This window comes from Arachis hypogaea, chromosome 5, assembly GCF_003086295.3.
Source record: "Arachis hypogaea cultivar Tifrunner chromosome 5, arahy.Tifrunner.gnm2.J5K5, whole genome shotgun sequence".
Taxonomy (NCBI): Eukaryota; Viridiplantae; Streptophyta; class Magnoliopsida; order Fabales; family Fabaceae; genus Arachis; species Arachis hypogaea.
Genome location: NC_092040.1, coordinates 76690395 through 76762483, shown reverse-complemented (window position 1 = coordinate 76762483; position 72089 = coordinate 76690395). Strand labels below are relative to the sequence as shown.

The 72089-nt window shown below is 38.3% G+C and overlaps 1 non-coding gene across 1 annotated transcript; it reads left to right on the top strand.

Annotated features, from left to right (window-relative positions):
* Window positions 1–44122: 44122 nt before the first annotated feature.
* On the top strand, window positions 44123–44226 carry LOC112804985 (small nucleolar RNA R71). Its single transcript, XR_003203600.1, has one exon. It is a non-coding gene; the product is annotated as a small nucleolar RNA R71 (small nucleolar RNA).
* Window positions 44227–72089: the final 27863 nt, after the last annotated feature.

Genomic DNA, 72089 nt, shown 5'->3' with positions numbered 1-72089 from the left:
GGGTAGTTTCACCGGTGTTTTGGAGGGTTAAAAGAAACAGAAAGTGAAGCATTGAGTTTAAGTTAGGCTTATAATGATAATTTACCCAATTTATGGGTTAGTATATTCTTTTTAGTTTAATTCTGAGTATCGGAGTTCTAGGATTGTCTCTGGCTTTCCCGAGACTTTATATATTACCTATGTTGGCACCATTACCATGTTGAGAATCCCTGGTTCTCATTTCATACATATATTGTACATATTGTTGCTTTTCAGATGCAGGTCGAGAGGCCCCTCAGTGAGCATTTGGATTTTCCTACTCCAAGTGAAGTTTGGGAAGCTGCATTTTGTTATATATATATATATTTGTGTGTGTGTGTGTGTGTGTGTGTGTGTGTGTGTGTGTGTGTGTGTGTGTGTGTGTGTGTGTGTGTGTGTGTGTGTGTGTGTGTACATTTTTGTTATTTTAGAGATCGTGATACCTCGCCACCTCTGTTTACAGTTTAAGCGTAAAGCTCTGATAAACCACTATTTTACGGTTTATCTTGTGCTCAATTGAGTGGATTTTATCAATCTTTCATACACTTGTTCATAAAAAATGCATGGCTTTACATTCTCCTTCCTGATTTTGTACTATGATTGAAAACATGCTTCTTTGGCCTTATATTTGCTAATATTAATCCTCTCTTATTACCATTAGATGCCGTGATATGTGCGTTAAGTGATTACAGGGATTACAGGGCGGGAATGGCTTAGAGGATAGAAAGGAAGCATGCAAAACTGGAAGGAATAAAAGAAATTGAAGGAATTGCTTAGCTGTCCAACCTGACCCTCTCGCACTAAATCGATCATAACTTGAGCTACAAAGGTCCAAATGAGGCAGTTCTAGTTGCGTTGGAAAGCTAACATCCGGGGCTTCAAAATATTATATAATTTTCTATAGTGGCCATACAGCTAAGTGACGCACACGTGTGATTCATGCACATGCGTCGCAGTGACAAAAAACCAGCGTGGCAGATTTCGCCTCCAGCGATTTCAGGGCTGTTTTGACCTAGTTTTTGGCCCAGAAAACACATATTAGAGGCTATAAAGTGGGGGAATGCATCCATTCACCAGATACAACATTCATTCACATAATTTTAGGTTTTAAATGTAGTTTTTCTAGAGAGAGAGGCTCTCTCATCTCTCTTAGGATTTAGGATTAGGATTACTCTTAAAGGTTAGGCTTACTTCTTCTTCAGTCCATGTTCAATCTTCATTTACTTTGGTTTCTCTTCTATTTTTATTTATTCTATTACTTTGATTTATGAATTCTCATGTTAGATTTGATTTTATATTTAATATAATTTGAGGTATTTCAGATTTATGATTGCTTTCTTTTATTTATGATATAAATAATTTGGATTTTTCCCCTTTTGGCTTTGGTTGAGTAATTGGTGAAACTTGAATTATCAAACTCAGCTGTTGATTGAAAATTGGAATTTGCTGATTGATTTGGATCCCTCTAAAGCTAGTCTTTCCATAGGAGTTGACTAGGACTTGAGGAATCAAATTGATTAGTCCACTTGACTTTCCTCTATTTAGTAAGGGTTAACTAAGTGGGAGCAATAAACAATTCTCATCACACCTGATAAGGATAACTAGGATGGGATTTCCAGTTCTTATACCTTGCAAGGGTGTTCATGATAATTAATTTACTTTATTGCTAATTTATTTCCTTGTTCCCTATTTCAAAAACCCAAAAATATACTTTTCCATAACCAATAATAAATCATACTTCCCTACAATTCCTTGAGAGACAACCCGAGGTTTAAATACTTCGGTTATAAATTTTACTGGGTTTGCTTTAGTGACAAACAAGTTTTTTGTATGAAAGGATTTTTGTTGGTTTAGAAGCTATACTTATAACGCGATTATTTTTGTCAAATTCTTTACCGGCAAAAGTCCGTTTGTCAAAATGGCGCCGTTGCCGGAGAATTGCAAACGTGTGCCTTATTATTGTTTATTGAAAATATTTGCTTTTTTGCTTATTTATTTGTTTTTGTTTTTAATTTTTATTAGCTACTATGAATTCTCACCCCTCTAGCTTTGAGTTTGGTTCCAATGTTGTTGCAAGGAATGGAAGCTATAGTAGGAACATGTATCAAGGTCGAAACAATCAAAGATGGAAGGAGCCACGAGGATCTGATCAACCCTTTCCGCAACAACACTTTCCAAAGTACCACGAGCAACAGCCATTCCATGATGCATACCAAGACAATGGTTATGGTGGACCTTTACGTGACACTCAATACCCACCACAACATGTCTATGAACCCCCTCCTCGACATAGCTTTGAACCACCATACTTACAAGCCCCTTTTCACCATTCAGCTTCATATGACCGTAACCCTTATCCACCATACCAACCACAATACGAACCATATAAACCATACATAGAACCACCACATCAATACACACCATCTCCATATCCTTACCAAGAAGAACCACCTTCCTAACATGCACCCTTTCTCTAAAATAATGAACCCTCCTATCCACTCCAACCTCCACTGGATCACAACACCTTGGTGTTATTCACCAAGGAAAAATAGAGCTTCATACCACACTTGCCTCTATCACTAGTCTAACCTCTACACTCCAAAATCTTATATCCCGCATGGACTAACCCCCTACCTCCAATACTCAACCCTCAAGCTCTAGTACACCACCACCCTTTATGGAAGAACACCCACATCCATCAACCCAAGAGCAACACTATCCCAATTATGCTAGTGACATGGAACAAGAGAGAAGGGATCGTCTTAGGGACGCGATGGATCGGTTACACGTGGCCCTATTTCCAGAGGAGCAAGAGGAAGCCCAAAATGTGGAGGTAGGAGAGACCATTGAAGATGAAGGAGTAGTTGAAGGGAGTTGTCATAGAAAGGAAAACATCAAGGAGGAGTACGATTTTATGCTAAAACAACTGGAGGAAGTCGTAATTATTGAAGAGGAATAAGTGGTTGAAGACTTAGGAGATGCTGAACCTCAATGGAAATGTCAAGTTATGGAGCCTCCTTCAAAGATGTTTGAAATTGATGTTGAGGTGGTTGTACAACCTCCAAGGCATATCATGGTTGAAGACTTTGAAGGGAATAATCAACAGATGGATTCAATCATTGATGAATCCTTATCTATAATTGAATCGTCTTCCATTGGACTTGACATGGAGATTAAAGAAGAAGCAGCACCACTTCCCATACCCTTGGTGAACAATGAAGACGAGATTGAATTGGAAGAAAGTTACCAAGAGGAAGAGGTTGATATTGAAGAAGCTTGCAAAGAGGTGGAAGTTGTCAAGGAAGAACTCAAGGGAATGGAGCTGGAAATCACCTTGCCAAAGTTGTTGGAGACTGATAAACCACTATTTTATAGTTTATATTGTGTTTAATTGTGTGGTTTTATCATGATCCTTACCCACTTATTCATTAATTTAGCATGCATATATATTTCCTTCCTGAAATTATTACATGATTGAAAATTGCTTCCTAGAGACTTTTAATTATGCATTTTAATTCTCCTTTATTCCAGACGATGCCGTAATCTATGTGTTAAGTGTTTCAGGCTTTATAGGACATGAATGAGTTGGAGATTGGAAAGGAAGCTAGCAAAAATGGAAGGAACATGAGAAAGTGAGGAGATAACCAGCGAGAAGTGATGCGGCTGCATGGCTCACGCGTTCGCGCGAAAGAGGAGAAATCGCAGTGACGCGGCCGCATGGCTCACGCGACCGCGCGGATTGGAAAAGCACAAGTGACGCGGAAGCATAGATGACACGAACGCGTGTGGTGCACGAAATTGTGATCATCAATAATGGCTCCAAAGACTTGGTAACGCTCTCAAACATGAATCACACTTAGTCACAACTCCGCACAACTAACCAGCAAGTGCACTGGTCATCCAAGTAATACCTTACCTGAGTAAGGGTCGATTGACAAACCCCATTTGTAGGGTTTATCTTGTATTGATTTTTGGGGATTCTATCACCTTTCACCCACATTTATTCAATAAAATAGCATGGTTTTGTATATTCTCCTTTAATTGTGCTTAAGAGTGAAAACATGCTTTTTAGGTCTTAAAATAGATAAATATAATTTACCTTGATTCCATTAGATGCCTTGATATGTTTGTTAAGTGATTTCAGATTTAGGAGGCAAAGATTGGATCAAGGGAATGAAGAAAAAGCATGTAAAGTTGGAGAACTCATGAAGAAATGAAAGAACCGGAAAGCTGTCAAGCCGACCTCTTCGTACTTAATTGACCATAACTTGAGCTACAGAGGTCCAAATGATGCGGTTCCAGTTGGGTTGGAAAGCTAACATCCGGGGCTTCGAAATGATATAAATTTTGCCATATGTTGCTTCGCGTTCAGGGGCGCGCACGTGCACTTTGCGCGCGCACGCCGATTCTGTCCGTGGCCCACTACTATGAAATCGTCCCCAGCGGTTTTAGGAGCCATGTGGGCCCAATCCAACTCATTTCTGATGCTATTTAAGTCAAGTATTGAAGGGGAATCAAGATACTTTTAGATACTTTTGATCATTAGCTTAGTTTTAGGAGTTAGAGTTAGTTTTAGAGAGAGAAGCTCTCACTTCTCTCTAGGATTAGGAATTAGGGTTAGATTAGGATCTCATAGTTCTAGGTTTAATTCAAGTCTCCTTCTACTTCTACCTTCAAGTGGTGATTGCTACACTTTGGTTCTTCTTTCTATCCCTATCCTCTTGTTGTAATTTCTCTTATTTTGTCTCTAGGTTTTGTAATTGAGATATTCTTGTTCTTTTGTTTTCTTTTAATAATGCAATTTGAGATAATTCATGTGAATGTGATGTTGTTGATTGTTGTTTTGTTAATTCTTTGTAATTGTTGGTTGTTGATTCCTTTTATTCTTACAAATAAAAATGCTTTCTTTCATTACCCTCCAAGTGTTTGATGAAATGCTTGAGAGGATGTTAGAGTAGGATTTTATGTTCTTGGCTTGAGAAGGTAACTTAGGATTTCTTGAGTCACTAGTGTCCAATTGATTGCTAGTTGATAGCCATTAACTCTAGCCTTCATTAATCCAATTAGTGGAAAGCTAGGACTTATGGACTAGGATTGATATAACTCACTTGACTTTCCTTTGTTAATTGATTTAAGAATGACTAAGTGGGATTAATCCTTGCAACTACCATACTTGTGGCTAGTGATAATGATGAAGACCCTTGTCAACCAAATCTTGCCAAGACCATTTTGTTAATAAAGTTTTCTTACCATTTACTATTCATTTTTCTCATCTAAAACCCCAAAATAAATAAATCCATAACCAATAACAAGAACACTACCCTGCAAGTCCTTTGAGAGACGACCTGAGGTTTAAATACTTCGGTTTATAGATTTTAGGGGTTTGTACTTGTGACAAACAAATTTTTGTATGAGAGGATTATTGTTTGGTTTAGAAACTATACTTTACAACGAGATTTCCTTAGTGAAATTCTAAACCGTCAAAAATCCATTCATCATCGATCCCACGGAGATTGTTGGTATGAAGCAAGCTATGGTCATCTTGTAAATCTCAGTTAGGCGGATAATAAATGTTATGGAGTTTTCGAATAGTAAATAAATAAAACCGAAAATAAAGATAGAGTTACTCATGTAATTCAATGGTGGGAATTTCAGATAAGTGCATGGAGGTGCTGTGTTCCTTCTGAATATCTGCTTTCCTACTGCTTTCACCCAATCCTTCTTACTCCTTTCCATGGCAAGCTGTATGTAGGGCATCACCGTTGTTAATGGCTACATCCCATCCTCTCAGTGAAAATGGTCTAAATGCTCCGTCATAGCACGACTAATCATCTGTCGGTTATCGATCATGTTGGAATAGAATCCCTTGATTCTTTTGCGTTTGTCATCACGCCCAACAATCGCAAGTTTGAAGCTTGTCACAGTCATTCAATCCCGGAATCCTACTCAAAATACCACAGACAAGGTTAGACTTTCCGGATTCCCATGAATGCCACCATCAATTCTAGCTTATACCACGAAGATTCTGATTAAGGAATCCAAGAGATATGCGCCCGGTCTAAGGTAGAACGGAAGTGGTTGTCAGTCACGCGTTCATAGGTGAGAATGATGATGAGTGTCACAGATCATCACATTCATCATGTTGAAGTGCAACGAATGTCTTAGAATAAGAACAAGCGGAATTGAATAGAAAATAGTAGTAATTGCATTGAAACTTGAGGTACAGCAGAGCTCCACACCCTTAATCTATGGTGTGTAGAAACTCCACCATTGAAAATACATAAGTGATAGTGGTCCAGGCATGGACGAATGGGCAGCCCCCAAAATATGATGTGAATTCAAAAATAAGGGAGAAAGACCCCTAATACAATAGTAAAATATTCTATTTATTCTAAAACTAGCCACTAGGGTTACAGAGATAAGTAATTGATGCATAAATCCACTTCCGGGGCCCACTTGGTGTGTGTTTGGGCTGAGCTTGAGCTTTACACGAGCTGAGGCTTCTTTTGGACTTGAACGCCAAGTTGTAACGTGTTTTTGGCGTTCAACTCTGGTTCGTGACGTGTTTCTGGCGTTTGACTCCAGAATGCAGCGTGGAACTGGCGTTGAGCGCCAGTTTACGTCATCTAATCTTGAATAAAGTATGGACTATTATATATTGCTGGAAAACTCTAGATGCCCACTTTCCAACGCCGTTGAGAGCGTGCCATTTAGAGTTCTTTAGCTCCAGAAAATCTATTTCGTGTGCAGGAAGGTCAGAATCCAACAGCATCAGCAGTCCTTTGTCAGCCTTTTTATCAGAGTTTTGCCTAGGTCCCTCAATTTCAGCCAGAAAATATCTGAAATCACAGAAAAACACACAAACTCATAGTAAAGTCCAGAAATATGAATTTAGCATAAAAACTAATGAAAACATCCCTAAAAGTATCTGGATCATACTAAAAACTATCTAAAAACAATGCCAAAAAGCGTATAAATTATCCGCTCATCACAACACCAAACTTAAATTGTTGCTTGTCCCCAAGCAATTGAAAATCAATTAGGATAAAAATAAGAGAATATACTATAAATCCCAAAATATCAATGAATATTAATTCTAATTAGATGAGCGGGACTTGTAGCATTTTGCTTCTGAACGGTTTTGGCATCTCACTTTCTCCTTTGAAGTTTAGAATGATTGGCATCTATAGGAACTTAGAATTTTAGATAGTGTTATTGATTCACCTAGTTATGTATATTGATTCTTGAACACAGCTACTTTTATGAGTCTTGGCCGTGACCCTAAGCACTTTGTTTTCCAGTATTACCACAGACACATAGCTGGGTGAACCTTTTCAGATTGTGACTCAGCTTTGCTAAAGTCCCCAGTTAGAGGTGTCCAGAGTTCTTAAGTACACTCTTTTTACTTTGGATCACAACTTTAACCACTCAGTCTCAAGCTTTTCACTTGGACCTGCATGCCACAAGCACATGGTTAGGGACAGCTTGATTTAGCCACTTAGGCCTGGATTTTATTTCCCTGGGCCCTCCTATCCATTGATGCTCAAAGCCTTGGATCCTTACCCTTGCCTTTTGGTTTTAAGGGCTATTGGCTTTTTCTGCTTTCTTTTTTTTTCTTTCTAAATTTTTTTGGCCCTTTTTTTTCCGCAAGCTTTTGCTTTTTCACTGCTTTTTCTTGCTTCGAGAATCAATTTTCATGATTTTTCAGATTGTCAATAACATTCTCTTTGTTCATCATTCTTTCAAGAGCCAACAATTTTAACATTCATAAACAACAAGATCAAAATTATGCACTGTTCAAGCATTCATTAATAAAACAAAAATATTGTCACCACATCAATATAATTAAACTAAATTCAAGGATAATTTCGAAATTCATGTACTTCTTGTTCTTTTGAATTAAAACATTTTTTATTTAAGAGAGGTGAAGGATTCATGGAATTATTCATAGCCTTAAGACAGAGTTACTAAATACTAATGATCATGTAATAAAGACACAAACATAAATAAACATATAGCATAAAATCGAAAAAAAGCAGAAAAAAAAAGAACAAGGAATGAGTCCACCTCAGTGATGGTGGTGCCTTCTTGAAGAACCAATGGTGCTTTGAGCTCCTCTATGTCTCTTCCTTGCCCTTTGTTGCATGATCCCTAGTGATTTTGGTGCTCCTATCCTTAGTTCCTCCCAATAATTGTGTGGAGGAAAATGTATCCCCTGAGGTATCTTAAGGATTTCTTGATGAGGGAATTCCTCATGCTCTCTTGATGTGTAGTCAAATGCTCTTCTACTGAGCTATGGACCCTTGAGATGAATCTCTCCATCTCCCATGACTCGGAGGTGAAAAAAATTTTGTCTTCACTTTTTTCTTTTCTTTTTTTATTGAGGTTTCTCTGGCCTTAGGTGCCATCAATGGTTATGGAAAAACAAAAAAGCTATGCTTTTACCACACCAAACTTAGAATGTTGCTCGCCCTCGAGCAAAGAAGAAAGAATGGAAGGAGAAGAAAATATGGAGGAGAGGGAGAGATGTGTATGTTTCGGCCATATGGGTGGGATTGGGTGTTACAGAGATGGATGGATGTGAGTGGTGAATGAAAAATAGAAGGGGTGACCGTAAATGGAGATAGAGAGGGTGAGGTAGGTGGGGATCCTGTAAGGTCCACAGATCTTGAGATGATCCTGTGGGGTCCACAGATCCTGAGGTGTCAAGGATTTCCATCCCTGCACCAATTAGGCATGTACAATGCCTTTGCATGCAATTCTGGCGTTTAAACGACGAGGTGATGCATGTTCTGGGCATTCAACGCCCATGTGCAGCATGTTTCTGGCGTTGAACGCCAGTTCCATGCTTGTTTCTGGTGTTCAGCGCCAGCTCTCCTCAAGGTGCATTCCTGGCGTTTGAAAGCCAGGGTGTTGCTTGTTTCTGGTGTTCAACACCAGATCCATGCTCTGTTCTGGCATTGAACGCCAGCCAGATGCTCCTTACTGGCGTTTAAACGCCAGTAAGTTCTTCCTCCAGGGTGTGATTTTTCTGCTGCTGTTTTTGATTCTATTTTTAATTTTAATATGTTTTTTGTGACTCCACATGATCATTAACCTAATAAAACATAAAAAAACAATGAAAATAAAATAAAATTAGATAAATAAAAGTTGGGTTGCCTCCCAACAAGCGGGTTCTCTTGGAGCCACAAAGGTGATTAGGTCAATGTTGTGGACTCCCAACACTAAACTTAGAGTTTGGATATGGGGGTTCAACACCAAACTTAGAGTTTGGTTGTGGCCTCCCAACACCAAACTTAGAGTTTGATTGTGGGGGCTTTGTTTGACTCTGTACTGAGAGAAGCTTACTGTGCCTCTTTTCCATGTTTATAGAAGAGCACCCTTGGGTCTTAAACACAAGGTAGTCCCCATTCAGTTGAAGGACTAATTCTCCTCTGTTAACATCTATCACAGCTCATGCTGTGGCCAGGAAAGGTCTCCCAAGGATGATGCATTCATCCTCCTCCTTCCTAGTGTCTAAGATTATGAAATCAGCAGGGATGTAAAGGCCTTCAACCTTCACTAGCACGTCCTCTACTAATCCATAAGCTTGTCTTACTGACTTGTCTGCCATTTATAATGAGAATATGGCAGGCTGTATGATGAGCGGATAATTTATACGCTTTTTGGCATTGTTTTTAGGTAGTTTTTAGTAAGTTCAATCTACTTTTAGGGATGTTTTCATTAGTTTTTATGCTAAATTCACTACGAGTTTGTGTGTTTTTCTGTGATTTCAGGTAATTTCTGACTAAAATTGAGGGACTTGAGCAAAATTCTGATAGGAGGCTGACAAAGGACTGCTGATGCTGTTGGAATCTGACCTTCCTGCACTCAAAATGGATTTTCTAGAGCTACAGAACTCCAAAAGGCACGCTCTCAACGGCGTTGAAAAGTGGACATCTAGAGATTTCCAGAAATATATAATAGTCCATACTTTATTCGGGAATTGATGACGTAAACTGGCACTCAACGCCAGTTCCATGCTGCTGTCTGGAGTAAAACGCCAGAAACACGTCACGACCCGGAGTTGAACGCCCAAAACACGTTACAACTTGGCGTTCAACACCAAAAGAAGCCTCAGCTCGTGGATAGATCAAGCTCAGCCCAAACACACACCAAGTGGGCCCCGAAAGTGGATTTATGCATCAATTACTTACTCATGTAAACCCTAGTAGCTAGTCTAGTATAAATAGGATAATTTACTATTGTATTAGACATCTTTGGTCTCAGTTTTATTTTATTCTTCATCTTAGGAGGCTATTGATCACGTTTTGGGGGGCTGACCATTTGGCCATGCCTGAACCTTTCACTTATGTATTTTCAACGGTGGAGTTTCTACACACCATAGATTAAGGGTGTGGAGCTCTGCTGTACCTCAAGTTTTAATGCAATTACTACTATTTCCTATTCAATTCTCTTTATTCCTATTCTAAGATATTCGTTGCACTTCAACTTGATAAATGTGATGATCCGTGACACTCATCATCATTCTCACCTATGAACGCGCGTGATTGACAACCACTTCCGTTCTACCTTAGGCCGGGCGCGTATCTCTTAGATTCCTTAATCAGAATATTCGTGGTATAAGCTAGATTGATGGCGGCATTCATGAGAATCCGGAAAGTCTAAACCCTGTCTGTGGTATTTCGAGTAGGATTCTGGGATTGAATGACTGTGACGAGCTTCAAACTCCTGAAGGCTGGGTGTTAGTGACAGACGCAAAAGAATCAAAGGATTCTATTCCAACCTGATTGAGAACCGACAGATGATTAGCCATGCTGTGACAGAGCATTTGGACCTTTTTCACTGAGAGGATGGGATGTAGCCATTGACAACGGTGATGCCCTACATACAGCTTGCCATAGAAAGGAGTAAGAAGGATTGAAGGAAGAAGTAGGAAAGTAGAAAAAGAAAGGGCACAGTATCTCCATACGCTTATCTGAAATTCTCACCATTAATTTACATAAGTATTTCTATCCTATGTTATTTATCTTTATTTCCTGCTTATTATTTATTATTATTCGAAAATCCATAATCAATTATTATCCGCCTGACTGAGATTTACAAGAAGACCATAGCTTGCTTCATACCAACAATCTCTGTGGGATCGACCCTTACTCACGTAAGGTTTATTACTTGGACGACCCAGTACACTTGCTGGTTAGTTGAACGGAGTTGTGTCCACACATAGCAAAGACCCATTATAATTATTCCATGCAACAACCAAGAATACAACATTAATGATCACAATTTCGTCCACCAAGTTTTTGGCGCCGTTGCCGGGAATTGTTCGAGTATGGACAACTGACGGTTCATCTTGTTGCTCAGATTAGGTAATTTTCTTTTCAAAAAGTTTTCAAAAATTTTTCTTTATTTTCATTTTTCTAAAGAATATTTTCGAAAAAAATTAATAAAAATACAAAAAAATCATAAAATCATAAAAGCCAAAAATATTTTGTGTTCTTGTTTGAGTCTTGAGTCAATTTTTAAGTTTGGTGTCAATTGCATGTTTTAAAATTTATGCATTATTTTTTCGAAAAATTCACGCATTCATGGTGTTCTTCATGATCTTCAAGTTGTTCTTGACAAGTCTCTTGTTTGATTTTGATGTTTTCTTGTTTTGTGTTGTTTGTTGTTTTTCATATGCATTTTTTATTTGTTAAAGTCCATGCATTAAAGATTTCTAAGTTTGGTGTCTTGCATGTTTTATTTGCATCAAAAATCTTTCAAAATTATGTTCTTGATGTTCATCATGATCTTCATAGTGTTCTTGGTGTTCATCTTGACATTCATAGTGTTCTTGCATGCATTCTTTGTTTTGATCCATAAAGAAAAGAGAAAAACACAAAAATGACGTTTTTAATTTTTCTCTCTCCTCATTAAAAATTCAAAAATCAAAAAAATATCTTTTCCTTATTTCCCTCCAAATTTTTGAAATTTTGGGTTGACTTGGTCAAAAATTTTTAAAAATTAGTTGTTTCTTATAAGTCAAGTCAAATTTTCAATTTTAAAAATCTTATCTTTTCAAAATCTTTTTCAAAAATCACATCTTTTTCATTTTTTTGTAATTTTCGAAATTTTAAAAATTTATATTCAAAATCTTTTCTTATCTTTAAAAAAAATTGAAATTTTACTAACAATTAATGTGATTGATTCAAAAATTTGAAGTTTGTTACTTTCTTGTTAAGAAAGTTTCAATCTTTAAATTCTAGAAACTTATCTTTTAGTTTCTTGTTAGTCAAGTAATCAATTTTAATTTTGAAAATTAGATCTTTTTCAAAATATCTTTTTCTTAAAAATCTTATCTTTTATCATATCTTTTTCAAAATTTTATCTTTTTCAAAAATTTCATTTCAAAATATCTTATCTAACTTCTTATCTTCTTATCTTTTCAATTTTGATTTTAATATCTTTTTCAACTAACTATTTGACTTTTTGTTTGTTTCTTATCTTTTTCAAAACCAACTAACTACCTATCCCTCCCTAATTTTCGAAAATACTTCTCTCTTTTTCAAAAAAATTCTTTTTAATTGTTTTAAATTTTAATTTTAATCATATCTTATCTTTAATTTTCGAAAATCACTAACCACTTTTTCAAAATTATTTTCGAAATTCTCTATCTCTCCTTCTATCTATTTATTTATTTATTTACTAACACTTCTCTTCACCTCTCTTCATCTCAAATCACTGCCCCTACCTTTACCCTTTATTCAGACTATTCATTCTTCTTCACTCCTACTCCATTTCTTCTTCTACTAACATAAAGGAATCTCTATATTGTGACATAGAGGATTCCTCTTTCTTTTCTTGTTCTCTTCTTCCCTATATAAGCAGGAACAAGAAAAAAGACACTCTTGTTGAAGCTGATCCAGAACCTGAAAGGACTCTGAAGAGGAAACTAAGAGAAGCTAAATTACAACAATCCAGAAACAACCATTCAGAAATTTTCGAACAAGAGAAGGAGATGGCAGCCGAAAATAATAATAATGCAAGGAGGATGCTGGGTGACTTTACCAAACCCACGTCCAAATTTGATGGAAGAAGCATCTCTATTCCTGCCATTGGAGCAAACAATTTTGAGCTGAAACCTCAGCTAGTTGCTTTAAGGCAACAAAACTGCAAGTTTCATGGACTTCCATCTGAAGATCCTTATCAGTTTTTAACTGAGTTCTTGCAGATTTGTAAGACTGTAAAGACGAATGGAGTAGATCCTGAAGTCTACAGGCTCATGCTTTTCCCTTATGCTGTAAGAGACAAAGCTAGAACATGGTTGGATTCACAACCTAAAGATAGCCTGGACTCCTGCGAAAAGCTGGTCACGGCCTTCTTGGATAAATTCTTTCCCCCTCAAAAGCTGAGCAAGCTTAAAGTGGATGTTCAAACCTTCAAGTAAAAGGATGGTGAATCCCTCTATGAAGCTTGGGAAAGATACAAGCAGTTGACCAAAAGGTGTCCATCTGACATGCTTTTAGAATGGACCATATTAGATATATTCTATTATGGTCTATCTGAATTTTCCAAGATGTCGTTGAACCATTCTGTAGGTGGATCTATTCACCTAAAGAAAACTCCTGAAGAGGCTCAAGAACTTATTGACATAGTTGCAAATAACCAATTAATGTACACTTCTGAGAGGAATTCCGTAAATAATGGGACGCCTCAGAGGAAGGGAGTTCTTAAAATTGATACTCTGAATGCCATATTGGCTCAGAACAAAGTGTTGACTCAGCAAGTCAACATGATCTCTCAAAGTCTGAATGGATGACAAACTGCATCCAACAGTACTAAAGAGGCAGCTTCTGAAGAGGCTTATGATCCTGAGAACCCTACAATGGCAGAGGTTAATTACATGGGTGAACCTTATGGAAACACCTATAACTCATCATGGAGAAATCATCCAAATTTCTCATGGAAGGATTAACAAAAGCCTCAACAAAGCTTTAACAATGGTGGAAGAAATAGGCTCAGTAATAACAAGCCTTTTTCATCATCTTCTCATCAACAGACAGAAAATTCTGAACAGAGTCCCTCTAATTTAGCAAACTTAGTATCTGATCTGCCAAAAGCCACTTTAAGTTTCATGAGTGAAACAAGGTCCTCCATTAGAAATCCGGAGGCACAAGTGGGCCAGCTGAGTAAGAAAGTCATTGAAACTCCTCCCAGTATTCTCCCAAGCAATACAGAAGAGAATCCAAAAGGAGATTGCAAGGCCATTGAAGTAATCAATATGACCGAATGCACAAGGGAGGAGAAGGACGTAAATCCTAGTGAGGAAGACCTCCTGGGACGTCTCTCAGGCAAGAAGGAGTTCCCTATTGAGGACCTAAAGGAATCTGAAGCTCATATAGAGACCATAGAGATTCCACTAAATCTCCTTCTGCCATTCATGAGCTCTGAAGACTATTCCTCCTCAGAAGAGGATGAAGATGTAACTGGAGAGCAAGTTGCTCAATATCTAGGAGCCATCATGAAGCTGAATGCCAAGTTGTTTGGTAATGAGACTTGGGAAGGTGAATCCCTCTTGCTCATTAGTGAACTAGATACATGGATTCAGAAAACTCTACCTCAAAAGAGACAAAATCCTGGTAAATTCTTAATACCCTGTACCATAGGCACCATGACCTTTAACAAGGCTCTGTGTGACCTGGGATCAGGCATAAATCTTATGCCACTCTCTGTAATGGAGAAACTGGGGATCATTGAGGTACAGCCTGCCTTATTCTCACTTCAATTGGCAGACAAGTCGGTAAGACAAGCTTATGGATTAGTAGAGGACGTGTTAGTAAAGGTTGAAGGCCTTTACATCCCTGCTGATTTCATAATCTTAGACACTAGGAAGGAAGAGGATGAATGCATCATCCTTGGAAGACCCTTCCTAGCCACAGCAGAAGCTGTGATTGATGTTAGTAGAGGAGAATTAGTCCTTCAATTGAATGGGGACTACCTTGTGTTTAAAGCTCAAGGACCTTCCTCTGTAACCATGGAGAGGAAGCATGAAAAGCTTCTCTCAGTACAGAGTCAAAAAGAGCCCCCACAGTCAAACTCTAAGTTTTGTGTTGGGAGGCCACAACCAAACTCTAAGTTTAGTGTTGAGAAGCCCCCTCATTCAAACTCTAAGTTTGGTGTTGGGAGGCCCTCATCATGCTCTAAATATCTGTGAGGCTCCATGAGAGCCCACTGTCAAGCTAATGACACTAAAGAAGCGCTTGTTGGGAGGCAACCCAATTTTTATATATCTCATTTTAATTTTAATTTATTGTTATTTTGTGTTTTATTAGGTTCATGATCATGTGGAGTCACGAAAAAAATACTAAAATTAAAAACAGAATCAAAAATAGCAGAAGAAAAATCACAACCTGGAGGAAGGACTTACTGGCGTTTAAACGCCAGTAAGGTGCATCTGGCAGGCGTTCAACGCCAGAACAGAGCATGTTTCTGGCGCTGAACGCCAGAAACAAGCAACATCTTGGCATTTGAATGCCAGGAATGTGCCTTGAGGAAAGCTGGCGCTGAACGCCAGTAACATGCATGGAACTGGTGTTCAATGCCAGAAACATGCTACACATGGGCGTTGAACGCCCAGAGTGTGCATCACTTCGGCGTTTAAACGCCGGAATGGTGTGCAAAGATATTTTACATGCTTAATTGGTGCAGGGATATAAATTCTTGACACCTCAGGATCTGTGGACCCCACAGGATCATCTCAGGATCTGTAGACCCCACAGGATCCCCACCTACCTCACCCTCTCTCTCTCCCCATTCATGGTCATCCCTTCTGTTTTTCATTCACCACCCACATATATCCACTCTTCCCCATACACCCCACCTACCTTCAAAATTCAAATTCTCTTTCCCACACAATCCCACCCATATAGCCGAATACACATCTCCCTTCACTCTCCTCCATATTTTCTTCTTCTTCTTCTTCTTCTTCTCTTCTTTCTTCTCTTGCTCAAGGGCGAGCAATATTTTAAGTTTGGTGTGGTAAAAGCATAAGCCTTTTGTTTTTCCATTACCATTAATGGAACCTAAGGCTAGAGAATCTTCAAAAAAAAAGAGAAAAGGGAAGACAAAAGCTTCCAACTCCAAGTCATGGGAGATGGAGAGATTCATCTAAAGGGTTTATAACTCAGTGGTAGAACATTTAACTGCAAATCAAGAGATCCCTGAGATACCTCAGGGGATAAATGGTCCTCCACACAACTATTGGGAGCAACTAAGTGGGCTCCGGAAGTGGATTTATGCATCAATTACTTACTCATGTAAACCCTAGTAGCTAGTCTAGTATAAATAGGATAATTTACTATTGTGTTAGACATCTTTGGTCTCAGTTTTATTTATTCTTCATCTTAGGAGGCTATTGATCACGTTTTGGGGGCTGGCCATTTGGCCATGCCTGAACCTTTCACTTATGTATTTTCATACTCCTTTCCATGGCAAGCTGTATGTAGGGCATCACCGTTGTCAATGGCTACATCCCATCCTCTCAGTGAAAATGGTCTAAATGCTCTGTCACAGCACGGCTAATCATCTGTCGGTTCTCGATCATGTTGGAATAGAATCCCTTGATTCTTTTGCGTTTGTCATCACGCCCAACAATCGCGAGTTTGAAGCTCGTCACAGTCATTCAATCTTGGAATCCTACTCGGAATACCACAGACAAGGTTAGACTTTCCGGATTCCTATGAATGCCGCCATTAATTCTAGGTTATACCACGAAGATTCTAATTAAGGAATCCAAGAGATATGCGCCCGGTCTAAGGTAGAACGGAAGTGGTTGTCAGTCATGCGTTCATAGGTGAGAATGATGATGAGTGTCATGGATCATCACATTCATCATGATGAAGTGCAACAAATATCTTAGAATAAGAACAAGCGGAATTGAATAGAAAATAGTAGTAATTGCATTGAAACTTGAGGTACAGCAGAGCTCCACACCCTTAATCTATGGTGTGTAGAAACTCCACCGTTGAAAATACATAAGTGATAGTGGTCCAGGCATGGCCGAATGGCCAAACCCCAAAATATGATGTGAATTCGAAAATAAAGGAGAAAGACCCTTAATACAATAGTAAAATGTTCTATTTATACTAAAACTAGCCACTAGGGTTACAGAGATAAGTAATTGATGCATAAATCCACTTTCAGGGCCCACTTGGTGTGTGTTTGGGCTGAGCTTGAGCTTTACACGAGCTGAGGCTTCTTTTGGAGTTGAACGCCAAGTACACGTGTTTCTGGCGTTTGACTCCAGAATGCAGCGTGGAACTGGCGTTGAGCGCCAGTTTACGTCGTCTAATCTTGAATAAAGTATGAACTATTACATATTACTGGAAAGCTCTGGATGTCTACTTTCCAACGCTGTTGAGATCGCGCCATTTAGAGTTATGTAGCTCCAGAAAATCCATTTCGAGTGCAAGGAGGTCAGAATCCAACAACATCAGCAGTCCTTTGTCAGCCTTTTTATCAGAGTTTTGCTTAGGTCCCTCAATTTTAGCCAGAAAATACCTGAAATCACAGAAAAGCACACAAACTCATAGTAAAGTCCAGAAATATGAATTTAGCATAAAAACTAATGAAAACATCTCTAAAAGTAGCTGGATCCTACTAAAAATTATCTAAAAACAATGTCAAAAAGCGTATAAATTATCCACTCATCAGCGTGGCAGGGAAAAACGTGAATGACGCGTCCGCATGGATGACGTGATCGCGTGACGTGCGCGATCTGCATAATCTGCAGAATTCGCTGGGGGCCATTTTGGACCCTATTTTGACCCAATTTTCGGCCCAGAACAGACTAGAGTCAGAGAACATGCAGAAACCAGAACAACAATTCATTCTAGACAGTTTTAGAGTTTAGATCTAGTTTTCATTCCTCTTCTAGGTTTTTCTCTCTACACATTGGTAGTTCTGAGGATTTTATTTTTCTACCACTTTTTGCATTGGGATACTGAGAAGAGTTCATTACCTCATCAAGACTTCGTCATTCTAGTTCGTTTTCTTTACTTGGCTTTACTCTTCCATGTCCTTTGCTTTGTTAATTTTACCATTGGAATATTTTTAGGATTATTTAATATAAGGATTACTTTTATTTTTAATTGATTAGTTTGATTTTTATTTACAATGTCTTTCTTTAATTCCTTTTCATATGTTATGAATTTTACATTCACAATGAGCGAGTAGTTCCCTAACTTGATGGGGAGTTGATTGAAAGGAACCCTCAAGTTGGAAAGCTTAAAAGAAAGATTGTAATTGGGTTTATTGTTGGATTTCCCTCAAGTCACTGACACCAATCCCTTTTTATTAAGTGGGTTGCAACTTGTGAACGGACGTAACATTCCAACTTGTTTGACTTTTCCTTACCTAGTAAGAGATAACTAAACAGGATAACCTTTAATTATCAATTAATCTAGAGAGTAATCCAACAATAATGGGGCTTCCAACTAATCAACTACCAGTCAAGGCTTTTATTTACATTATTCAAATTCTCCAATTTAATTCCCTGTTTACTCAACTCAAACCTTTTTGAAAACATCTGATTAATAAAATAGCACATTTTTCTGCAACTCGTTGGGAGACGACCTGGGATTCATATTCCCAGTATTTTAATTTCAAATTTCTGTTACACCTTTCTAAATTGATAAGTGGATTTCTGGCGATTTAAGAACTATACTTACAACGTATATATTTTAATAATTTTTTATTCGCCAATTTCTGCTCACATCAATTTTTGGCGCCGTTCCCGGGGAGTTGCAATAGAGTGCTAAAGTTATTAATTAGAATTTATTTATTTGTATTTTATTTTATTTTTGTCATTATGAGCTGTAAGTTTCTTTCGTTAAATGATGCGTTCACTTCCTAATCCAAGCTTGCCAGTATTTGTCCCTGAAATTGAAAGAACTCTTTCACGTATAAGGCAAGCTAGGCATCGGCGACACCTCTTTGAGGACGAACCTGAACCGTCATCTAAGGAAGAAACAAGTTCCCTCTCTATTGATCCAGTTCATTTACATGCAGGTGACATGGCAGCGCCCAGAAGAGTCACTATCCAAGAGGAAGGAGCCCCTGATTTTACCTTCCAACCATTCCAGGCACACCACCCAGCAATAGCTGTGGATTTTGAAATAAAGTCTTCACTACTCAACTTAATGCCTAGGTTTCATGGCTTACCTGCTCAAGAGCCTATCAAGCATCTTAGGGATTTCCAGAATGCTGTTCTACTGTTAAGCATAATGGCACTGATGAAATCTCCATTCTATTGAAAGCCTTCTCGTTTTCTCTAGAGGGAAAGGCAAGAGAGTGGTACTACACTCAACCCAGAGTAACTATTTCCAACTGGGACACACTTAGGAGAGAGTTTCTGGATAAATTCTTTCCAACTAAAGTTGCCGATAAGCTGAGGAAGGACATGTCTATGATCGTTCAGGATGAATCTGAGACCCTCTATGAATACTTAGAACGCTTCAATAATCTTCGAGACGCATGCCCCCATCATATGATTGACAAGATAGTGTTGCTCAGTTACTTTACACAGGGTTTGAAATCTCAAGATAGGACCACACTGGAAGGTGCTAGCAATGGTTCTATGAAAAAGTACAATACTATGGAAGAAGCACGGCAAATTGATCAGCGACTTAGCTAACTCTACTAGGAATCATAGGCAGCGACAAAGTCAGTCAAGAGCTGTTGCAGAGGTATCCACTAGTAAAGAGACTGCTGCTATAGCTCAGAGCTTATGTGAAATGACTAACTTGCTGAAGCAGATGCAACTGAATCAACAACAGCCTCAGCAAGTTCAACCTTCTCCACCACAGCACAGCCAGCAGTTGGTTCCACAAAGAGTATGTGGAATCTGTGCAGATTACAGTCACTATACCGATGAGTGTCCGCAACACCAACCAGAAGACAACACTATAGCAGCCACTCATAACTTTCATGACCGCCCCAATCAAGGGTACAATCAAGGTGGCAACTATAACCAAGGATGGCAAGACAATTCTAACCAGGGTTGGAGGGACAATTATAATAGAGGAGGCAGAAATAATAATGGAAATCAGAGGTGGAATAACAATAACAACTTCAAGCAGCAGAATCAAAATCAATCCTACAGAGCACCTCATTTAAGACAGCCTCAAAATTCTCAGCAAACCTCTCAGATCACTTACCCCTCTTCATCTCCTAATGATGAATTACTACAAGCCATTGATCGGAGACAATAGGCTATGGAAAATAATTTTAATGCAACTATGAATGTTTTGACTTCTACTTTACAAACCCTTGTCTCACAGATTGGATCAATCAACAACTCCAACAACCTGTCCTCAAGCTCTGGTGGACTCCCCTCTCAACCATTACCCAACCCAAAGGGTGGCATTAATGCCATCACCTTAAGGTCTGGAACCACACTGCAGGAGAGGAATCAGGAGGAGCCAAGCCTACCAGAACACGCCTCAGTTGAAGAGGTAGTAGAAATAGAAGATGTTGAAGAGGAAGAGGACATACAGGACATAGCTGAAGAAGAAGAAGCTCAACCACAGGAGGAAGCACCAAAAGGCGCAAACACTGTAGAAAACACCACTCCCATTCCATTTCCACAACTTGCAAGGAAGCCCAGGAAGCAGTTGGAACCTGATCCTAAAATGGTAGAAATATTCAGAAAGGTTGAGGTAACTGTTCCCCTTTTTGATGTCATTCAACAGGTACCTAAATATGCAAAGTTTCTAAAAGATTTGTGCATACATAAAGACAAAATTAATGAATTAGAAACTATTCCTTTAGGAAGTTCTATATCTGCTTTAATGGGAAATTTACCTAAAAAGTGTAGTGACCCAGGTCCTTGTATAGTTAGTTGTACTATTGGTGGTATAGTAATTTATGATTGCATGTGTGATTTAGGAGCATGTGTTAGTATAATGCCTTTATCTGTATATGATGTTTTGAGGCTCCCTCCCTTAAAAAGGTCGGCAACTCGTTTTGTGTTAGCAGATAAAAACATTATTACAGTGGCTGGAGTTGCTGAAGACGTTTTAGTGAACATTAAAGGGCTCACATTCCCCACTGATTTTTATATCTTGGAGATGCCCCATAATGACTCAGATAAGTCATCATCAATCCTACTTGGGAGACCATTCCTGAAGATGTCAAAATTCAAATTGGATGCTTTTTCAGGAACATACTCTTTTGAAATAGATGGCCGAATGTTAATCTTCAATCTGAATGGAGTCATAAACAACCCTCCAGAAGATTGTTCTATCTTCCAGTGTGACATCATAGATGAAACCGTTGCTGAAGTTCACCAGGAAGAGTTTGAAGATAAGTACATAGGACAAGGTCCAAGTGTGGGGAATTTCGAGGACAATGCAGGCACTCTACCACTGCCACCAGTTCCAGATAATCCAAAGCCAGATCATGACCAGAAGTTGGAATTGAAACCCCTCCCTCCACACCTCAAATATGCTTACCTTGAGGACCTGCGGAAGTTTCCAGTTATCATTGCACAGGACCTCACTCCTGAACAGGAAGAGCAGTTACTTAGTGTGCTGATGAAGCACAAGAAAGCAATTGGGTGAAGTTTAGCAGACATAGTAGGCATCAATCCTCAAGTTTGTGAGCACAGGATATTTTTAGAAGAATGAGCAAGACTTGTTCACCAACCCCAAAGAAGATTGAACCCCACCATTTTAGAGGTTGTCAAGAAGGAAGTGACCAAACTATTAGAGGCATGTATTATCTACCCCATCTCAGACAGTGAATGGGTGAGCCCAGTACAAGTGGTGCCCAAGAAGTCTGGAGTAACTACAATGAAGAATGAGCATGGAGAGCTCATAGCAACCAGAGTACAGAACGCCTGGAGGGTCTGCATTGATTACAGGCGTCTCAACCAAGCCACTCGTAAGGATCACTACCCTCTTCCATTCATTGATCAAATGCTGGATCGCCTGTTAGGTAAATCACATTATTGCTTTTTAAATGGTTACATAGGCTATTTGCAGATTCATATAGCTCCTGAGGATCAGGAAAAGACTACCTTTACATGTCCTGTTGGGACTTATGCTTACAAGAGAATGCCCTTTGGCTTATGCAATGCACCAGCCACTTTCCAAAGGTGCATGATGAGTCTTTTTTCTGATCTGATTGAGGACTGTATGGAGATTTTTATGGATGATTTTAGCATTTATGGTGATTCTTTTAACCTTTGCTTGGATAGTTTCTCTAGAGTATTAGATAGATGTGTCAGTACAAACCTTGTATTGAATTTTGAAAAATGTCACTTTATAGTAAAACAAGGGATTGTACTGGGACATGTTGTATCCAATACTGGCATTTCTGTAGATCCAGCATAGGTGGATGTTATTTCTAGTTTTCCTTACCCCTCTTATGTGAGGGAAACCTGTTCCTTCCTTGGCCATGCAGGTTTTTACAAGAGATTTATTAAGGACTTTAGTAAGGTAGCACTTCCTTTATCCAGATTACTACAGAAGGATATTGAGTTCGGGTTCAGTGAGGATTGCAAACAAGCGTTTGATAAGCTGAAGACCGACCTGACTCAAGCACTAATTGTGAGAGGACCAGACTGGAGCTAGCCGTTTGAAATCATGTGCGATGCTTCCAACCATGCAGTAGGAGCAGCGCTAGCTCAGCGTGAAGGTAAGGATCCTTTTGTTATTGCTTATGCGTCTAAGACTTTAGACACTGCCCAGCCCAATTATACTACTACTGAGAAAGAGCTTCTTGCTATTGTTTTTGCTCTGGATAAATTCCGAGCTTATTTACTTGGTACTAGAGTAGTAGTGTATTCAGACCATGCAGCTTTAAAGTATCTATTAGCTAAAAAGGAGTCCAAACCGAGGCTCATACGTTGGATACTGCTATTACAAGAATTTGATTTAGAAATAAAGGATAGGAGTGGTAACCAGAATCTAGTGGCAGACCACTTGAGTCGCCTTGAGCACATTAAGAATGATTCTACTCCTATAGATGATAGTTTTCCATCTGATATCCTGCAAGCAGTATCTGAGGTAGTCCCTTGGTACGCACCTGTAGCTAATTATCTAGTTAGCCCCATATTTCCTCCACACTTTTCTAAGCATCAAAGGGACAAGCTGAAAAGCGAGTCTAAATATTATATATGGGATGACCCATATTTATGAGATGTGGCACTGATCAGGTAATTAGACGTTGTGTGCCTCAATCAGAATTCCAGTCCATTTTAGAGGCATGTCACTCAACTGAGAGTGGAGGACATTTTGGCCCTCAAAGAACAGCTAGAAAGATCTTAGACTGTGGATTCTGGTGGCCTACTCTTTTTAGAGATGCTGCTGAGTTTTGTAAATCTTGTCTCCCATGCCAAAAATTTGGTAATATATCCAGGAGGGTGATGAACGGATTTTTGGCGGTTTAGAATTTTACTAATGAAATCTCGTTGTAAAGTATAGTTTCTAAACCAACAATAATCCTTTCATACAAAAGATTGTTTGTCACTAAAACAAATCCCTAAATTTATAAACCGAAGTATTAAACCTCGGGTCGTTCTCCCTAGGAATTGTAATGAAGTGTTTTGTTATTGGTTGTGAGTTATTTTTGGGGTTTTAATAAGAAACATGAAAGATAAATGGCAAAAAGTAAACTAATGGCTAAAAAGATCTTGGCAAGGGTTGGTGGTCAAGGATCTCTATCCTAATCATTAACCACAATATGAGAATTGGCAAGGATTAATCTCATTAAATCATCCTCTAACTAATAGTAAAGGAAAGTCAAATGAGCTATATCAATCCTAGTCCATAAGTCCTAACTCTCCACTAATTCAATTAGTGAGAACTAGAGTCAATGGACCCCAATCATCAATTACTTGGACATTAGCAACTCAAGAGTTCCTAAGTTACCTTTCCAAACCAAGAACATAAAACTCTACTCTAAAATCCAACCAAACATTTTATCAAACACTTGGAAGGCACAAAAGAAAAGCATAGTAAATCAACAACAAGAATTAATTCTAACAATAATCAAATGTAAAGAATTAACAACAATAATTAAAAGAAAGAAGATCTACATGAATTACCTCTTATTGAATTGAAAGAAAATGGAAGGAACAATAGTAGATCTACAACAAAACATAAGAACAACACAAAGGAAATTACAACAAAAGAATGGAAGAAGAATGAATGTAACTACAATGAATTGAAGAGTAGAAGTAGAAGAATGAATGAATGGAAACCTAGATCTAAGAACTAAACCTAATTCTAATCCTAATTCTAGAGAGAAGAGAGAGCTTCTCTCTCTAGAAACTACCTCTAAACTAATCCTAATGAGTGAAAATGATAAAAAGTGAGATAATCTCCGTTTGCTCTTCAATCCTTGGCTTTAAATAGCAGTTTAGGCACCAAAGTTGGTTGGGATTGGGCCCCACAACCCTTGAGAATTCGTTGGTCATGTTTTCATTAAAAAATCATAAACCAGCACCGATGCGTACGTGCACAGCACGCGTACGCGTCCATGGGGTAATTCGCAAGGTGCGCGCAAGCGCCAGTTGCGCGCGCGTCCATGGGCGAGCTCAACTTCTTTGACTTTTCATGATTTCTCCACTTTGCATGCTTCCCTCTTCACTCCTTTGATCCATTCATAGTCCTTTTCAATATGAGATCACTAACAAACACATCAAGACATCTAGTGGAAAGGTGAATTGAATTTAGCTAATTTAAGGTCTAGAAAGCATGTTTTCACATCTAAGCACAAATAAGGAGACAATCACAAAACCATGCTAATTCATTGAATAAATGTGGTTAAAAGGTATTAAAATCCCTTAAAATCAATATAAGATAAAGGGCATGGCATTTATTCAATAGAAGCTAACTAAATGCAATCTATCTAAATGAATGCAATTGCTTGGTCAAAATAAATCAATTCCCAAGAAGCATATATGCACAAGCGCTAAGGACTAGCAAGTCTAATCCACAATTGAATTGAGTTATTAAATATTTTTACAAACTTGCATGAAAATTATGATCATAGGTGGAAACATGTAATTGAGCATCGAACCCTCACCGGATGTATTTGCACTCTATTCGCTCAAGTGTTTAGTGTTGATTCTCTCAATTCTCCCCTAATCATGCTTTCCAAGATTTGTTCTTCTTCTAACAATCAACATATATTTCATGCATGCATACATCTATCATGAGGTCTTTTCTTTGGTTGTAATGGGGTTAGGGTCAAGGTAGGATGCATATATGGTTAAGTGAGCTTGAAATTTGAATCTTTGATAAGCTTAAACTTCCCACCTAACCTATGACATCCTATACAATTTCAAAGCTAACCTAACTACCAATTCTTCACTTTTTCACATACTCATGTATTCCTTTTTATTTCACAACACATATGCTTTGATTTTATTGGACCTTGCTTCACTTGGGGCATTTTGTCCCCTTTTTATTACTTTTTTTTCTTTTTTTTCTTTCTTTTTCTATATTTTTTTCATATTATTTTTTTTCTTTTGTTTTTCTTGTTTTCTCTTTCTATATACAAGAACATCAATGCATAATGTTTTACATTTGATCAATACATGAGTATGTACCCAATTCCTAATATTTTCAATAACAATACAAAACTACCCTTTTTTCTCAACCAATGTCCAAAGTTTTCCCATTCTTGAATGATGCTCACACACACTAGCCTAAGCTAATCAAAGATCCAAATAAGGACATTTATTATTTTCCGCTTTAAGGCTTGTAATGTGCTAAATTAAAGAACAAGTGGGTTAATTGTAGGCTCAAATTTGGCTAACAAAGGAAGATAAAAGGTAAGGCCATTTGGTTAAGTGAGCTAAACGAAATGATGGCCTCAATCATATAAATGCATGAATACATAAAATAATGGATATAAAGAATCAAACAATTCAAAGATTACAATCATAGAAAGAGAATAATGCACATAAGAAGGAAAATAAGTGACTATAAGATGTAGCCACGCAATAAGGCTCAAAACTCACAAGCTTGTGTTCTTAGCTCAAAAACATGATCCTATAGATAATCAAGCAAGTTCTATGAAAAGTTTTCACTCAAAACAATTGGTGTCCTATAGATAGAAATCTTGAAAAATTTCATTATTTTGACTAAGCTTATTGTGTATATGTATGCAAAAAATAAGAAAATGAAACAAAAATCCTAAGAGACCTAAAAAATATGAAATACAAAAGTGTTGGGATTAGAAATTCGTCACCCAAAATCGCCGATTGGTCGGACGACCTCCCCACACTTAAAAGTTTGCACCGTCTTCGGTGCACTCAAAGATGAGTAAGGGGGTACGGTGAGTCTCCGGATTGCTGCGTGGTCTTAGTCTTGCTTCCGTTTTTGCTTGTGGTGCATCAATCATGAAAAAACAAAAATATAACACCATAAGATGAAAAGATATAAAAGCAAGGAAGCATACATTGTTGGAATGAGGTAAATCACTAGAATTTAGTGAGTGAATTAGTGACATTAATGACAAATAAGTGTGTGAATTCTAAATTGCGTGGTTTAGAACACACATTAGCATAAAAGGGCGATGTCACAAAAGAAGCATGCACTTCACTTATCCTAGTGTGCTTGAGATGCTTTAAGTAAACTTGTAAGGTAAAACAAGCATTAAAGAAGCATGAGAGCATTCAAGTCAAAGCTTATGAATACATATGATTGGTGGACGAAATTGTGATAAAAGAGTTCCAGGCACTGTTAGAGAAGCTCACAACTCCGATCAACTTAACCAGCAAGTGTACTGGGTCATCCAAGTAATACCTTACGTGAGTAAGGGTCGATCCCACAAAGATTGTTGGTATGAAGCAAGCTATGGTCACCTTTTAAATCTCAGTTAGGCAGATTAAATGGTTATGGGTTCGAAAATTAATAATAAATAGAAAATAAAAGGGATAGAAATACTTATGTAAATTAATGGTGGAAATTTCAGATAGGCATGTGGAGGTGTTGTGCTCCTCTCGAATTTCTACTTTCTTATTACATTCATCCAATCCTTCTTACTCCTTTCCATGGCAAGCTGCATGTAGGGCATCACCGTTGTCAATGGCTACATCCCATCCTCTCAGTGAAAATGGTCCTATGCTCTGTCACAGCACGGCTAATCATCTGTCGGTTCTCAATCAGGTTGGAATAGAATCCCTTGATTCTTTTGCGTCTGTCACTAACGCCCAGCCTTCAGGAGTTTGAAGTTCGTCACAGCCATTCAATTCCGGAATCCTACTCGGAATACCACAGACAAGGTTAGACTTTCCGGATTCCCGGGATCCTACTCGGAATACCACAGACAAGGTTAGACTTTCCGGATCCCCATGAATGCCGCCATCTATCTAGCTTATACCACGAAGATTCTGTTGGAGAATCTAAGAGATATGCGCCCGGCCTAGAGTAGAACGGAAGTGGTTGTCAGTCACGCACGTTCATAGGTGAGAATGATGATGAGTGTCACGGATCATCACATTCATCAAAGTGTTGTGCAACGTATATCTTGGAATAAGAATAAAAGAGAATTGAATAGAAAGTAATAGTAATTGTATTGAAACTTGAGGTACAGCAGAGCTCCACACCCTTAATCTATGGTGTGCAGAAACTCCACTGTTGAAAATACATAAGTGAAAGGTTCAGGCATGGCCGAATGGCCAGTCCCCTGAATGTGATCAAAAGACCGAATGGTCAAAAGACTACTAATACACTAGTAAAAAGTCTTATTTATACTAAACTAGCTGCTAGGGTTTACATGAGTAAGTAATTGATGCATAAATCCACTTCCGGGGCCCACTTGGTGTATGTTTGGGCTGAGCTTGATCTATCCACGAGCTGAGGCTTTTCTTGGAGTTGAACTCCAAGTTATAACGTGTTTTGGGCGTTCAACTCCAGGTTGTGACGTGTTTCTGGCGTTTAACTCTAGACAGCAGCATGTACTTGGCGTTGAGCGCCACTTTACGTCGTCAATTCCTGAATAAAGTATGGACTATTATATATTGCTGGAACGCTCTGGATGTCTACTTTCCAACACCGTTAAGAGCGCGCCATTTTCAGTTTTGTAGCTCCAGAAAATCCATTTCGCGTGTAGGGAGGTCAGATTCCAACAGCATCAGCAGTCCTTTTGTCAGCCTTTTTCAGAGTTTTGCTCAGGTCCCTCAATTTCAGCCAGAAATTACCTGAAATCATAGAAAAACACACAAACTCATAGTAAAGTCTAGAAATGTGAATTTAACATAAAAACACCTAAAAACAATGCCAAAAAGCGTATAAATTATCCGCTCATCACAACACCAAACTTAAATTGTTGCTTGTCTCCAAGCAACTGAAAATCAAATAGGATAAAAAGAAGAGAATATACTATAAATTCCAAAATATCAATGAATATTAATTCTAATTAGATGAGTGGGACTTGTAGCTTTTTGCTTCTGAACAGTTTTGGCATCTCACTTTTTCCCTTGAAGTTTAGAATGATTGGCTTCTCTAGGAACTTAGAATTTCGGATAGTGTTATTGATTCTCCTAGTTACGTATGTTGATTCTTGAACACAGCTACTTATGAGTCTTGGCCGTAGCCCTAAGCATTTTGTTTTCCAGTATTACCACCGGATACATAAATGCCACAGACACATGACTGGGTGAACCTTTTCAGATTGTGACTCAGCTTTGCTAGAGTCCCCAGTTAGAGGTGTCCAGAGCTCTTAAGCACACTCTTTTTGCTTTGGATCATGACTTTAACCACTCAGTCTCAAGCTTTTCACTTGGACCTGCATGCCACAAGCACATGGTTAGGGACAGCTTGATTTAGCCGCTTAGGCCTAGATTTATTTCCTTGGGCCCTCCTATCCATTGATGCTCAAAGCCTTGGATCCTTTTTACCCTTGCCTTTTGGTTTTAAGGGCTATTGGATTTTTCTACTTGCTTTTTCTTTTTCTTTCTATTTTTTTTGCCACTTCTCTCCTTTTTTTTTCACAAGCCTTTTGCTTTTTCACTACTTTTTCTTGCTTCAAGAATCAATTTTATGATTTTTCAGATCATCAATAACATTTCTCTTTGTTCCTCATTCTTTCAAGAGCCAACAGTTTTAACATTCATAAACAACAATATCAAAAGACATATGCACTGTTCAATCATTCATTTAGAAAACAAAAAGTATTGTCACCACATCAATATAATTAAATTAAATTCAAGGATAAATTCGAATTTCATGTACTTCTTGTTCTTTTGAATTAAAACATTTTTCATTTAAGAGAGGTGAAGGATTAATGGAATTTATTCATAGCTTTAAGACATGGTTACTACATACTAATGATCATGAAGTAGAGACACAAAATATAGATAAACATAACATAGAAACCGAAAAACAGAAAGAAATAAGAACAAGGAATGAATCCACCTTGGTGGCGTCTTCTTCTTGAAGGTCCAACAATGTCCTTAAGCTCTTCTATGTCCCTTCCTTGCCTTTGTTGCTCCTCCCTCATTGCTCTTTGATCTTCTATTATTTCATGGAGAATGATGGAGTGCTCATGATGTTCCACCCTTAATTGTTCCATGTTGTGGCTCAAATCTTCTAAGGAAGTGTTGAGTTGTTCCCAATAGTTATTGGAAGGAAAGTGCATCCCTTGAGGCATCTCAGGGATTTCTTGATGATGAGCTTCCTCATTCATCTCTTGAGAACCGTGAAAGGTCTCTCTTACTTGCTCCATCCTCTTCTTGGTGATGGGCTTATCCTCTTCAATGGGGATGTCTCCTTCTATGATAACTCCAGCTGAGTAACATAGATGGCAAATAAGGTGAGGAAAAGCTAGCCTTGCCATGGTGGAGGGCTTTTCGGCTATTTTGTAGAATTCATTGGAGATGACTTCATGAATTTCTACTTCCTCTCCAATCATGATGCTATGAATCATGATGGCCCGATCCACAGTAACTTCAGATCGGTTGCTAGTGGGAATGATAGAGTGTTGAATGAACTCCAACCATCCTTTAGCCACAGGCTTGAGGTCTAGTCTTCTTAGTTGAATTGGCTTGCCTTTGGAGTCTCTTTTCCATTGAGCTCCTTCCACACATATGTCCGTAAGGACTTGGTCCAACCTTTGATTAAAGTTGACCCTTCTAGTGTTGGGGCGTTCATCTTCTTGCATCATGGGCAAGTGGAATACCAACCTCACATTTTCCGGACTAAAATCTAAGTATTTCCCCCGAACCATTGTGAGATAATTCTTTGGACTCGGGTTCATACTTTGATCATGGTTCCTAGTGATCCATGCATTGGCATAGAACTCTTGAACCATTAAGATTCCGACTTGTTGCATGGGGTTGGTTAGGACTTCCCAACCTCTTCTTCGGATTTCATGTCGGATCTCCGGGTACTCATTTTTCTTGAGCTTGAAAGGGACCTCAGGGATTACCTTCTTCTTTGCCACAACATCATAGAAGTGGTCTTGATGGCTTTTGGAGATGAATCTTTCCATCTCCCATGACTCGGAGGTGGAAGCTTTTATCTTCCTTTTTCCTTTTCTAGAGGATTCTCCGACCTTAGGTGCCATTGATGGTAATGGAAAACAAAAAAGATTATGTTTTGACCACACCAAACTTAAGAAATTGCTCGCCCTCGAGCAATAGAAGAAAGAAGAGAAGAAGAAGAAGAAGAAAATATGGAGGAGAAGGGTGAATGTGTAGTCGGCCAAGGGGGAGAAGATTTGGTTGTATTGTGTGAAAATGAAGTAGAATGGAAGGGTATATATAGGGAGAGGGGAGAGGGTAGGTTCGGCCATTTAGGGTGGGATTGGGTGGGAAATGTTTTTGAATTTTGAAGGTGGGTGGGGTTTGTGGGGAAGAGTGGATGGATGTGATTGGTGAATAGGTGATTGGGAAGAGAGATTGAGGTGATTAGTAAAGGGTTTTTGCGAAGTGTGACATGGGGAAGAGTAAAATAGGATTAGGAGGTAAGGTGGGAATATAGTAGGTGGGGATCCTGTGGGGTCCACAGATCCTGAGGTGTCAAGGAATTCCATCCCTGCACCAAATAGGCATGTAAAATGCCTTTGCACACCATTCTGGCGTTTAAACGCCGAGTGGTGCACATTCTGGGCGTTCAATGCCCACATGTAACATGTTTCTAGCGTTGAACGCTATTTTCATGCTTGTTACTGGCGTTCAGCGCCAGCTTTTCCTCTAGGCACATTCCTGGCGTTCAGCGCCAGAATGTTGCTTGTTTCTGGCGTTCAGCACCAGATTCATGCTCTGTTCTGGCGTTGAACGCCAGCTAGATGCTTCTTACTGGCGTTGAACGCCAGTCTGTGCTTCCTCCAGGGTGTGATTTTTTTCTTCTGCTGTTTTTGATTCTGTTTTTAATTTTTATTATTTTTTTGTGACTCCTCATGATCATGTACCCAATAAAACACAAAATAACAATAAAATAAAATAAAATAAAAATTAGATAAATAAAATTGGGTTGCCTCCCAACAAGCGCTTCTTTAATGTCAATAGCTTGACAGTGGGCTCCCATAGAGCCTCACAGGGGATCAGGTCAATGTTGTATAGTCCCAACACCAAACTTAGAGTTTGGACATGGGGTCTTAACACCAAACTTAGAGTTTGGTTGTGGCCTCCCAACACCAAACTTAGAGTTTGACTGTGGGGGCTCTTCTTGACTCTGAACTGAGAGAAGCTCTTCATGCTTACTCTCTTTTGTCACAGAGGGATGGCCATGTGCCTTAAACACAAGGTAGTCCCCATTCAATTGAAGGACTAATTCACCTCTGTTGACATCTATCACAGCTTCTGCTGTGGCTAGGAAAGGTCTTCCAAGGATGATGCATTCATCCTCTTCCTTTCTAGTGTCTAAGATTATGAAATCAGCAGGGATGTAAAGGCCTTCAACCTTTACTAACACATCCTCTACTATTCCATAAGCTTGTCTCAATGACTTGTCTGCCAATTGTAATGAGAACAAGGCAGGTTGTACCTCAATGATCCCCAGCTTCTCCATTACAGAGAGTGGCATAAGATTTATCCCTGACCCCAGATCACATAGAGCCTTTTCAAAGGTCATGGTGCCTATGGTACAAGGTATTAAGAACTTGCCAGGATCTTATCTCTTTTGAGGTAAAATTTTCTGAATCAAGGTATCTAGTTTATTAATGAGCAAGGGAGGTTCACTTTCCCAAGTCTCATTACCAAACAACTTGGCATTCAGCTTCATGATAGCTCCTAAATATTGAGCAACTTGCTCTCCAGTCACATCTTCATCCTCTTCAGAGGAAGAATAGTCTTCAGCGCTCATGAATGGCAGAAGGAGATTTAATGGAATCTCTATGGTCTCTATATGAGCCTCAGATTCCTTTGGATCTTTAATAGGAAATACCTTCTTGCTTGAGGGACGTCCCAGGAGGTCTTTCTCACTAGGATTTTCGTCCTCCTCCTCCCTTGTACATTCGGCCATATTGATTACATCAATGGCCTTGCACTCTCCTTTTGGATTCTCTTCTGTATTGCTTGGGAGAATACTGGGAGGAGTTTCACTGACTTTCTTACTCAGCTGGCCCACTTGTGCCTCCAGATTTCTGATGGAGGATCTTGTTTCACTCATGAAACTGAAAGTGGCTTTTGATAGATCAGAGACTAGATTGGCTAAATTAGAAGTGTTTTGTTCAAAATTCTCTATCTGTTGCTGAGAAGATGATGGAAAAGGCTTGCTATTGCTCAGCCTATTGTGTCCACCATTGTTAAAGCCTTGTTGAGGCTTTTGTTGATCCTTCCATGAGAAATTTGGATGATTTCTCCATGATGAGTTATAGGTGTTTCCATAAGGTTCACCCATGTAATTAACCTCTGCCATGGCAGGGTTCTCAAGATCATAAGCCTCTTCAGAAGCTGTCTCCTTAGTACTGTTGGATGCATGTTGCCATCCATTCAGATTTTGAGAGATCATGTTGACCTGTTGAGTCAACACTTTGTTCTGAGCCAATATGGTATTCAGAGAATCAATTTCAAGAACTCCTTTCTTCTGATGTATCCCATTATTCACAGAATTCCTCTCAGAAGTGTACATGAATTGGTTGTTTGTAACCATGTCAATGAGTTCTCAAGCCTCTTCAGGCGTTTTCTTTAAGTGAATAGATCCACCTGCAGAATGGTCCAATGACATTTTCGAAAATTCAAACAGGCCTTAATAGAATATATCTAATATGGTCCATTCTGAAAACATGTCAGATGGACATCTTTTGGTCAGCTGCTTGTATCTTTCCCAAGCTTCATAGAGGGATTCACCATCTTTTTGTTTGAAGGTTTGAACATCCACTCTCAGCTTGCTCAGCTTTTGAGGAGGAAAGAATTTATCCAAGAAGGCAGTGACCAACTTATCCCAGGAGTCCAGGCTATCCTTGGGTTGTGAATCCAACCATATTCTAGCTCTGTCTCTTTCAGCAAAGGGGAAAAGCATGAGTCTGTAGACTTCAGGATCAACTCCATTCGTCTTTACAGTCTCACAGATCTGCAAGAACTCAGTTAAAAATTGATAAGGATCTTCAGATGGAAGTCCATAAAACTTGCAATTTTGTTGCATTAAGGCAACTAGCTGAGGTTTCAGCTCAAAATTATTGGCTCCAATGGCAGGAATGGATATGCTTCTTCCATCAAATTTGGACGTTGGCTTTGTGAAGTCACCAAGCATTCTCCTTGCATTATTATTATTTTCGGCTGCCATCTCCTTCTTTTGTTCTAATATTTCTGAAAGGTTACCTTTAGATTGTTGTAACTTAGCTTCTCTTAATTTTCTCTTCAGAGTCCTTTCATGTTCTGGATCAATTTCAACAAGAGTGCCTTTTTCATTGTTCCTGCTCATATGAAAGAGAAGAAAACAAGAAAAGAAAGAGGAATCCTCTATGTCACAGTATAGAGATTCTTTTATATTAGTAGAAAAAGAAAGGGGAGAAGAATGAAGAAGAGTGAATAGTCTGTATAAAGAGTAAGGATAGGGGAGGTGATAAGAGATGAAGAGAAGTGTTAGTAAATAAATAATTAAATAGAATAAGAAAAGAGAGGGAGAATTTCGAAAATAAATTTGAAAAAGGGGTTAGTAATTTTCGAAAATTAGGAATAAGATAAGATCAAAATTAAAATTTAAAATAAAAAGAATTTTTGAAAAAGAGATGAGATATTTTCGAAAATTAGAGAGGGAATAGTAGTTTTGAAAAAGATAAGAAACAAACAAAAAGTCAAAGAGTTAGTTGAAAAAGATATTCAAATCAAATTTGAAAAGATAAGAGATAAGATATTTTGAAATCAAATTTTGAAAAAGATAAAATTTTGAAAAAGATAAGATAAAAGATAAAAAGATTTAATTTTTAAATTTAAAATTACTTACTTCACTAACAAGAAACTTCAAGATAAGATTCTAGAACTTAAAGATTGAACCTTTCTTAACAAGAAAGTAACAAACTTCAAATTTTTGAATCAATCACATTAATTGTTAGTGAAATTTTGAAAATATGATATAAAGATAAGAAAAAGATTTTGAAAAGGAATTTTTGAAATTTTCGAAAAAAATAAAAAAAATGAAAAAGATATAATTTTTGAAAAAGATTTTGAAAAGATAAGATTTTTAAAATTGAAAATTTGACTTGACTTGTGAGAAACAACTAATTTTAAAAATTTTTGACCAAGTCAACCCAAAATTTCAAAAATTTGGAGGGAAATAAGGAAAAGATATTTTTTATTTTTTTTGAATTTTTAATGATGAGAGAGAAAAATTAAAAACGTCATTTTTGTGTTTTTCTCTTTTCTTTATGGATCAAAACAAAGAATGCATGCAAGAACACTATGAATGTCAAGATGAACACCAAGAACAGTTTGAAGATCATGATGAACATCAAGAACATAATTTTGAAAAATTTTTGATGCAAAGAAAACATGCAAGACACCAAACTTAGAAATCTTTAATGCATGGACTCTAACAAACGAAAAATGCAAATGAAAAACAACAAACAACACAAAACAAGAAATCATCAAGATCAAACAAGAGGATTTACCAAGAATATCTTGAAGATCATGAAGAACACTATGAATGCATGAATTTTCGAAAAATGCAAGAAAAAAAATTTTTTAAAGCATGAAATTGACACCAAACTTAAAAATTGACTCAAGACTCAAACAAGAAACACAAAATATTTTTGGTTTTTTATGATTTTATGATTTTTTTGTATTTTTATTATTTTTTTCGAAAATATACTTTAGAAAAATGAAAATAATAATAAAAAAAATATTTTTGAAAGATTTTTGAAAACTTTTTGAAAAGAAAATTACCTAATTTGAGCAACAAGATGAACCGTCAGTTGTCCATACTCGAACAATCCCCGGCAACGGCGCCAAAAACTTGGTGGATGAAATTGTGATAAAAGCGTTCCAGGCACTGTTAGAGAAGCTCACAACTCCGTTCAACTTAACCAGCAAGTGTACTGGGTCATCCAAGTAATACCTTACGTGAGTAAGGGTCGATCCCACAGAGATTGTTGGTATGAAGCAAGCTATGGTCACCTTGTAAATCTCAGTTAGGTAGATTAAATGGTTATGGGTTTCAAAAATTAATAATAAATAGAAAATAAAAAGGGATAGAAATACTTATGCAAATTAATGGTGGAAATTTCAGATAGGCATGTGGAGGTGCTGTGCTCCTCTCGAATTTCTACTTTCTTATTACATTCATCCAATCCTTCTTACTCCTTTCCATGGCAAGCTGTATGTAGGGCATCACCGTTGTCAATGGCTACATCCCATCCTCTCAGTGAAAATGGTCCTATGCTCTGTCACAACACGGCTAATCATCTGTCGGTTCTCAATCAGGTTGGAATAGAATCCCTTGATTCTTTTGCGTCTGTCACTAACGCCCAGCCTTCATGAGTTTGAAGCTCGTCACAGTCATTCAATTCCGGAATCCTACTCGGAATACCACAGACAAGGTTAGACTTTCTGGATTCCCGGGATCCTACTCGGAATACCACAGACAAGGTTAGACTTTCCGGATCCCCATGAATGCCGCCATCTATCTAGCTTATACCACGAAGATTCTGTTGGGAAATCTAAGAGATATGCGCCCGGCCTAGAGTAGAACGAAAGTGGTTGTCAGTCACGCATGTTCATAGGTGAGAATGATGATGAGTGTCACGAATCATCACATTCATCAAAGTGTTGTGCAACGTATATCTTGGAATAAGAATAAAAGAGAATTGAATAGAAAGTAACAGTAATTGTATTGAAACTTGAGGTACAGCAGAGCTCCACACCCTTAATCTATGGTGTGCAGAAACTCCACTGTTAAAAATACATAAGTGAAAGGTTTAGGTATGGCCGAATGGCCAGCCCCCTGAATGTGATCAAAAGACCGAATGGTCAAAAGACTACTAATACACTAGTAAAAAGTCTTATTTATACTAAACTAGCTACTAGGGTTTACATGAGTAAGTAATTGATGCATAAATCCACTTCCGGGGCTCACTTGGTGTATGTTTGGACTGAGCTTGATCTATCCACGAGCTGAGGCTTTTCTTGGAGTTGAACTCCAAGTTATAACGTGTTTTGGGCGTTCAACGCTAGGTTGTGACGTGTCTCTGGCGTTTTACTCCAGAGAGTTGCATGTACTTGGCGTTCAATGCCACTTTACGTCGTCAATTCCCGAATAAAGTATGAACTATTATACATTGCTGGAAAGCTCTGGATGTCGACTTTCCATCGCCGTTGAGACCGCACCATGTGGAGTTCTGTAGCTCCAGAAAATCCATTTCGAGTGCAGGGAGGTCAGATTCCAACAGCATCAGCAGTCCTTTTGTCAGCCTTTTTCAGAGTTTTGCTCAAGTCCCTCAATTTCAGCCAGAAATTACCTGAAATCATAGAAAAACACACAAACTCATAGTAAAGTCCAGAAATGTGAATTTAACATAAAAACTAATGAAAACATCCCTAAAAGTAGCTTGAACTTACTAAAAACTACCTAAAAACAATGCCAAAAAGCGTATAAATTATCCGCTCATCAATGATCATAACATAAGGCATTAAGGTAAATGCACAACATCATCCATCTAGAGGTTGCCTAATCACAGAATAAGGCTCAAATCACATGGTTGCTAGCTACAACATGAAATTCAAAAGAGTCACAAGCTCGAAGGCAATTCTCATCACTTGGTATTTTTCAAAAGGTAAGCATGAAAAACTCAAAACAAAGTAGCAAAATATAACCTCAATCATAGAATCCAACAAAGATTATAAACATAATGATGTTAAGATAACATCCCTGTTTAGTACTCAGCAGCAATTAATGGTAAACAAGAATATCAATCCAACACTTACAATGAAAAAGAGAAAATAAAATGAAAACTAACTAAAACTAACTATCAACTAACTGACTAACTAATTAGTTAACTAAAATAAATGGTTATCAATGATGTTTGGAAGTGTTGGATGAGGGGTAGGAGGAGGGAAGAAGAAAGGAGAAGGAAAGAAATGGACGGAGGAGAAGAAAAGAAATGTAGTAAAAGAAGAACATCCGCGCGTACGCGCGCATGGCACGCGTGCGGATGGTGGTGCAATGGATGCGACGCATACGCGCACAAGGTGCGTCTGCGTCGATGGCTTATTCCGAGAGCGGCGCGGACGCGGCAGGTGTGCATACGCGTGAATTGGTTTGTGCCTCCGGCCCAATTTCCGCACAGTGCAGGTCTAACTCTCGGGTCAAGGTATGGAAGGTGGAACTTATCAATCCACGCGTACGCGTGCATGGCGCGCGCGCGTGGATGGTCCAGAACGCTTGATGCACGCGTACACGTGCACTGTGCGCACGCATGGATGGTGCTCTGTTTTCAAAAATTTTCGATGTTTTTGCACCAATCCAAGCATTCCAAACCTCCAAACAGCTACCAAAACACCTTAAAACCTTATTTAACATACTAAACTATCAACTATACTCAACTAACTAAACAAAATATGAAATCAATTAAATTCTACACTATTTACAAAAGAGAAAATGAAAAGATGTTACCATGGTGGGGTGTCTCCCACCTAGCATTTTTGTTTATTGTCCTTAAGTTGGACTTATGGAGAGCTCCTCATCAAGGTGGTTTGTGCTTGTATTCATCTTGGAACTCCCACCAATGCTTAGTTCTCCATTGTGCCCCAAGATTTCCTATGGGTTGAGCCAAGTGTTGATGGAGTTCTTCACAAGCTTGGGGCTCCCAATTTTGATCCTCTTTTTCTAATCCGAGATCCCACACTTTATTTTCACACCCGTCTTGAAGTTGATCATCATTATTAGTCCGTCCGGGTGGTAAGCAAGATGAATTCTCAAGGTGATACTGGTGCACGAAATTGTGATCATCAACAATGGCTCCAATAATTTGGTAGCTCTCACACGTGAATTACACTTAGTCACAACTCCGCACAACTAACCAGCAAGTGCACTGGGTCGTCTAAGTAATAACTTACGTGAGTAAGGGTCGATCCTACGGAGATTGTTGGTATAAAGTAATCTATGGTCATCTTGTAGATCTCAGTCAGGCTGATTCAAATGTTATTGGATTAGATAATTAAAAGATAAATAAAATAGGATAGATATACTTATGTAAATTAATGGTTGGAATTTCAGATAAGCATATGGAGATGCTTGTCCCTGTTGAATCTCTGCTTTCCTACTGCTTTCGTCTAATCCTTCTTACTCCTTTCCATGGCAAGTTGTATGTAGGGCATCACCGTTGTCAATGGCTACATCTCATCCTCTCAGTGAAAATGGTCCAAATGCTCTGTCACAGCACGGCTAATCATCTGTCGGTTCTCAATCAGGTTGGAATAGAATCCCGTGATTCTTTTGCGTCTGTCACTAACGCCCAGCCTTCAGGAGTTTGAAGCTCGTCACAGTCATTCAATCCCGGAATTCTACTCGGAATACCATAGACAAGGTTAGAATTTTCGGATTCCCATGAATGCCACCATCAATTCTAGCTTATACCATGAAGATTCTGATTAAGGAATCCAAGAGATATGCGCCCGGTCTAAGGTAGAACGGAAGTGGTTGTTAGTCACGCGTTCATATGTGAGAATGATGATGAGTGTCACGAATCATCACATTCATCATGTTGAAGTGCAACGAATATCTTAGAATAGGAATAAATCGAATTGAATAGAAAATAGTAGTAATTGCATTGAAACTTGAGGTACAGCAGAGCTCCACACCCTTAATCTATGGTGTGTAGAAACTCCATCGTTAAAAATACATAAGTGAAAGGTCCAGGCATGGCCGAATGGCCAGCCCCCAAAACGTGATCAATAGTCTCCTAAGATGAATAATAAAATAAAACTGAGACCAAAGATGTAACGTGGTCAAAAGACACTGAATACAATAGTAAAATGTTCTATTTATACTAAACTAGCTACTAGGGTTTACAGAGGTAAGTAATTGATGCATAAATCCACTTTCGGGGCCCACTTGGTGTGTGCTTGGGCTGAGCTTGATCTATCCACGAGCTGAGGCTTCTCTTGGAGTTGAACGCCAAGTTGTAACGTGTTTTGGGCGTTCAACTCTGGTTTGTGACGTGTTTCTGGCGTTTGACTCCAGAATGCAGCATGGAACTGGCGTTGAGCGCCAGTTTACGTTGTCTAATCACGAATAAAGTATAGACTATTATATATTGCTGGAAAGCTCTAGATGTCTACCTTCCAACGCCGTTGAGAGCGTGCCATTTGAAGTTTTGTAGCTCCAGAAAATCTATTTCGAGTGCAGGGAGGTCAGATTCCAACAGCATCAATAGTCCTTTGTCAGCCTCTTATCAGAGTTTTGCTCAGGTCCCTCAATTTCAGCCAGAAAATACCTGAAATCACAGAAAAACACACAAACTCATAGTAAAGTCCAGAAATGTGAATTTAGCATAAAAACTAATGAAAACATCCCTAAAAATAACTAGATCATACTAAAAACTACCTAAAAATAATGCCAAAAAGCGTATAAATTATCCGCTCATCACAACACCAAACTTAAATTGTTGCTTGTCCCCAAGCAACTGAAAATCAATTAGGATAAAAATAAGAGAATATACTATAAATCCCAAAATATCAATGAATATTAATTCTAATTAGATGAGCGGGACTTGTAGCTTTTTGCTTCTGAACAGTTTTGGCATCTCACTTTTTCCTTTGAAGTTTAGAATGATTGGCTTTTTTAGGAACTTAGAATTTCGGATAGTGTTATTGATTCTCCTAGTTAAGTATGTTGATTCTTGAATACAGCTACTTTTATGAGTCTTGGCCGTGGCCCTAAGCACTTTGTTTTCCAGTATTACCACCGGATACATAAATGCCACAGACACATGACTAGGTGAACCTTTTCAGATTGTGACTCAGCTTTGCTAGAGTCCCCAATTAGAGGTGTCCAGAGCTCTTAAGCACACTCTTTTTGCTTTGGATCACGACTATAACCACTCAGTCTCAAGCTTTTCACTTGGACCTGCATGCCACAAGCACATGGTTAGGGACAGCTTGGTTTAGCCGCTTAGGCCTGGATTTTCTTTCCTTGGGCCCTCCTATCCATTGATTCTCAAAGCCTTGGATCCTTTTTACCCTTTCCTTTTGGTTTTAAGGGCTATTGGCTTTTTCTGCTTGCTTTTTCTTTTTCTTTCTATTATTTTTTTCGCCATTTTTTTCTTTTTTTTTCGCATGCCCTTTTGCTTTTTCACTGCTTTTTCTTGCTTCAAGAATCAATTTTATGATTTTTCAGATAATCAATAACATTTCTCTTTTTCATCATTCTTTCAAGAGCCAACAATTTTAACATTCATAAACAACAAGATCAAAATTATGCACTGTTCAAGCTTTCATTCAAAAAACAAAAAGTATTGTTACCACATCAATATAATTAAACTAAATTCAAGGATAATTTCGAAATTCATGTACTTCTTGTTCTTTTGTTTTAAAAACATTTTTCATTTAAGAGAGGTGAAGGATTCATGGAATTATTCATAGCCTTAAGACATAGTTACTCAATACTAATGATCATGAGGTAGAGACACAAAACATAAACACACATATAGCATAAAAATCGAAAAAAAGAGAAATAAGAACAAGGAATGAGTCCACCTTAGTGAGGGTGGCGCCTTCTTGAAGAACCAATGGTGCTCTTTGAGCTCCTCTATGTCTCTTCCTTGCTTCTGTTGCATGATCCCTAGTGATTTTGGTGTTCCTATCCTTAGTTGCTTCCAATAATTATGTGGAGGAACATGTATCCCCTGAGGTATCTCAGGGATTTCTTGAAAAGGGAATTTCTCATGCTCTCTTGATGTGCAGTCAAATGCTCTTCTACTGAGCTATGGGCCCTTGAGATGAATCTCTCCATCTTCCATGACTCAGAGGTGGAAGCTTTTGTCTTCTCTTTTCTCTTCTCTTTCTTTTCTCTCTTTTTTTTTTGAGCTTTCTCTGGCCTTAGGTGCCATCAATGGTTATGGAAAAACAAAAAGCTTATGCTTTTACCACACCAAACTTAAAATATTGCTCGCCCTCGAGCAAGAGAAGAAAGAAGAGAAGAGGAAGAAGAAAATATGGAGGAGAGGGAGAGAGGTGTATTCGGCCAAGAAGGAGAAGAGAGGTGTGTGTTATGTGAAAATTAAGGCGAATGGAGGGGTTTATATAGGGAAGAGAGAGAGGTGAGGTTCGACCATTTAGGGTGGGTTTGGGTGGGAAAGATTTTTAAATTTTGAAGGTAGGTGGGGTTTTTGGGGAAGAGTGGATGGATGTGAGTGGTGAAGGGGGTATTTGGGAAGAGTGGATGTATGTGAGTGGTGAATGAAAAACAGAAGGGATGACCGTGAATGGAGAGAGACAGGGTGAGATAGGTGGGGATCCTGTGAGGTCCACAGATCCTGAGATGATCTTGTAGGGTCCACAGATCCTGAGGTGTTCCTGTAGTGTCCACAGATCCTGAGGTGTCAAGGATTTACATCCCTGCACCAATTAGGCATGTAAACGCCTTTGCATACAATTATGGCATTTAAATGTCGAGGTGATGCATGTGAATGCCCATGTGCAGCATGTTTCTGGCATTGAACGCCAGTTCCATGCTTGTTTCTGGCGTTCAGCGCCAGCTCTATGCTCTGTTCTGGCGTTGAACGCCAGCCAGATGCTCCTTACTGGCGTTTAAACGCCAGTAAGTCCTTCCTCCAGGGTGTGATTTTTCTTCTGCTATTTTTTATTCTGTTTTTAATTTTAGTATTTTTTTTCATGACTCCACATGATCATGAACCTAATAAAACATAAAAGAACAATGAAAATAAAATAAAATTAGATAAATAAAAATTGGGTTGCCTCCCAATAAGCGCTTCTTTAATGTCAATAGCTTGACCATGGGCTCTCATGGAGCCACAAAGGTGATCAGGTCAATGTTGTGGACTCCCAACACCAAACTTAGAGTTTGGATATGGGGGTTCAACACCAAACTTAGAGTTTGGTTGTGGCCTCCCAACACCAAACTTAGAGTTTGATTGTGGGGGCTTTGTTTGACTCTGTATTGAGAGAAGCTCTGCATGCTTACTTTCTCTTGTTACAGAAGGATAGTCGTGTGCCTTAAACACAAGGTAGTCCCTATTCAATTGAAGGACTAATTCTCCTCTGTTAACATCAATCACAGCACCTGCTGTGGCTAGGAAAGGTCTTCCAAGGATGATGCATTCATCCTCTTCCTTCCTAGTGTCTAAGATTATGAAATCAGCAGGGATGTAAAGGCCTTCGACCTTTACTAACACGTCCTCTACTAATCCATAAGCTTGTCTTACTGACTTGTCTGCCAATTGTAATGAGAATAAGGCAGGCGGTACCTCAATAATCCCTAGTTTCTCCATTACAGAGAGTGGCATAAGATTTATCCCTGACCCCAGGTCACACAGAGCCTTGTTAAAGGTCATGGTGCCTATGGTACAGGGTATTGAGAATTTGCCAGGATCTTGTCTCTTTTGAGGTAAGATTTTTTGAACCCATGTATCTAGTTCACTAATGAGCAAGGGAGGTTCACCTTCCCAAGTCTCATTACCAAATAACTTGGCATTCAGCTTCATGATGGCTCCTAGATATTGAGCAACTTGCTCTCCAGTTACATCTTCATCCTCTTCTGAGGAAGAATAGTTTTCAGAGCTCATGAATGGCAGAAGGAGATTTAATGGAATCTCTATGGTTTCTATATGAGCCTCAGATTCCTTTAGGTCCTCAATAGGGAACTCCTTCTTGTTTGAGAGACGTCCCAGGAGGTCTTCCTTACTAGGATTTTCGTCCTTCTTCTCCCTTGTGCATTCGGCCATATTGATTACATCAATGGCCTTGCACTCTCCTTTTGGATTCTCTTCTGTATTTCTTGGGAGAATACTGGGAAGAGTTTCAATGACTTTCTTACTCAGCTGGCCCACTTGTGCTTCCAAATTTCTGATGGAGGACCTTGTTTCACTCATGAAACTTAAAGTGGTCTTAGACAGATCAGAGACTAAATTTGCTAAATTAGAGGGGCTCTGCTCAGAATTCTCTGTCTGTTGCTGAGAAGATGATGGAGAAGGCTTGTTATTGCTTAGCCTATTTCTTCCACCATTATTAAAGCCTTGTTGAGGCTTTTGTTGATCCTTCCATGAGAAATTTGGATGATTTCTCCATGATGAATTATAGGTGTTCCCATAAGGTTCACCCATGTAATTTACCTTTGCTATTGCAGGGTTCTCAGGATCATAAGCTTCTTCAGAAGCTACCTCTTTAGTACTGTTGGATGCATTTTTCCATCCATTCAGACTTTGAGAGATCATGTTGACTTGCTGAGTCAACACTTTGTTTTGAGCCAATATGGTATTCAGAGCATCAATTTCAAGAACTCCCTTCCTCTGAGGCGTTCCATTATTCACGGAATTCCTCTCAGAAGTGTACATGAATTGGTTATTTGCAACCATGTCAATAAGTTCTTGAGCTTCTGCATGCATTTTCTTTAAGTGAATGGATCCACCTGCAGAATGGTCCAATGATATTTTGGAAAACTCAGATAGACTATAATAGAATATATCTAATATGGTCCATTCTGAAAACATGTCAGAAGGACACTTTTTGGTCATCTGCTTGTATCTTTCCCAAGCTTCATAGAGGGATTCACCATCTTTTTGTTTGAAGGTCTGAACATCCACTCTAAGCTTGCTCAGCTTTTGAGAAGGAAAGAATTTATCCAAGAAGGCTGTGAACAGCTTATCCCAGGAGTCCAGGCTATCTCTAGGTTGTGAGTCTAACCATGTTCTAGCTCTGTCTCTTACAGCAAAAGGGAAAAGCATGAGCCTGTAGACTTCAGGATCTACTCCATTTGTCTTAACAATCTCACAAATTTGTAAGATCTCAGTTAAAAACTGATAAGGATCTTCAGATGGAAGTCCATGAAACTTGCAGTTTTGTTGCATCAAAGCAACTAATTGAGGTTTCAGCTCAAAATTGTTTGCTCCAATGGCAGGAATTGAGATGCTTCTTCCATCAAACTTGGACGTTGGTTTAGTGAAATCACAAAGCATCCTCCTTGTATTATTGTTGTTGGGTTCGACTGCCATCTCATTCTCTTGTTCGAAAATTTCAGAAAGGTTGCCTCTAGATTGTTGTAATTTAGCTTCTCTTAGTTTCCTCTTCAAAGTCCTTTCAGGTTCAGGATCAGCTTCAACAAGAGTGCCTTTTTCCTTGTTCCTACTCATATGAGAGAGAAGAGAAAAAGAAAAGGAAGAAGAATCATATGTCACATGATGCCAGCGCATCTAGGCCAGTTTTACTGACCTTTGCTTTACTGTTTTAGGATAGTTTCATGCATTTTCCTAGTGAATAAGGCAAGTTTTGGGTGAAAATACACTTACACATTCATTCAAGCAACTATTGTGAATTTTGCATGATTTCATGAGATTTTTTGCCAGAATTGCATGATAACTTGATGATGCATAATCTCATGACTTTGGCTAGAGCTTTGATGTACTTTAATTGCTTAATTTCAGGACAAATGAAGCATGGAAGAACCACGTTAGCATTCACGTTAACTTAGTTAACGTGACCACTAACATGGGATGGCAAAGAGCTTGCAACGTTAATGAGAAAAGTGATCACCAATAACGCCTGCGAAGCCATTCATAGCTTACGTTAAGAGCCATTTTAACTAAGTTAACGTGGTACTTAACGTTGAAGAAAAAGAGGACTCCACGTTAACGAGAAACATGAACTCCAATAACGTTTCTCCTCAACGTTAGTGGCACAAGTGAACACCACTAACGTTGGGAAACTAGGCAATGCCCACGTTAAGAGTCACGTTAACTTAGTTAACGTGAACTCTAACGTGGAAGAGGATCATCAATGCCAACGTTAGTGACACTCACTTTTTCACTAACGTTGGATCATTAGCGTTGCCTACGTTAACTCTCACGTTAAGATTGTTAACGTGAAAGTTAACGTGGAGTTGGGTTCAAAGAACCAACGTTAGTGACACTCACTTTTGTCACTAACGTTAGGAGATGGCTTCATCACTACGTTAAGAGCCACGTTAACTTAGTTAACATGGAGACCCACGTTAAGAGCTACGTTAGACAAGCTAACGTGAGATCTAACGTAGGGGCAAGAGGCAAGCAACGTTAATGGGAAAAGTGATTCCCATTAACGTTTGTGAAACGGGGCACAAGCCAATGTTAATGGGAAAAGTGAGTCCCATTAACATTGGCCAAGGATTGAGTAAGAAACATTAGTATTCACGTTAAGATTACTAACATTGGAACTAACATGGGTATATAAGGGTGGAACGTTAGTGGAAAAAGTGAATGCCACTAACGTTCTCGCACTCAAAATATTACCCAACGTTAATCTCACTAAATGCCCAAGCCTAATTCATATTTCTCTGCAAGTTGGGCCCACTAAAGATGAGAATTGCTTCAACTCAAGGTCCAGAGCCCACATCCAAGACTTGAAGAACTCACTAGAAGATCATGAGGAGTAATATAAATTGGAGTAGTTTTGAAATAGAGAGAAGCTTAGCACTTTTGAAAACTACTCTCTGCATATTTACTTTTCTGTACTTCTAGCATGGATTCTTCTTTTTTTCCATTTTTTATTCCTAGAGCTATGAACAACTAAACCCCTTTCATTAGGTTAGGGAGCTCTGTTGTAATTTGATGGATCAATTATAGTTTTCATTCTCCTTCTTCTTTCTTTTCTCTTGATCTTACTAGAAATCTTTCGATCTTATTTCAATTGGTTAGTTGTCTTGGAAAAGAAACTCTCCATAATTGGATCTCCTTTGAACTTTGGAAATGGGATGAGGAAATCATGCTAGAAATGCTTTCTCATGTTGGACCAAATTGGGGTTTGGATGGATATTGTGACATTTAATCCTCCCAACACTTTGATTTGGAAATACATGTGGTATAATCAGTGACCACACTTTCATCTCTTCCCATGAGCAATTAAATCAAGGAATTGGGCAATTGTTCAAGCTTAGAGAAATTGGATTGCCAAGGAATTGGGATCCAATCACTTAAGATTGCCAAGGAGATTAATGAATGCATTGATTGAGGAAGAGATGAGAATAAACTTGATTCGGAGAATGCAACATCTCCTAAACCCAATGATCTCCCCATTTCTGATCTTACCCATTCAATTTACTTTCTGCCATTTAAATTCCTGCTCATTATCCCAACTCCCCATTTAAGATTCTGCACTTTAATTTCTGTTATTTACTTTTTAGTCATTTAAATTCATGCATCTCAATCTCAATTCTGTTTAGCTTAACTAGCATATTCTTCTAACTAAAGTTACTTGACCAATCAATCCCTGTGGGATTCGACCTCACTCTATTGTGAGTTTTACTTGACGACAATTTGGTATACTTGCTGAAGGGAAATTTGTTGAGAGACAAGTTTTCATGCATCAAGTTTATGGCGCCGTTGCCGGGGATTGATTTTGAATCAACAATGATTAAGTTAGAAGATCACTAGATTGAGCATTTTTTTATTTCGTTATTCGTTTCTTTTTGTTCAATCAATTTACCTTAGTTAGTTTTTAATTTCTTCCTCACCCCCTATACCCTCTCTATTTTCTGTTCTCTTTTTCTTAGTTGATCATAATTCAGCTCACTAACCCACTAACTGTTTGATAAATTGCATCACTCACACTAACTATTACTCTAACAAGAATAATCTTCACTATACCTCCTGTTGTGCAATCTGTTTGTTGTATGACAGGGAGAAGAGAAGGAGTTTCAACATCCTTTGATTCAGAACCTGAAAGAACCCTTTGGAGACGACGAAGGGAAACAAGAGGAAAAAGGATTATTGGTGCTAAGGAAGCAGAGGAAGAGTATTTTGAACCCAACATGGAAGAGAATTTGGAGAACAACCATGAAGAGGAGGCTCATAATCAAGGCCATGCCAACCGTGCTGGGCAAGAAAGGAGGGTCTTAGGATCCTATATCAACCCTAATGCTGGAAACTGTGGGAGCAGCATTCAGAAACCCACCATACATGCCAATAATTTCGAGCTAAAACCCCAGCTCATCACTTTGGTGCAAAATAATTGCTCATTTGGAGGAGGTGCTCAAGAAGACCCTAACCAACACTTGACCACCTTCTTGAGGATTTGTGACACGGTGAAGTCCAATGGAGTCCACCTCGATGTCTATAGGTTGCTCTTGTTCCCCTTTTCACTCAGGGACAAGGCATCCAAGTGGCTTGAATCCTTTCCAAAGGAGAGCTTGACCAATTGGGAAGAGGTAGTGAACAAGTTTTTGGCAAGGTTTTACCCCCCTCAAAGGATCAATAGACTGAGAACTGAAGTGCAAACGTTCAGACATCAAGATGGGGAGACACTTTATGAAGCTTGGGAAAGGTTCAAGGATCTAACAAGGAGATGCCCACCAGAGATGTTTAATGAGTGGGTTCAACTTCACATCTTCTATGAAGGTCTATCCTATGAGTCAAAGAAGGCTGTGGATCATTCATCAGGAGGCTCTTTAAATAAGAAAAAAACCATTGAAGAAGCCATAGATGTCATTGAAACAGTTGCTGAGAATGATTACTTCTATGCCTCCGAAAGAAGCAACACTAGAGGAGTAATAGAGCTGAACCACATGGATGCACTGTTAGCCCAAAACAAGATGATCACCAAGCAGCTAGCAGATCTTACCAAGAAGGTGGAAGAAAACCAAGTTGCAGCAGCCATCACCTCATCACCAACTCAAGAAGGAGTAAACATAGGAGAAGATGGTGACTGGGAGCAAGCCAACTATATGGGAAACTCACCTAGAGAAGTCCATGATCCATACTCCAAAACGTACAACTCTGGATGGAGGAATCACCCCAACTTTAGATTGGGAAATCAACAAGACCAAGGGCAAGATCAGAGATGTGACAACTTCAACTCCAACAACAATGCTACTCATCAAAACACCTCACAGAGATATTACCAACATCCATCTAATTAACCTTCTCAACCACCTAATCTCAACCCACCATCATGAACAGATGATAGGCTTTCAAAGATTGAAGCTCTACTTGAAAAAATATGCAAAGAAATCCAAGATAACAAAGTGTATAAGAAAGAAGTGCGAGCTAATATCAAGAACCAAGGAGAAAACATCAAGAGATTGGAGTCCCAAGTAGGGTACCTATCTCAACGAATTCCCAAACCCATTGATGGATTCCCCAGTGATACAGAGAAGAATCCAAGAGGAGAAACAAAGAAAGTGAGATGGGAGGAATGCAAAATGATAACCACAAGTGATGAGGGGAGTATGAATGGAGTAGAACACCTTCAAAATAACCAAAAGGAAAGCCAGGAGGAAGGAAGCTGTGCAACTCAGCTTACATCCAAGGAAGATCTAAAGAAGAAGGAGGTATTGAACCCATATGCACCTTTTCCCCATAGGCTTAAAGGTGGTGTAGCAGGGAGAATATACTCAAGGTTTCTTGATATGTTTGCATCTCTAGATGTAAATATACCATTCATTAAAGCCCTCCAACAGATGCCTTTCTACATCAAGTATATAAAGGAGCCACTAGCCAGAAAAAGTCCATTGAAGGGTGGACAAACAATCAAGATGAACAGAGATTGTAGTGCTCTCATTCAACCAGGGCCACCCACAAAGAAGGAGGATCCAAGGAGTTTCCAGATCCCTTGTGCCATAGGAGAAACAATGATTGACAAAGGGCTTTGTGACTTGGGAGCAAGCATCAACCTAATGCCTCTCTCCCTCATGAAGAAACTTCAAATCAATGAACTAACTCCTACTGATGTAATTATCAGATTGGCTGACAAAACTCAAAAACAAGCAGTAGGGGTGGTTGAAAATATGCTGGTGAAGGTTGGGAGCCACTATCTTCCCACAAATTTTGTTGTTCTGGAAATGGATGAGAATCCTATTTACCCCATCATTTTGGGAAGACCATTCCTAGCCACAGCTAGAGCACTCATAGATGTAGAACGAGGAGAGTTAGTGTTGAGAATACATGATGAGCAGCTCACTTTCAATGTTTTCAACCCCTCACAAGAAGCAGATCATGAAGATAATAAGTTGATAGAGGAGCCAAACAAGGAAGCACAAACAACACAATTGGAAGCCCCATTAGTTGGGAAGCCATATAGTCAAGAAGAACCATGTTCAAAGATGATCCAAGGGGAACCAGAACCATCAGAGTCATGCAAGATCAATAACAAGAATCCACTAGAGAAAGAATCCATAGAAAACAAGACAACATCAACGGAAACAAAGAAGAAAGTTCCAAGGAGATGGAGAAGCAGAAAGATACCTACAGAAGATTTCTCCCCAGGAAACAAACTTCTCAACAATTCCACTGGTGGCAAACACACTGCAAGAGGGGAGGATTTCAAACACCACCAACCACCTTGACAAGGGACAACCGTCAAGCTAATGACATTAAAAAAGCGCTTCATGGGAGGTGGTGGACGAAATTGTGATTCAATTGTTATTCCATTTTGCAAAATTCATTGCTTTTCATTCCCTAGTAATGGCGCCAAAAAAACATGATGCCAATACCATAGTTCACAACTCCGTTCAACTTAACCAGCAAGTGTACTGGGTCATCCAAGTAATACCTTATGTGAGTAAGGGTCGATCCCACAGAGATTGTTGGTATAAAGCAAGCTATGGTTACCTTGTAAATCTCAGTTAGGCAGATTAAATAGTTTTGGGTTTTGAAAATTAATAATAAAAAGAAAATAAAAGGGATAGAAATACTTATGTAAATTAATAGTGGGAATTTCAGATAAGTGTATGGAGATGCTGTGCTCCTCTTGAATCTCTACTTTCCTATTGCAGTCATCCAATCCTTCCTACTCCTTTCCATGGCAAGCTGTATGTAGGGCATCACCGTTGTCAATGGCTACATCCCATCCTCTCAGTGAAAACGTTCCTATGCTCTGTCACAGCACGGCTAATCATCTGTCGGTTCTCAATCAGGTTGGAATAGAATCCCTTGATTCTTTTGCGCTTGTCATCACGCCCAGCCTTCAGGAGTTTGAAGCTCGTCACGGTCATTCAATCCCAGAATCCTACTCGGAATACCACAGACAAGGTTTAGACTTTCCGGATCCTCATGAATGCCGCCATCTATCTAGCTTATACCACGAAGATTATGTTGGGGAATCTAAGAGATATGCGCCCGGCCTAAGGTAGAACGGAAGTGGTTGTCAGTCACGCGCGTTCATAGGTGAGAATGATGATGAGTGTCACGGATCATCACATTCATCAAAGTTAAGTGTAACGTATATCTTGGAATAAGAATAGAAGAGAATTGAATAGAAAGTAATAATAATTGTATTGAAACTTGAGGTACAGCAGAGCTCTACACCCTTAATCTATGGTGTGCAGAAACTCCACTGTTGAAAATACATAAGTAAAAGGTTCAGGCATGGCCGAATGGCCAGCCCTCTCCATGTTCAAGTGACCGAATAGCCAAGAGATTAAACTGTCAAAAGATGTCTAATACAATAGATAAATGTTCTATTTATAATAAACTAGCTCCTAGGGTTTACATGAGTAAGTAATTGATGCATAAATCCACTTCCGGGGCCCACTTGGTGTATGTTTGGGCTGAGCTTGATCTATCCACGAGCTGAGACGTCTCTTGGAGTTGAACTCCGAGTTATGACGTGTTTTGGGCGTTCAACTCCGGATCATGACGTTTTTCTGGCGTTTAACTCCAGACAGCAGCATGTACTTGGCGTTCAACGCCAATTTATGTCGTCAATTTCCGAATAAAGTATGGACTATTATATATTGCTGGAAAGCTCTAGATGTCTACTTTCCAACGCCGTTGAGAGCGCGCCATTTGGAGTTCTGTAGCGCCAGAAAATCTATTTCGAGTGCAGGGAGGTCAGATTCCAACAGCATCAGCAGTCCTTTTGTCAGCCTTTTTCAGAGTTTTGCTCAAGTCCCTCAATTTCAGCCAGAAATTACCTGAAATCACAGAAAAACACACAAACTCATAGTAAAGTCCAGAAATGTGAATTTAACATAAAAACTAATGAAAACATCCCTAAAAGTAGCTCAAACTTACTAAAAACTACCTAAAAACAATGCCAAAAAGCGTATAAATTATCCGCTCATCACAACACCAAACTTAAATTGTTGCTTGTCCCCAAGCAACTGAAAATCAATTAGGATAAAAAGAAGAGAATATACTATAAATTCCAGAATATCAATGAATATTAATTATAATTAGATGAGCGGGACTTGTAGCTTTTTGCTTCTGAACAGTTTTGGCATCTCACTTTTTCCTTTGAAGTTCAGAATGATTGGCTTCTCTAGGAACTTAGAATTTCGGATAGTGTTATTGACTTTCCTAGTTAAGCATGTTGATTCTTGAACACAGCTACTTATGAGTCTTGGCCGTGGCCCTAAGCACTTTGTTTTCCAGTATTACCACCGGATACATAAATGCCACAGACACATAACTGGGTGAACCTTTTCAGATTGTGACTCAGCTTTGCTAGAGTCCCCAGTTAGTGGTGTCCAGAGCTCTTAAGCACACTCTTTTTGCTTTGGATCACGACTTTAACCACTCAGTCTCAAGCTTTTCACTTGGACCTTCATGACACAAGCACATGGTTAGGGACAGCTTGATTTAGCCGCTTAGGCCTGGATTTTATTTCCTTGGGCCCTCCTATCCATTGATGCTCAAAGCCTTGGATCCTTTTTACCCTTGCCTTTTGGTTTTAAGGGCTATTGGCTTTTTCTGCTTGCTTTTTCTTTTTCTTTCTATTTTTTTCGCCACTTTTTTTTTCGCAAGCTTTCTTTTTCACTGCTTTTTCTTGCTTCAAGAATCAATTTCATGATTTTTCAGATCATCAATAACATTTCTCTTTGTTCATCATTCTTTCAAGAGCCAACAATTTTAACATTCATAAACAACAAGATAAAAAATATGCACTGTTTAAGCATTCATTTAGAAAACAAAAAGTATTGTCACCACATCAATATAATTAAATTAAATTCAAGGACAATTTTCAAAATTTATGTACTTCTTGTTCTTTTGAATTAAAAATATTTTTTTTATTTAAGAGAGGTGAAGGATTTATAGAATTTATTCATAGCTTTAAGACATAGTTACTACATCCTAATGATCATAAAGTAGAGACACAAAACATAAATAGACATGAAGGATAAAAACCGAAAAAGCAGGGAAAATAAGAACAAGGAATGAGTCCACCTGAGTGAGGGTGGCGCCTTCTTGAAGGTTCAATGGTGCTTTTTGAGCTCCTTTATGTCTCTTCCTTGCTTCTGTTGCATGATCCCTAGTGATTTTGGTGTTCTTATCCTTAGTTGCTTCCAATAATTATGTGGAGGAACATGTATCCCCTGAGGTATCTCAGGGATCTCTTGATTTGCAGTCAAATGTTCTACCACTGAGCTATAAACCCTTTAGATGAGTCTTTCCATCTCCCATGACTCAGAGGTGGAAGCTTTTGTCTTTTTCCTTGTTCCTGCTCATATAGGGAAGAAGAGAACAAGAAAAGAAAGAGGAATCCTCTATGTCACAGTATAGAGATTCCTTTATGTTAGTAGAAGAAGAAAGGGAAGAAGAGTGAAGAAGAATGGGTAAGGATAGAGGTGGTGATTTGAGATAAAGAGATGTGAAGAGAAGTGTTAGTAAATAAATAAATAAATAGAAGAAGAGAAGAGATAGAAAATTTTCGAAAATGATTTTGAAAAAGTGGTTAGTGATTTTTGAAAATTAAAGATAATATATAATTAAAATTAAAATTTAAAACAATTAATTAATTAAAAAGAATTTTTGAAAAAGGGATGAGATATTTTCGAAAATTAGAGAGGAAAAAGTAGTTAGGTGGTTTTGAAAAAGATAAGAAACAAACAAAAAGTTAATTAGTTGGTTGAAAAAGATAAGAAAATAAGTTAGATAAGATATTTTGAAATAAAATTTTGAAAAAGATAAAATTTTGAAAAAGATAAGATAAAAAGATAAGATAATTAGATAAGATAAAAAGATATGAAAAGATAAGATTAAAAAGATATTTTTTTGAAAAGATATGATTTTAAAAGATATGGTTTTAAAAAGATATGATTGAAATTAGTTTTGAAAAAGATTTAATTTTTAAAATTAAAATTAATTACTTAACTAACAAGAAACTAAAAGATAAGATTCTAGAATTTAAAGATTGAACCTTTCTTAACAAGAAAGTAACAAACTTCAAATTTTTGAATCAATCACATTTACTTGTTAGCTAATTTTCGAAAATACGATGTAAAAGATAAGAAAAAGATTTTGAAAAATATTTTAAAAAAAATTTCGAAAATTAATAAAAAAAAGGAAAAGATTTAATTTTTGAAAAAGTTTTGAAAAGATAAGATTTTTAAAATTGAAACTTTAACTTGACTTGTAAGAAACAACTAATTTTTAAAATTTTTGACTAAATCAACTCAAATTTTCGAAAATTAGGAGATAAAAAAGGAAAAGATAATTTTTTTATTTTTTTGAATTTTTTTTTATGATGAGAGAGAAAAACACAAAAATGACCCAAAACATAAAGACTTTGGATCAAAACACAAGATGCATGTAAGAACACTATGAATGTCAAGATGAACACCAAGAACACTTTGAAGATCATGATGAACATCAAGAACATAATTTTGAAAAATTTTTGATGCAAAGAAAACATGCAAGACACCAAACTTAGAAATCTTTAATGCATGGACTCTAACAAACGAAAAATGCATATGAAAAACAACAAATAACACAAAACAAGAAAACCTCAAGATCAAACAAGAAGACTTGTCAAGAACAACTTGAAGATCATGAAGAACACCATGAATGCATGAATTTTCAAAAAAAATGCAAGAAAAAATTTTTAAAGCATGCAATTGACACCAAACTTAAAAATTGACTCAAGACTCAAACAAGAAACACAAAATATTTTTGGTTTTTATGATTTTATGATTTTTTTTGTATTTTTATTATTTTTTTCGAAAATATTTTTGGAAAAACGAAAAATAAAAGAAAAATTTTTGAAAAAGATTTTGAAAAGAAAATTACCTAATCTGAGCAACAAGATGAACCGTCAGTTGTCCATACTCGAACAATCCCCGGCAACGGCGCCAAAAACTTGGTGGATGAAATTGTGATTCAATTGTTATTCCATTTTGCAAAATTCATTGCTTTTCATTCCCTGGTAATGGCGCCAAAAAAACATGATGCCAATACCATAGTTCACAACTCCGTTCAACTTAACCAGCAAGTGTACTGGGTCATCCAAGTAATACCTTACGTGAGTAAGGGTCGATCCCACAGAGATTGTTGGTATGAAGCAAGCTATGGTTACCTTGTAAATCTCAGTTAGGCAGATTAAATAGTTTTGGGTTTCGAAAATTAATAATAAAAAGAAAATAAAAGGGATAGAAATACTTATGTAAATTAATAGTGGGAATTTCAGATAAGTGTATGGAGATGCTGTGCTCCTCTTGAATCTCTACTTTCCTATTGCAGTCATCCAATCCTTCCTACTCCTTTCCATGGCAAGCTGTATGTAGGGCATCACCGTTGTCAATGGCTACATCCCATCCTCTCAGTGAAAACGTTCCTATGCTCTGTCACAGCACGGCTAATCATCTGTCGGTTCTCAATCAGGTTGGAATAGAATCCCTTGATTCTTTTGCGCTTGTCATCACGCCCAGCCTTCAGGAGTTTGAAGCTCGTCACAGTCATTCAATCCCAGAATCCTACTCGGAATACCACAGACAAGGTTTAGACTTTCCGGATCCTCATGAATGCCGCCATCTATCTAGCTTATACCACGAAGATTCTATTGGGGAATCTAAGAGATATGCGCCCGGCCTAAGGTAGAACGGAAGTGGTTGTCAGTCACGCGCGTTCATAGGTGAGAATGATGATGAGTGTCACGGATCATCACATTCATCAAAGTTAAGTGTAACGTATATCTTGGAATAAGAATAGAAGAGAATTGAATAGAAAGTAATAATAATTGTATTGAAACTTGAGGTACAGCAGAGCTCTACACCCTTAATCTATGGTGTGCAGAAACTCCACTGTTGAAAATACATAAGTAAAAGGTTCAGGCATGGCCGAATGGCCAGCCCTCTCCATGATCAAGTGACCGAATAGCCAAGAGATTAAACTGTCAAAAGATGTCTAATACAATAGATAAATGTTCTATTTATAATAAACTAGCTCCTAGGGTTTACATGAGTAAGTAATTGATGCATAAATCCACTTCCGGGGCCCACTTGGTGTATGTTTGGGCTGAGCTTGATCTATCCACGAGCTGAGGCTTCTCTTGGAGTTGAACTCCGAGTTATGACGTGTTTTGGGCGTTCAACTCCGGATCATGACGTTTTTCTGGCGTTTAACTCCAGACAGCAGCATGTACTTGACGTTCAACGCCAAGTTACGTCGTCAATTTCCGAATAAAGTATGGACTATTATATATTGCTGGAAAGCTCTAGATGTCTAATTTCCAACGCCGTTGAGAGCGCGCCATTTGAAGTTATGTAGCTCCAGAAAATCCATTTCGAGTGCAGGGAGGTCAGATTCCAATAGCATCAGCAGTCCTTTTGTCAGCCTTTTTCAGAGTTTTGCTCAAGTCCCTCAATTTCAGCCAGAAATTACCTGAAATCACAGAAAAACACACAAACTCATAGTAAAGTCCAGAAATGTGAATTTAACATAAAAACTAATGAAAACATCCCTAAAATTAGCTCAAACTTACTAAAAACTACCTAAAAACAATGCCAAAAAGCGTATAAATTATCCGCTCATCAGGAGGGTACCAATGTTCTATTTTTTTTATTCTCTAATAATAGTAACAAAATAATTTCCATGGAATTTCAATTCAACTTTGACGACTAATATAAAGTTCCTCTACATGCAACGTATAGTACATGATAAGTTTGGTGTTCAAACACATCAATTGAGGTTTGAACACACCCTATGAGGAAAATTCATTTCCCAAACTTGTTGCACCATGTGATTAAAATCAAGTTTGGTGTACCAACGTGCATGCTTGAGAAGCTTAATAATTGATTGAGTTGCATCCATGGAAAGCATTTAGTAAAAAAAATCTTGTTAGTTCACATTTTTTTCCACCAAAAATTTCAAATAACCCATAGCATTTTCTTTTCGTATGTAGGGAATCAAAAAGGACATTGATGGCACCTAATAGGACAATTGAGGAAGGGAAATACAGCCACTACACCAAGGGAATTTCACACTTGTCCTAACAGGGAATGTCCTTAGAAGTGTTGCCATGCAACATTGGGAGTGGACAATCTTGAGGACCGAACTAAAACCCATTGGGAAGTAGTGTCTTGAAAGGATGAGAAAGAGTCGTCTTGAAAACCAAATTACTCAGTTCATAAATATGATGATCCTTGTGCTTACCTTGCACCGAACCCCAACCGTTCACCATCAAGACCGTGCAATTAATCTACACCATTCAACTACCACCACCCATCTATATATAGAACCTTCACCAATCCAGCTTCTCTCAAAGATTCATCAAACGCACCTCTTCGCCTTTTTCTCAAAAGACTCATTCTACCTCAACCCAACCGAACTCCATCTTCAACCCTTTAACCTTTACTATTCAATTCTCACTCATGGCAGCATCAAGCTTCAAGAGGCGAAGGGGAAAGGAACCAATGGTGCAGCCCTCCTTCGACACCGAGAGATTCAAAATAGCCTTCCATGAGCTCGAGTTTGAGCGAATAAAGGACAAGAAGATACTGCTTGAATCAACCTTCCAGTTTGATGAAGATGAGTGTCTACAAATTTGGGAGAAGATTGAAAAGAGGGGTTGGGAAAAGCTCACTAACCCGGAAGAGAGAGCAAATGCAAACCTCATCAGGAAATTTTATGCAAATGTGGTTAGAGAAGACAAGACCACAGCCCCCACCTTCAAGAGCTATGTAAGAGGAATAGAGGTGGATTTTAGCCCCAATGCAATCACTAAAGTTCTCCAACTGAAATCCCCACGTTTTGTTGAGCTTGGTTATCAAGAAAGAATAAATAAAGGCGCCGACAATGATGAATTGGAAGAGATCGTGGGTGACATATGCATTGTGGGATCTGACTGGGAAAGGTATTCAGATAAGAGACCCTGGTTCATCAGGAGAGGAGACCTCATCCCGGAAGCCAAGGGTTGGTTTGAGCTTGTGAGACGATCTATCCTTCCAGCAGGAAATAATTCTGAGGTCAATATTACTCGAGCTACCATGGTACATTGCTTGATAAAGGGTGTAAGCATCAATGTACACGAAATTATAGCTGAAGGAATCCAAGAATCAGCCGAGAAGAAGGATTCAGGTGCTAGACTTTGGTACCCCAGCACCATCCTTAGATTATGCATGAAAGCCAAGGTAGTCTTTGAGGATAGCAATCCAACTTGGATAGGTCTTGGGAGATCACTTACACTCCAACGCATAACCCATGTGACTCCAACTCAACAGCAGAAAAGACCCCATCTAAGGAAGTGGGCATCAGAAGAAGCACAAGAGGAAGAGCCTCTCCAAGGAGAACCCAACCCACGGAATATCATTAAGAAGGATATCATGACCCAACCAACATCAACTTGGGTCACATCCGAGGAGCCATTGATGATTTGTCAAGGATATACATGGAAGGACAAGAACAACAACTACAACTTCAATCTCAGAGAATGGATCGGCAAGAGGAAATGCTAACAAATTGGATGAATCAACAAAGGGAATGGCAGAAACAGCTAATGGAGCAGCAACAAGAGCACTATTCCCAGCTTACTCAAGCCATCAATCAAGTGTCTGAAAGGCAAGAAAGCCAAGATAAATGCCTCCAAGAACTCAATCAACGCCAGATGAATCAGATGAAAGCATTCAACAAATTTAGCGTGCTAAATGAAGAAAGGCAACTGCATCGAGAAGAATTCAGCATCAACACTCAGGCAAGGTTAAACTATGTGGTTGAGCATATGCATCACCTACACCCTGACATCCCAAGTTATGAGGCAGTTTGCAAGAACTTAACCGAACAAGAAGAGGGGAAGGTGAAACAGCACAAGGAAGCATTAAAGAAAAAGATGGAGGATTCTGAATTCTGGAAAAAGCTTATGCGGAAGCGCAAGAGGAATGGAGACTCAAGTAATCAAGGAAAATCCCAAGGGAGCAGAAGAGAAGAGCAAGCCAACAAGTGAAAGGTGGTGAAGTTCCTTCTTAGTTTACTTTCTTTTTCAAACCTTTAAATAAGGAAAATCATGTATGAAATAGAACATGCTTCCATGGTAGCTTAGAATTTTCAATTATGCATTTAATTTTCCTTGCTTAGGTTTATGTTATTGAGCCTAATGTCTTGAATGCTCACTTTCATCTTTCTTACTTATATGCTTGTCTCTTTAAGTTAATCAAAAAAGAAAATGTTATGGAAAGAACGAGAGTGGAGTCATTTTGTGAAGTGCATTCTGAATGTTTGTGGTAGGTTGATTAGTAAGCTAAGTTGGTTCACCAAGAAAGGAAAGAAAGCAACTATCCATCCTAAGTCCTATGTTTGAGACACATTCTATGAGGCTAGCTAAACAATAAGATCCCAACAAGAAAAGAAAAAGAGTAATACAAGTGAAAATAAGAAAGGAAACACAATAAGAAACAATGCTAGGCACCAAGGGTTTCAAAATTGACGCATGTGTCTGTGGTGTTTATGTACAAGGGATATACGTGGATGAATAAGCTCTTAGGGGTGCCTTATCACTTGGTAACTTGGATTAACTAATCCGGGATTATCAGCTAAAAATCCACTATCAAGAGTAACCCTTGTTACAGAGCACTTAGTAACCCAAAGAGGTGCTGGACACTAAGGTCTCAAGAAAGAAAGAATAACAAACCATGTGCCTATGGTGTGTATGTATGAGGGAAAGAGACTTGAGAGAGTAAGTCCTTAGGGGTGTCTTAACACCTAGCACCTTAAAACCAACTGGTTTGGGAGTGTTGGCTGAAAGCTTATCAAAAAGAGTCGCCCTCTTACAAAGCACCTAGCAAAAAGAAAAATAAACTTTGAAAAAAAAGAAGAGAAGGATCAATAAGAAAGAAGCCTCAAGGAGTCCAGGCTATCTTTAGGTTGTGAGTCCAACCATGTTCTAGCTCTGTCTCTTACAGCAAAAGGGAAAAGCATGAGCCTGTAGACTTCAGGATCTACTCCATTTGTCTTAACAGTCTTACAAATTTGCAAGATCTCAGTTAAAAACTGATAAGGATCTTCAGATGGAAGTCCATGAAACTTGCAGTTTTGTTGCATCAAAGCAACTAATTGAGGCTTCAGCTCAAAATTGTTTGCTCCAATGGCAGAAATTGAGATGCTTCTTCCATCAACCTTGGACGTTGGTTTAGTAAAATCACCAAGCATCCTCCTTGCATTATTGTTGTTGGGTTCGGCTGCCATCTCCTTCACTTGTTCAAAAATTTTAGAAAGGTTGCCTCTGGATTGTTGTAATTTAGCTTCTCTTAGTTTCCTCTTCAGAGTCCTTTCAGGTTCAGGATCAGCTTCAACAAGAGTGCCTTTTTCCTTATTCTTGCTCATACGAGAGAGAAGAGAAAAAGAAAACGAAGAAGAATCCTCTATGTCACATGATGCAAGGGCATCTAGGCCAGTTTCACTCACCTTTTCTTTACTGTTTTAGGGTAGTTTCATGCATTTTCCTAGTGAATAAGGCAAGTTTTGGTGAAAATACACTTACACCTTCATTCAAGCAACTATTGTGAATTTTGCATGATTTCATGAGATTTTTTGCCAGAATTGCATGATAACTTGATGATGCATAATCTCATGACTTTGACTAGAGCTTTGATGCACTTTAATTGCTTGATTTCAAGATAAATGAAGCATGGAAGAACCACGTTAGCATTCACGTTAACTTAGTTAACGTGACTACTAATGTGGGATGGCAAAGAGCTTGCAACGTTAATGAGAAAAGTGATCACCAATAACATCTGCAAAGCCATTCATAGCTTACGTTAAGAGCCATGTTAACTAAGTTAACGTGGTACTAAACGTAGAAGAAAAAGAGGACTCCACGTTAACGAGAAACATGAACTCCAATAACGTTTCTCCTCAACGTTAGTGGTAAAAGTGATCACCACTAACGTCGGGAAACTAGGCAATACCCACGTTAAGAGTCACGTTAACTTAGTTAACGTGAACTCTAACGTGGAAGAGTATCAACAACGCCAACGTTAGTGACACTCACTTTTGTCACTAACGTTGGATCATTAGCATTGCCTACTTTAACTCTCATGTTAAGATTGTTAACGTGAAAGTTAACGTGGAGTTGGTTCAAAGAACCAACGTTAGTGACACTCACTTTTGTCACTAACGTTTAGAGATGGCTTCATTACTACGTTAAGAGCCACGTTAACTTAGTTAACGTGGGTTCTAACGTAGGGACTTAAGGCAATTGGAGTGTTAGTGACAAAGGTGAGTGTCACTAACGCTCTCGAAGGTGATAGAGACCCACATTAAGAGCTACGTTAGCCAAGCCAACGTGAGATCTAACGTAGGGGCAAGAGGCAAGCAACGTTAATGGGAAAAGTGATTCCCATTAACGTTTGCAAAAAGGGGCACAAGCCAATGTTAATGGGAAAAGTGAGTCCCATTAACATTGGCCAAGGATTGAGTAAGAAACGTTAGTATTCATGTTATGATTACTAACGTTGGAACTAACATGGGTATATAAGGGTGGAACGTTAGTGGAAAAAGTGAATGCCACTAACGTTCTCGCACTCAAAATATTACCCAACGTTAATCTCACTAAATGCCCAAGCCTAATTCATATTTCTCTACAAGCTGGGCCCACTAAAGATGAGAATTGCTTCAACTCAAGGTCCAGAGCCCACATCCAAGACTTGAAGAACTCACTAGAAGATCATGAGGAGTAATATAAATAGGAGTAGTTTTGAACTAGAGAGAAGCTTAGCACTTTTGGAAACTACTCTCTGCATATTTACTTTTCTGTACTTCTAGCATGGATTCTTCTTTTCTGCCATTTTTGATTCCTAGAGCTATGAACAACTAAACCCCTTTCATTGGGTTAGGGAGCTCTGTTGTAATTTGATGGATCAATTATAGTTTTCATTCTTCTTCTTTCTTTCTTTTCTCTTGATCTTACTAGAAAGCTTTCGATCTTAATTCAATTGGTTAGTTGTCTTAGAAAAGAAACTCTCCATAATTGGATCTCCTTTGAACCTTGGAAAAGGGATGAGGAAATCATGCTAGAAATGCTTTCTCATGTTGGACCAAATTGGGGTTTGGATGGATATTGTGATATTTAATCCTCCCAACATTTTGATTTGGAAATACATGTGGTATAATCAGTGACCACACTTTCATCTCTTCCCATGAGCAATTAAATCAAGGAATTGGGCAATTGTTCAAGCTTAGAGAGATTGGATTGCCAAGGAATTGGGATCCAATCACTTAAGATTGCCAAGGAGATTAATGAATGCATTGATTGAGGAAGAGATGAGAATGAACTTGATCCGGAGAATGCAACATCTCCTAAACCCAATGATCTCTCCATTTTTTATCTTACCTATTCTATTTACTTTCTGCCATTTAAATTCCTGCTCATTATCCTAACTTCCCATTTAAGATTCTGCACTTTAATTTCTGTTATTTACTTTCTAGTCATTTAAATTCCTGCATCTCAATCTCAATTCTGTTTAGCTTAACTAGCATATTCTTCTAAATAAAGTTGCTTGACCAATCAATCCCTATGGGATTCGACCTCACTCTATTGTGAGTTTTACTTGACGACAATTCGGTATACTTGCCGAAGGAAAATTTGTTGAGAGACAAGTTTTCATGCATCATCACAGTAAAGAGGATCCTTATTATTTGTAGAAGAAGAAAGGAATAAGAGTGGAGAATCCAAACACAAGGGTGAGGATAGAGGCAGTGATTGGAGATGAAGAGAAGTGAAGAGAAGTGTTAGTAAATAAATAAATAAATAGAAGAAGAGAAGAGAGAGAGAATTCGAAAATAATTTTGAAAAAGTAGTTAATGATTCGAAAATTAAAGATGAGATAGAATTAAAATTAAAATTTAAAACAATTAAAAAAAATTTTGAAAAAGAGATGAGATATTTTCTAAAATTAAAGAGGGAAAAGTAGTTAGGTGGTTTTGAAAAAGATAAGAAACAAACAAAAAGTCAAATAGTTAGCTGAAAAAGATATTAAAATCAAATTTAAAAGATAAGAAGATAAGAAGTTAGATAAGATATTTTGAAATCAAATTTTTGAAAAAGATAAAATTTTAAAAAAGATATGATAAAAAGATAAGATAAGAAGATATGATAAAAAGATAGGATTGAAAAAGATTAAATTTTTTTAAAAATTAAAATTAATTACTTAACTAACAAGAAACTAAAAGATATGGTTCTAGAATTTAAAGATTGAACCTTTCTTAACAAGAAAGTAACAAACTTCAAATTTTTGAATCAATCATATTAATTGTTAGCATAATTTCAAAAATTAAGATAAAATTAAGAAAAAGATTTTTTTGAAAAACATTTTAAAGAATTTTCGAAAATTAATAAGAAAAATGAAAAAGATTTGATTTTTTAAAAAGTTTTGAAAAGATAAGATTTTTAAAATTGAAAATTTGACTTGACTTGTAAGGAACAACTAATTTTAAAAATTTTTGACTAAGTCAACTTAAATTTTTGAAAATTATGAGAAAATTAAGGAAAATATATTTTTTTTTATTTTTGAATTTTTTATGATGAGAGAGAAGAACACAAAAATGACCGAAAACATAAAAATTTTGGATCAAAACACAAGATGCATGCAAGAACACTATGAATGTCCAGATGAACACCAAGAACACTTTGAAGATCATGATGAACATCAAGAACATATTTTTGAAAAATTTTTAATGCAAAGAAAACATGCAAGACACCAAACTTAGAAATCTTTAATGCATGGACACTATGAATGCAAAAATGCATATGAAAAACAATAAAAGACACAAAACAAGAAATCATCAAAATCAATCAAGAAGACTTACCCAGAACAACTTGAAGATCATGAAGAACGCTATGAATGCATGAAATTTTCGAAAAATGCATAATAATAATTTTTTTAAAAACATGCAATTGACACCAAACTTAAAACATGACACAAGACTCAAACAAGAAACATAAAATATTTTTGGTTTTTATGATTTTCTAATTTTTTTGTATTTTCTTTTATTTTTTCGAAAAACATAGGAAAAAGAAAATAAGAAATTCAAAATCTTTAAGAAGAATTCCATGAATCTTTCAATATTAGCCCAAAGCTCCAATCAAAGGGTTTGATATGACATAATATAGCCAGTCAGCTTTAGGAGATACAAATCAGGCATGCAACAGATGATAAGTCATCCACACCATTTACATACCCAATTTGTTGGTTTGTTGAAGACCAATCCCAAAGGAGTTTGGATATGGCTTTACAGCCAGCTAGGATTCAACATATTACCATGAAACGCTAGAATTCACTCTTGAAAGTTTTGAAGCCAAAGAATAATTTAAAAATTTTTTCGAAAATAATAATTTTTTTTTTTTGGAAAAACGAAAACAAAGAAAAATTTTGAAAAATTTTTGAAAACTTTTTGAAAAGAAAATTACCTAATCTGAGCAACAAGATGAACCGTCAGTTGTCCAAACTCGAACAATCCCCAGCAACGGCGCCAAAAACTTGGTGTTGTTGCCGGATCAGAAAAACTTGGCACTGTAGTTGCACGTAATTGTAATTCAAACAATCCCCGGCAACGGCGCCAAAAACTTGGTGCACGAAATTGTGATCATCAACAATGGCTCCAATAATTTGGTAGCTCTCACACGTGAATTACACTTAGTCACAACTCCGCACAACTAACCAGCAAGTGCACTGGGTCGTCCAAGTAATACCTTACGTGAGTAAGTGTCGATCCCACGGATATTGTTGGTATGAAGCAATCTATGGTCATCTTGTAGATCTCAGTCAGGCTGATTCAAATGTTATTGGATTAGATAATTAAAAGATAAATAAAATAGGATAGAAATACTTATGTAAATTAATGGTTGGAATTTCAGATAAGCGTATGGAGATGCTTGTCCCTGTTGAATCTCTGCTTTCCTACTGCTTTCGTCCGATCCTTCTTACTCCTTTCCATGGCAAGCTGTATGTAGGGCATCACCGTTGTCAATAGCTACATCCCATCCTCTCAGTGAAAATGGTCCAAATTCTCTGTCACAGCACGGCTAATCATCTGTAGGTTCTCAATCAGGTTGGAATAGAATCCTGTGATTCTTTTGCGTCTGTCACTAACGCCCAGCCTTCAGGAGTTTGAAGCTCGTCACAGTCATTCAATCCCAGAATCCTACTCGGAATACCACAACAAGGTTAGACTTTTCGGATTCCCATGAATGCCACCATCAATTCTAGCTTATACCACGAAGATTCTGATTAAGGAATCCAAGAGATATGCGCCCGGTCTAAGGTAGAACGGAAGTGGTTGTCAGTCACGCGTTCATAGGTGAGAATGATGATGAGTGTCACGAATCATCACATTCATCATGTTGAAGTGCAACGAATATCTTAGAATAGGAATAAATCGAATTGAAAAGAAAATAGTAGTAATTGCATTGAAACTTGAGGTACAGCAGAGCTCCACACCCTTAATCTATGGTGTGTAGAAACTCCACCGTTAAAAATACATAAGTGAAAGGTCCAGGCATGGTGATGAGCGGATAATTTATACGCTTTTTGGCATTGTTTTTAGTATGTTTTTAGTATGTTTTAGTTAGTTTTTATTATATTTTTATTAGTTTTTAGTTAAAATTCACTTTTCTGGACTTTACTATGAGTTTGTGTATTTTTCTGTGATTTCAGGTATTTTCTGGCTGAAATTGAGGGACTGCAAATGCTGTTGGATTCTGACCTCCCTGCATTCGAAGTGAATTTTCTGGAGCTACAGAAGCTCAATTGGCACACTCTTAATTGCGTTGGAAAGTAGACATCCTGGGCTTTCCAGCAATGTATAATAGTCTATACTTTGCCCGAGATTTGATGACCCAAATAGGCGTTCCAAGTCAGCTCAAGAATTCTGGCGTAAAACGCCAGAACTGGCACAAGAATGGGAGTTAAACGCTCAAACTGGCACAAAAGCTGGCGTTTAACTCCAAGAAAAGTCTGTACACATGAAAGCTTCAATGCTCAGCCCAAGCACACACCAAGTTGGCCCGGAAGTGGATTTTTATGTCATTTACTCATCTTTGTAAACCCTAAGCTACTAGTTCTCTACAAATAGGACCTTTTGCTATGGTATTAGAGAGAGCTTTTTGATCATGTTTTTATGATTGAACCCTCTTTGGGAGGCTGGCCATTCGGCCATTCCTAGACCTTGTTCTTATGTATTTTCAACGGTGGAGTTTCTACACACCATAGATTAAGGTGTGGAGCTCTGCTGTACCTCGAGTATTAATGCAATTACTATTGTTCTTCTATTCAATTCAGCTTATTCTTGTTCTAAGATATTCATTCGCACCCAAGAACATGATGAATGTGATGATTATGTGACGCTCATCATCATTCTCACTTATGAACGCGTGCCTGACAACCACTTCCGTTCTACAAGCAAACAAGGCTTGAATGTTTATCTCTTGGATTTCTTAATCGGAATCTTCGTGGTATAAGCTAGAATTGATGGCGGCATTCAAGAGAATCCGGAAGGTCTAAACCTTGTCTGTGGTATTCTGAGTAGGATTCAAGGATTGAATGACTGTGACGAGCTTCAAACTCCTGAAGGCTTGGCGTTAGTGACAGACGCAAAAGAATCAATGGATTCTATTCCAACCTGATTGAGAACCAACAGATGATTAGCCGTGCTGTGACAGAGCGCGTTGAACATTTTCAGTGAGAGGACGGGATTGTAGCCACTGACAATGGTGATGCCCAACATACAGCTTGCCATGGAAAGGAGTAAGAAGGATTTGATGAAGACAGTAGGAAAGCAGAGAGACGAAAGGGACAGAGCATCTCCATACGCTTATCTGAAATTCTCACCAATGAATTACATAAGTATCTCTATCTTTATTTTATACTTTATTTATAAATCATCCATAACCATTTGAATCTGCCTGACTGAGATTTACAAGATGACCATAGCTTGCTTCATACCAACAATCTCCGTGGGATCGACCCTTACTCGCGTAAGGTTTATGGTGCGCGAAATTGTGAACAATACTTTTTCACAACTCTCATAATCCCCGGTCATGAACCCCAAAAACTTGGTAGCTCAATACCATGGCATTACACAACTTCGCACAACTAACCAGCAAGTGCACTGGGTCGTCCAAGTAATAAACCTTACGCGAGTAAGGGTCGATCCCACGGAGATTGTTAGTATTGAAGCAAGCTATGGTCATCTTGTAAATCTTAGTCAGGCAAACTCAATTGGTAATGGTGATGAACGAAAATAACACAAAGGTAAAGATAGAGATACTTATGTAATTCATTGGTAGGAACTTCAGATAAGCGCATGAAGATGCCTTCCCTTCCGTCTCTCTGCTTTCCTACTGTCTTCATCCAATCCTTCTTACTCCCTTCCATGGCAAGCTTAAGCAAGGGTTTCACCGTTGTCAGTGGCTACCTCCCATCCTCTCAGTGAAAGCGATTGCATATGCTCTGTCACAGCATAGCGGAATTCATCTGTCGGTTCTCAATCAGGCCGGAATAGAATCCAGTGATTCTTTTTGCGTCTGTCACTAACGCCCCGCCTGCAGGAGTTTGAAGCACGTCACAGTCATTCAGTCATTGAATCCTACTCAGAATACCACAGACAAGGTTAGACCTTCCGGATTCTCTTGAATGCTGCCATCAGTTCTCGCCTATACCACGAAGACTCTGATCTCACGGAATGGTTGGCTCGTTTGTCAGACGAGCACTCGGTTGTCAGGCGATCAACCATGCATCGTGCAATCAGGAATCCAAGAGATATTCACTAGAGCCTTGATCGCTTGTAGAACAAGAGTGGTTGTCAGTCACCTTGTTCATGGGTGAGAATGATGATGAGTGTCACGGATCATCACATTCATCAAGTTGAAGAACAAGTGATATCTTAGAACAAGAACAAGCGGAATTGAATGGAAGAACAATAGTAATTGCATTAATACTCGAGGTACAGCAGAGCTCCACACCTTAATCTATGGTGTGTAGAAACTCCACCGTTGAAAATACATAAGTATAGGGTCTAGGCATAGCCGAATGGCCAGCCTCCCAATGATCTAAGATAGCATACAAAATGAAGATAGCTACCCCGATTGTCTCAATACAATAGTAAAAGGTCCTACTTATAGAAAACTAGTAGCCTAAGGTTTACAGAAATGAGTAAATGACATAAAAATCCACTTCCGGGCCCACTTGGTGTGTGCTTGGGCTGAGCAATGAAGCATTTTCGTGTAGAGACTCTTCTTGGAGTTAAACGCCAGCTTTAGTGCCAGTTTGGGCGTTTAACTCCCATTTGGGTTCCAGTTCCAGCATTTAACGCTGGGATTCCTGAGGGTGACTTTGAACGCCGGTTTGGGCCATCAAATCTTGGGCAAAGTATGGACTATCATATATTGCTGGAAAGCCCAGGATGTCTACTTTCCAACGCCGTTGAGAGCGCGCCAATTGGGCTTCTGTAGCTCCAGAAAATCCACTTCGAGTGCAGGGAGGTCAGAATCCAACAGCATCTGCAGTCCTTTTTGGTCTCAGAATCAGATTTTTGCTCAGGTCCCTCAATTTCAGCCAGAAAATACCTGAAATCACAGAAAAACACACAAACTCATAGTAAAGTCTAGAAAAGTGAATTTTAACTAAAAACTAATAAAAATATACTAAAAACTAACTATATCATACCAAAAACATACTAAAAACAATGCCAAAAAGCATACAAATTATCCGCTCATCAGTTTATTACTTGGACGACCCAGTGCACTTGCTGGTTGGTTGTGCGAAGTTGTGATAAAGAGTTGAGATTGCAATTGAGCGTACCATGTTGATGGCGCCATTGATGATCACAATTTCGTGCACCACATGGCCGAATGGCCAGCCCCAAAACGTGATCAATAGTCTCCTAAGATGAATAATAAAATAAAACTGAGACCAAAGATGTAACGTGGTCAAAAGACACTGAATACAATAGTAAAATGTTCTTTTTATACTAAACTAGCTACTAGGGTTTACAGAGGTAAGTAATTGATGCATAAATCCACTTCTGGGGCCCACTTGGTGTGTGCTTGGGCTGAGCTTGATCTATTCACGAGCTGAGGCTTCTCTTGGAGTTGAACACCAAGTTGTAACGTGTTTTGGGCGTTCAACTCTGGTTTGTGACGTGTTTCTGGCGTTTGACTCCAGAATGCAGCATGGAACTGGTGTTGAGCGCCAGTTTACGTCATCTAATCACGAATAAAGTATGAACTATTATATATTGCTGGAAAGCTCTAGATGTCTACTTTCCAAAGCCGTTGAGAGCGCACCATTTGGAGTTTTGTAGCTCCAGAAAATCCATTTCGAGTTTAGGGAGGTCAGATTCCAACAGCATCAGCAGTCCTTTGTCAGCCTCTTATCAGAGTTTTGCTCAGGTCCCTCAATTTCAGCCAGAAAATACCTGAAATCATAGAAAAACACAAACTCATAGTAAAGTCCAGAAATGTGAATTTATCATAAAAACTAATGAAAACATCCCTAAAAGTAACTAGATCATACTAAAAACTACCTAAAAACAATGCCAAAAAGCGTATAAATTATCCGCTCATCAGATACCAAACTCTCCTTTTGGACCCATCCAAGTGAGCACTAGCCCAACCCTTGTATCTAAGCCTTGAGGTATCAACTAAAATGAGCCTTGATTTACAATGCCATCGACTGAACATTCTTCTCTTACGCTTTGTCCCACAAATCATCCTAAGTTGACCATCCGTTTCAAGTAAACCATACTCAAGTGGGGTAATAAAGCTAATAGAAATGAGTTTTACCCACTCAAGTGAAGGAATAGATGACAACCTAGGCAAAGAAGCTTCCAAGGACCTTGACAAAGCATATTCAACTTCCGTTCTTCTTTTTCTAAGGGCTCCCACCTCTTCACAAGATTTTTCAAATTCAATCCTTTGTTCATCAATTTCATCTAACTCTTCTCCATCACTTAAATCATAAATGGGAGGTTGAGAGAAATCTACCTCCACATTGCTCTCTTCTTCATCGGGAGGAGGTTCTTCAAGTTCAAAGGATTCACCACCATTAGGATTTGATGCTTGATCTTCATCTCCAAGGGAACTCAACTCTTGCTCCATTCCTTCCAAGTTTTCATATGGGATATGCCTTGGAGGTTGTGCACATTCCTCCTCAACATCAACTCCAATCTTCTTGGAGGAGTTTTCTATAACTATAGGTTCCCATGGAGGTTTCGCATCTCCTAAGTCTTCAACCACTTTTTCCCCTTCTTCAATAATCATAGGCTCCTCCAATTGTTCTAACACAAAGTAGCATTTCTCCTTTTCCACCGGAGTTTCCAATCTCTCCTTCATGCTATGTTCCTATTTAGATTCTCCACATGTATCCATGGGAGTTCCGTGAGTGTCCAAAAGTTGGGATGCTAGCCGGTTTACCACCTCATCCAAGGCGGTCATGAATTGTTGCACATCCCTTGTCATCTCCTCTTGTCCTTGAAGGAGAACACCGAGGGTTTCATCCATTAGAGGTTGGGGTGGAAGGGAGGGTTCATCATATTGGGGGAAGGTTCATAATAGGAAGGTGGTTCATCATAATTAGGGTGTGGTGGTTCAACATTCTCCACTTTTTCTACTTGTGCACAACATGCTCCATGGTTGCTTGAAATTGATCCAATGATTCCTTGAGATGATCCCTTGATTCTTGTTCCTCTTGGATGTCATGAGTAAGATCATAGGGCTCTTGGATTGTTGGACATGAGTATTCTTCCATGTGAGGTTGTGGTGGAAGGTAGAATTCATCTTGTGGTTGAAATTTTTCTTTTATTGAAGGTGGTTCTTGGAAGTATTGAGGTTGGAATGGTGGCGGTTCTATGTGTGGCTCATATGGTTCAAAAGGTGGTTGGTATGGTGGATATGGATCAAGGTCATATGGAGGTATTTGCTGAAAAGAGGCTTGTGAGTATGGTTGAGGGCTATGTTGAGGGTATGATTCATAGGCATATGGTGGTGGTTCTTGAAAGTCACAAGGAGATTCACCATAGCCATTTGATTGGTATGCATCATAGAATGGTTCTTCTTCATAGTGCATTGGTGGAGGTTGTTGCTATGAAGATTGATCATATGCATATGGCTCCTCCCACCTTTGGTTATCCCATCCTTGATACACATTCTCATTATAGTTCTCATCACCTATAACATAGTTGTAACTACACTCATAGCCAAAGTGAGAATTCATGATAGCAAGAGAGGGCAAAAACAAAAAAATAGTAACAAATAAAGAGAACAAACTAAAAACTAACAAAGAAGCAAAAAGCAAACATATTCACAATAGTCACATATATACAGTAACCAATAACACAACACCATTGCAATTCCCCGGCAACGGCACCATTTTTGATGAAGGGATTTTTGGCGGTTTAGAATTTCACTAATGAAATCTCGTTGTAAAGTATAGTTTCTAAACCAACAATAATCCTCTCATACAAAAGATTGTTTGTCACTAAAACAAACCCCTAAATTTATAAACTGAAGTATTGAACCTCGGGTCGTTCTCCCTAGGAATTGTAATGAAGTGTTTTGTTATTGGTTGTGAGTTATTTTTGGGGTTTTAATAAGAAACATGAAAGATAAATGGCAAAAAGTAAACTAATGGCTAAAAAGATCTTGGCAAGGGTTGGTGGTCAAGGATCTCTATCCTAATCATTAACCACAATATGAGAATTGGCAAGGATTAATCTCATTAAATCATCCTCTAACTAATAGTAAAGGAAAGTCAAATGAGCTATATCAATCCTAGTCCATAAGTCCTAACTCTCCACTAATTCAATTAGTGAGAACTAGAGTCAATGGATCTCAATCATCAATTACTTGGACATTAGCAACTCAAGAGTTCCTAAGTTACCTTTCCAAACCAAGAACATAAAACTCTACTCTAAAATCCAACCAAGCATTTTATCAAACACTTGGAAGGCACAAAAGAAAAGCATAGTAAATCAACAACAAGAATTAATTCTAACAACAATCAAATGTAAAGAATTAACAACAACAATTAAAGGAAACAAGATCTACATGAATTACCTCTTATTGAATTGAATGAAAATGGAAGGAAGAATAGTAGATCTACAACAAAACATAAGAACAACACAAAGGAAATTACAACAAAAGAATGGAAGAAGAATGAATGTAACTACAATGAATTGAAGAGTAGAAGTAGAAGAATGAATGAATGGAAACCTAGATCTAAGAACTAAACCTAATCCTAATCCTAATTCTAGAGAGAAGAGAGAGCTTTTCTCTCTAGAAACTA